The sequence below is a fragment of the Mustela erminea genome, chromosome 6 (assembly GCF_009829155.1).
Source record: "Mustela erminea isolate mMusErm1 chromosome 6, mMusErm1.Pri, whole genome shotgun sequence".
Lineage (NCBI taxonomy): Eukaryota > Metazoa > Chordata > Mammalia > Carnivora > Mustelidae > Mustela > Mustela erminea.
The window spans coordinates 141,913,272-141,985,360 of record NC_045619.1 but is presented as its reverse complement, the minus strand read 5'-3'; the positions used below and the strand labels follow the sequence as shown (position 1 = coordinate 141,985,360).

The following is a 72,089-nucleotide window of genomic DNA, read 5'->3' as shown; positions in this document are numbered from 1 at the left end:
GTAGCTGGGTAATAGTGAACTGACACTTTTTCTTGTACTGTGTGCCAGTTTCTGCAACGTAGGGCTCTCACCATGGCCAGTTTCAGGCTCCCAAGTCGACACTACCCACCTGAACATAGAGTTGCTCATCTTGTCTGTAGAGGGTCCTCCAGAGTCCATAGGAGGCCAGTCCAGCCACTGGTGGAGCCCAGAGGCTGGGAGGACAGGAGAGGTCACCGAAGAAAGTCAAGAATATCTTTCTGCACAGGGTCATTCAAACGGTGCCTTGTTTTGTTTTAACAATGGTGTGGTTTTTTTTTTAGGATCTTATTTATTTATTTGCGAGAGCACATAAGCAGGCAAGTGGCAGGTAGAGGGAGAACCAGACTCCCCACTGAGCAGGAAGCCCGATGCCGGACCCGATCCCAGGACCCTGGGATCATGACTGGAGCCGAAGGCAGAGCTTCACCCACTGAGCCACCGAGGCCTCCCCAAAACAGGGTTTTTATAATGACGGGTGTGCCTACGGAAGTCCATCAAAAGAATGAGGAATAAAAATGTGAGCTCACACTGACTGGAAACGTTTTTGCATGTGAAAAGAAAGCCCTGTGTGTGTGTGTGTGTGTGTGTGTGTGAGAGAGAGAGAGAGAGAGAGAGAGAGAGGGAGATTAAGCAAATTTAGCATAAAAGCAGTTGATAATTCCTGGAATATTAATCTCAGTTATTCATTCAGATACGAACTTCTGCAGTAGCCCTGCTCCACAGCCGATCATTTCCATACGACTTCCCTCTTCTTCATTTTCAGAAAATGATTGTAATAAAATCACAAATCCAGGCATCTTAGCCTGCACAGGGTCCGCACGAGATTTTCCAAAACCCGTGCCTCTGCGACACAAAAATCGACAAGGGCCAGACACACGTAAATTGGGCTCATTTGCAAACATTTCCACAGACCACGACCCACCCTTCTGTGCGGTTCTGAATGCGAATCCACATTCCTCGAGAGTTCACCCTTCCTCAGAACGAACCTCTGAGTCTCATTTTCTTGTGTTCAGTTCATTCCCTTGGTCTTGCCTTAAATGAGGTAATTATCTGGACCCTTCCAGCGTTACGTGTCATTAAAGATTCTGAGAGACCCGATCACGTCAGACCCCAGGAAGTCACAAACTGATCAATCCAACAGGGCCTGGACGGCAGAAACCATTAGATGAGCCAATGCGGGGCCAGGGGAGTCCGGGTGCGTTACTGAAACCGCGGAGGGAAGCTAGGTCGGAGTACTTGGGGAGCTTCATTATAAACCTGCCGGAAGCTAAGAGCCAAGTTCCACAGAACAGGCCTGCGTAGACACCTGAACGGGCTTCGGGCCCTTAACAGAAAGGAGAGGCCCTCTGAGCAGCTCTGGAGAACACAGCTCCGGGATCTGGCGGAGGGCTGGGGAGCCCGGGCTGGGAGCCGCTGGAGGTCATGACTGCGCATTTCCCAAAACACGTCTTCCCCAGTCAGGCCTTTCATGACTCGCGCGATGACTCCCATGTCTTACTATTTCAATCCACGTTTTGTGGGGTTTCTTCACTGCCTCAGCCGATATTCTCTGCCCGCTCCGGGCGAGGCGCCGAGGATGGGGTAGAAAAGACAAGCTCCACGCAGTTCTTTTCATGTGATTTGTCAACAATTGAATCATGTTCAGCGCTAACAGGCACGGTTTTAAGCACATTACAAATAGTGACTCATCTGAATTTACATTCCTCGGGGAGCTCACAGTTTGGTGCAAAAAAAGTTGATCATAAAGGACACTGGAGGCACGCCTCTGAGGGGCGCCTCATAGCAGCTTGGGGAGTCTGGGGTGACACCTGGAAGTGCCCTACAGGATCAGGGGAAGAACTGAGGCCGTTTACAAAGCAAAGGGTGCCAGGGCGGGCGGTGAGGCCAGAGACCCAGGCAGGGGCAGTGGTATATCCTAAACTCATCTTGCGGGCACGAAAGACAGCAGGGAGATCTCGCTGGATGTCAAGCTCTCCTTTTCTGGCCTGGGAGGAGGCTGGGCTGAAGGGCAGAGTCGGCGACCGTTCAGTCCGCCGTCCCTCACGGAAGCCCAGGCGACCCGAGACGGGAAGCTGAGACTTCAAACACTGACTCCAGTGACCTGTGGAGAGAAGCTTGCTCCAGGCTCCGAGGCTAACTCTTTGCAGGGTGACAACATCTGTCATTTCCAAAGACAACCTGAGAAATGATAGGATCCTACTGAAGGGTTTTGGGTTTTATATAAGAGCAATGGGTAACTTATAAAGCTATGTTGTTTATAGGATTTATTCAGGAACTAGTGATTCAGCACCTACTTTGATTCAAGCCCAGCCCAGGCACAGGTGCTTTCGCAGGAAACACAAAAGAAAAGACATGTCTGCTGCCGTGACCTGACCTTCTAGCAGCCGGGGGACTGACCTAGGCCACAGTAGACATAGCGAGGGCTGGGAGGTGATGGAGCTGGCCGGGGATGTCGGGCTGCATGCTGTCCCTTACACAGGATGCTCAGGAAGGACCTGCGGAGGAGGTGGCCCCGGGGCTCCGAGCGGCAGGAGGTAGGGGGAGCTGCAGAGAAGTGGGAGACCAGGGAAGAGGGAAGCCAGCCCCGAATGGAAAGGTAGGGCCTGCGGTAGGGATGCAGGAGTCTCTGTTACTTCTACAAGGATTTTAAGCCTGAATGGAAGTCTTTGGAAGGTCTCGACAAGGAGTAGCTTGATCTACTTTGGTTTGGATTGTACAGCATCTCCCAGCTAGTGGGAGCGTTGGCTCAAGGGGCAAGAGCAGAGTGACAAGCAATCACGGCCATCCAGGTGGGGACGGCAGACTTGGACCAGAGCTGGTGGGAGCACGGTCAGGTTGCGGACACAGTCCCAAAGAAGAATCAGCCGACTGGAGACTAACGGGGGATCGATGTGCAGGGGAAGGCTTGGGATTTCAACTCAATGTACAGGGTCAGGCTTCCAGTGGCTGAGGTAGGAAACACTGTGTTTTTCAGGTGTCATGGCAGACTTTAGGGTGTCCCCATGATCACCGCTTCCTGATGTCCACGCCCCGTGCCATTCTCTCCCCTGCAGTGTAGAACAGGACCGGTAAGTTCCTTCTACTGACGGAAGATGGCCACATGGTTGGGGCGTAGGCAAAGATGAGCACACGATGATGCCACAAAAGACAGTCACCCGCCGGGTTAGAAGACCTCCTCTCCCGTGGCCCTGAAGAAGCAAGTGCTGTCATATGGCAAGTCCCTGGGGGCAGCTCCCAGTGGAGAGCCGGCGAGCAATGCAGACCCTCAGTCCAGGAGTCTGGGAAGAGCCGAATTCTGCCAACAACCAGTGAGATGGGAGCCTCAGGTGAGCCCGCAGGCGGATGAGAACCAGCCAACCCGCCCCAGACTTCATGCATGCTGAGATCAGGAATGCATGTTGTTTTAAACCACTACATTGGTGGCATAAATAGAAAAACTTCCCCCAAATAATAAATTGGTGGCAATATTGTGATGTAGCAAAAAGACCACAGACGCATCAGGAGAAAGACTGTTCTTGTCTTGAACATATCCGGTTTGAGATACATGAGATTCAAGTGGAAAGGAGCGTAAGTAAAGTGCGTAAGGACCTGGGCTCCGCAGAGGGGGCTGGGCCGGCGGTCTGCAGGCGGCCTTCATCAGCTCTGGACAGGACCGGAGGCTCAGCCTCTCCCTGGATCCTCCGGCGGGCTTCTCTGTGCATGCCTGTCTCCTAACCTGTTCTAAACACCGCAGTCGGCCTGTTTTTTGGTTTTGTTTTTGTTTTTAAAAGAAATGGATCAAGCATCCTTCCCCTTTCCTCTCTCCCTCTCAAAAACATCTGAAGGATACACCACCTCTATTCGGGTGCTCCCTCTTGAAGAAAAAAAAAATCTTCCTTTTCAGCTACTGCAGTGGTAAACCCAAGTACGACATGTGGTGCCCCGTGTCCCGGTCCCTCCCTGGCGGGCCCCTTCCCGCAGGAACGGCAGCAGTGGGGCAGGTCCTCTGCAGGCTGACCACTCACCGCACTTGCCCATCCTCTTAGCTGGAGTGGGGGTGGGGGAGCCTCAGCTCCTTCCTTGGCAGCCCCTCCCACTGCTGCTGCTTTCCTGGGCCCCGTCTTTGGAACGCTTACCGTGCAGGCAGGGAGAAGACCACCTTCGACCACATAATCCTGTATTCTGCTCCATGTTTCTGGTTTAAAGCATCCAATCCGAATTTGGCCGACATGACAGAGTGAAGCAGCCACCGGAACACACGGGACCGAGACAAACTGATTTCTCTGGCTGTGTTGATGTCAAGAGGGATGTATGGCAGTGATTAATAATTTATCGGATAAGAGCTTTCGCTGTTGTCTTTGTTACACTGGAGATTCCAAGATTTTACTGTCCTAGGTTTGAGCGCTAACTGGGAAGAGTTCACACTGAGTATTTGGACAAAAACACACAATAGAAGATCATGACCGTCTTTGTCCTGTTCCCAAAGAAGAGCATCGGAGGCCAGGACTGAGGCATCGGACAAATTAGATATTTTAAACTATTTTTCTCTTTATTTTTCTTATCTGGTTTCCCCAATGATTCACTACCTCAGCCACCTGTCTTATCTGGTTTCCGTTAAATGAGTAGACAAATAAGACCCTGAGTTGTTTCTCCAGGATTCAGGGAGTTGGAGAATCCCCTGAAAGTAAACACCAGCTTCCAGAGGAGAGGGCTGGAAGGTAGCTGGGGGGTCTGCCATCCGACTCCCGGCTCTTGAATGGGCTTTGGTTCAGGAAGACAAATACGGTAGAATCAGATGACAGCGCCCCATGCATCTACTCTGAGAGCAACTCAAAGAGGTCAAGAATATTGCAGGAGAAGGGATATCTCTACGTGGTAAAAATCTGCCATGTGTCCTCGGAGCTTGTTGGAGGTCCGGGGGTAAGCTGCACAGCACGTGGAGGAATTCACTGTTTGGCATTTAGATGATGTGCAGGTACCTGGGGGCTTTGCCAACCCGCACCCCCATGTGTGTCCTATGGTCTAGAAATGCAGTGCCAGGACAGGCCTTCTGAAACCACAGAGGTCAAAGAACTGAGGTGTCCTCCATGGCCATAGAGCACATGCAGAAGCGAAGCATGACCGAGCAAGGATCCCGGGACGGGTTTTGGGTGACCTCATCTCAAGTCACAGATTGTTGATTTTGAGTCCACAATCACAGTCAAGAGTCACAGTGAGTTGATTTGGGGTCAAGAAAAAGAAAGTTATGTTAACATAGAATATAGTCACACACTTGTTACATCTCCAAAGATGGAAATAATACACACTTGGGTGTAGGTATATCAGATGTGCGTGTGGTCTCCTTCGCAGGCACTCCTTCCTGTTCTTACCTCTATCAGAGAAACATATCTCGTGTTGCTAAATCGCAGCTTGAGAAACTACCGTGTTGTGTAAGTGACCCACTGTGTATCAGCACAGACGGTCATGTTCTTTATTAACTGTTCCCAACATCTGTACAAGGTAGAGTCCAAGTCCTGCCTTGATCATGTCCTAATTACGTGACCTTGGGCAAATCACTTCATCTCTGGGCTCTGGGGCCTTGATCTCTGAAGTGGGAAAGAAGTAGGACATACCTCGAAACAGGAACATGAAAAATACGCTGTTATAATGTGCGCCTCGTGCTGGGGACCGTCTTGGGCATGCTGGTCGTCCTGCATACGTCCTGCTTGACAATGCTGTCATTCTTTATCAACAGGTAGAGACACTGAGGGTGGCTCCCAAGTCCATTTCAATTCTTCAAACTTGACCTCAATTGCACAGATGCTCTGAGATCCTGTTGGGGTCACACAGCCAGTGAGTAGAGCGTAATCTCTTACCCCCACAGTCCTGCTTTCTTTACATCAGTTCTAAGCCAGAGGAATTGCCCTCACTGAGTTCAAGGCTTCCTATAAAGCTGCAGGAATCAAGACGTTGGGATGTGGATGGGAAGACGGGAATGTGGATAATGAACAGAATGAGAAGTTAGAAGTAGATGCGTATACCATTTGATGTTTGACAAAAGTGTTAGATCGATTCAATGGAGAAAGATGGTATTTTCAACGAGCTATGCTGGAATAGCTATGGAATCCAATGGAAAAGAAAACTCAACTCACTTCCCATTATACGCAGATGAGCTGTTGGACCAAACTTAAAACCCGAGGTTATACAACTCAAGAAAGTAATCGTAGGAGAAGACCTTTGTTCTCACACAATCCTAGGCAAGGGTCTCATGGATCCAGTACAGAGAAGAAACCATAAAATTTGAAAGTGGGGGAGTTGAACTTATCCAAAATTTTTGAACTCTGCATTAGTAAGACAACGAATGCACATGCAGACTGGGGAAAAAATACTTAAAATACAGATATCTGAAGTTTAGAAAAGAGAGTTGATCACACCCTTCAGCCCAAGAAGGGAGGTCCAGAAGCAGGTGAAGATACTCAACACAGGGGTGCCTGGGTGTCCCAGTCATTAGGTGTCTGCCTTCAGCTCAGGTCATGATCCCAGGGTCCTGGGATTAAGCCCTAAATCAGGCTCCCTTCTCTGCGGGAAGCCTGCTTTCCCCTCTCACACTCCCACTGCTTGTGTTCCCTCTCTCGCTGTGTCTCTCTCGCTGTGTCTCTCTAATAAACCTTAAAAATAAATAAATAAATACACAAATAATAAATAAATAAACAAATAAATAAAATCTTAAAAAATTAATATAAAAAAAAGATGCTCTGTGCACCGTCAGGCAAACAAAGATTGAAACCAGGATTCCACTCACCTACTAGAGCATTTATCAAACCAACAAATGAGCAACAACCTAATGGTACAAGTGCAGTGGGAAATGTGGGGCAGCGGGAACACTCCCACGTTTGAAGGCAAACAGCACTGCCGCTTTGGAAAATAGTTTGGAAGTTTCTTATGAAACTAAACATACACATATCATTTAAGTTAAACATAGACTCTCATGCATAACAGCCCCAAACTGGAAACTACCGAAATATCCATCAAATTGTGAATGCATGAACAAACTGTGATTTGTCTCTATAGTGGGATCCCACTTGTTAATTGAAAGAAGTAACACACAATTGGTAATATGCAACATCCTGGGTAGATCCCAAAACACGGAACCCAGTGGGAGAAGCCACATGCAAAAGACCACACCCAAGGTAGGATTTGTTTTTGTGAAATTCTAGCTGAGGCCAGATTCATCTGAAATGACAGACAGGAGGAGGGTGGTTGCCAGGATTCATGAAGGCAAGAGGATGGACAAACTGCAAAGAAGCACAGGGCACCTTGACACATCATGGAAATATTCTAGATCTTGACCCACCTGGCAACCTGAAATGGATGCATTTATGGTGTATAAACGACGCATCAATAAAAATGACTTTTAAAATTGGGGGCTAAGTCGGAGAGCTCTTAGGAACAGAGTTCTCATTCCTAGGGCAGATACTCTCTTGGGTGTTTTATGTATGTAAATCCACCGAAGGTGGCAAGACAAATCAGTAGGTATTATAACTACAGAGAAGAAAACAGTCCCAGTGAGTGCAGAGCTTGTCCAGGGCCAATGGGCCAGGATATAGTTGCACGGAAATTTTTAATTTTCTTAGTTCTGACTCCAAAGCTCCCCAGAGCTGAGAGGGGTGATTTTTGGCTGGTGTTTGTAAAAGCACAAAAGTAGATGTTCAGGGAGGAAGTAACCTGAACATCAGAGATCAGTCCCCGTTTTCTATAAGGACGTGAAAATGGGTGTATGTGTACATGCACTGATACCTATATATTGTATAAGTAGATATGCTGTTATCCCATTGTCAGCAAGCCACCAGTAATCGAACAAAGCAGAGAATTCTGTGAAGCAATTTATGCCTCTAACCACGCCATTTCCAAGGTGGACTTTTGGAATCCCTTTAATTCAAGGCATATCTCCTAGGTGAGCAGGACAGACAGTTTGTCAATCATACAGAACCTCAGAGCTGAAATACTCTTTAGAGATATAGTATTTTTAAAAAATCATAATATGATGAACACACGGTATAAGGAGCATACACAGACCCATGACCCAGACTGGTTACTTCCCAGAACAGTTCCACACTGGTTTAAACTCCCTCTTAGTTTCTTTTCTGATGCGTTTTAGAGAAAAATCACAGATATCAGCATTTAATCACCCACAGACCTCAGTACACATGGCTTTCTAATGTGAATACAATCCTATTTTTATACCTAACAAAAATAGCAATAATTCCTTGGTGAGAGCTAATTCCTTGGTGAGAATCCACATTCCAGGTTCAAGAGTGGTCTGGACAATGTCTTATTGAGAGTTACCCCTCACACCTCACACGTTCACGGTGGCTGTGGTTCTCCGGTTCCTTCCACCTCATGCCATCCCCTCTTCTTTTTCCCATGGCACCGACATGTAGAGGAAACCAGCTGAGCTGTCCTGGAAAAACCCCGACTTCACATGGGTCTGTTTGTTTCCTTGAGGTGGTATTAATTGTCCCTTGACCCCAGTATTCCCATAAATTCAGGTCACTCTAAGCTTATATCCGATTCAGTTTTATTGTCTTGGTTAGAAGCTGTCCTACCTGGTGCCACCTACTGGGACCTGACTTCATCGGGAGGTATAGGGTCTGTCGTTTAATTACTGGATTAGTTAGAAACCCTCTTCATCAATTGCTCCTACTCAGAGTGAGGGGTCAGACTACTGAGAGTTTAGGTCTTAAGTGTCTGCTCAGCTCTCTGGCACGTGGGGCTGCCAACACCAGAGCCGAGAATTCCCTACCACACAGCAACACAATGTCCTGTCCTTTACCAAGATGCACTTTGCATGCTGCCTTTCACGCTTTTGACACTGAGCTGTCCATTCCAAAGGGCACCCACTTCTCCTAATGAGCAGGAGAAAAGACAAGCTGGGTAATAATCATTTCTAATTGGAGACAGCTCCAGCAGATTGATTCATTATTTCCAAGTATGGCTATCAGTGTTCTGCATGGTGATCCTATTAAACTAATATCCTAAATGTCTGTACTGCTGTAGCTGTCACATTGCCTTAGTCCCAAATTAGCAGCATTAACCTCCTCCCCACAAAATCAGCTGGGGTGGGAGGGCCGGGGTTATAAGTTAATGTACAGAAAACACTACCCATCATCTCTTCCAACTAGGGATCCCTGACCAAGGCCTCCATGTACCTGCACCCTCAGTTTGCAGCAGAAGAAATCCCCCCATTTCTCTGATCCCTATAATGGTCGTGTTTTCAGGATAGTCTCTTCCATGCTACTGTTAGTAGACCATGCTCTGTCCTAATCATTTAGACTAAAGTGTTAGAGACTGACTGTGCTGTTTCCTTAATAGGGGAAGAGAGAAAACATAAATGGATGATACTAGGCAGCTGATTTTCAGTCATCTGTTGGAAATGGGAGGTGAGCTTTGTTGTAGAACTTCCTGTCACCGAACCAATGACTAGTTTCCCTCCCCCTTTACTCATAAAGGACGTGGTTTATTTGGGCAGCAAAGCACTCAACCCAAAGACTATATACTCCTCCTTCCAACGGGTGATGTTAACCACAGTTTCTGGTTTGCCTGCAGTAGCATCTTTTTCAGACAGATAAGCTGACACAATTATCAGTAATGTTGCACGTGGCACTTTCGAAGGTGTCTCAGTTTGGACAAATGGAAATACATGGACACCCTATGTCATAGTGACAAAGAGATGCAAGAGGAAGTCTTGGGAGCAGCTTCTGGAAAACTTGTCACAGGTGTCCATGTCACATTGGATGTCCACCATTGTGTACTCCCAACCCTCCTCCTTCTACATCCTACAGGGACATAGAAAGGAAGGTTTGTGCTCCAATAGCGTTTCAGATCATGGGGTGGCCTTAAGGATAGAGCAGAAAGCCCAGAGCTGGGTCCCAATGAACCTGACACTTCCATTCAGCTCTAGGATAATTATTCCTGAACAGCTTCCCCTTTACCTCGTTCTGCTACCAGTCAATGCTCCCCTTCTTCATTAATGAGTATACCAAGGTCAACTCTGGATGACTTTCTTCTTCTTTTTATTTTTTTGTAGTTTTATGGGTTTATTAATAAAAATATGACCTGCACCTAAGCTGTCTGTTCATTCTCTTTGCTGCACAGCCTGGCATTGGGATTGGTGACTCTGTTGGCCAGCTGGGCTGCCCTTTCCACAATGGCTTTGATGTTCTTGGAGGAGACATTGGGAGTATCCTCTGGACTAGGAGCTTCCAGAAGCCACCAGCCAGCACGTACTTGGTTTCTTTTTGTCCCCATAATCAACACTGGGCATCAAGATCTGGTCCCTGAGTCTTCTGCCTGCCCTACTGTAAATGCCTCTGGATTTCTGCCAGTTGAGATTCATCTTGACATATGTATCTGACTGGTGAAGGACGAACTTCTTGGTCCTTTCTCTGATGATCTTGGGCTTCACCAAAGGTCTGAGGGTGGCCATGAAGACAAGCAGGAGCTGTGGCAGCCCCATGGCCACCATGTCTGCAGCCAGCACTGAGGAAGAAAGCTCTGGTATCTTTCTAAGGTCCACTAGTCCAGGCTGAGCTACACTCCACACAGTCCATTTCCCTGCCTGTTTCTGGTTAGGATGGACCACCAGGTACATCCCTGTGTGTGATCTGAAGGACAGGGAAGCAGAATATAGAAATATTGGGGCAAAGGAACAATAAAAGTCCACAGAGTAATCTAGAGTGAGCCCTGGTAGGTTTCAGAAGTCTCATTTAGAGATGAAGAAACAAAGACTCGAGAAATGCTAACAGAAGTCCCAGCCACAGAGTATCACAGCACAGAATGTAAATCCAGAGGCCTTGTGACTTCATACGTGCTTCCTCCGTACCCACCGTTGCTGACATAACGCTCACTCTTGATACTCACGGTGATGGCCAACAACGGTTCCCTACATCTTACTCGGATAGTGAAGCCCACAAGCCCGTCCCCTCTCCTTTCAGATATCCAGTTATCAGGTGTGCATGGAGCAGTCGCCTTTCCTGAATGAGACCCCGCATCTCCCTGCGCTTCTGCAGAGGCCCCTTTCTCTGCCCGAGATGCCGTCTGAGTCCACTCCTCCGCTTGTTCAGTCCTACTCTTCCTTCCCAGGTCAGGGAGACTCTGCCACTTCATGCAGCATCCCCTCCTGGTCTCCCGACCCGGCCCGAGTAAACACCTCGTCTGCCCCGGCAGCTGGACGGCCCAAACTCCCCCTGCCTTGTCTGGTCCTTATTTACTGTGGTGAATGCAGAGTTGCCACACCTGGATGCTCTTTCCAGGAAAGGCTGGTACCAGCAGCAGCTGCCAACTCACCATCTCATGCCAGTCCGGGGTGCCTGGTGGTCCCACACCTGGCCCCCACCTTTCCTTCACAGATGTTGACATCTCATATACACTCTGCACTCCAAATGCTGTCTCAGCATTGGCTTCCAGAGAACCCAACCTGGGACCGTCCTGAGCCATGCAGGTGTAAGCAGCAGGCAAGTGTTCCAGGCTTGCCATCGCGAGTCCTTCCAACTAGATTCTGAATGATGAATTTCTGTGAATAAGGTTCAATACAATCCAGCCTTCTGCTCCCTTCTGCTCCTCGGTGAATGTGTCGGTGTCGTGGACTCTTGCTTGTGTCCCTGCCAAAATCCACGTGGAAACCTAGTATGATGGTCTTCAGAGATGGGACTTTTCAGGGATGACAAGGTCTTGAGGGTGGAGCCCCCATGATGGGATGAGTGTCCTTCTAAAGCAGACTCCAGGGAGCCCCCTTGCTCCTTCCCCCGCATGAGGACACAGCAGGGAGACAGCGGTATTTGAGCTCTCAGCAGACACGGAATCTGCAAGTGCCTAGACTGTGGACCAGCGGCCTACAGAATGTGACACATCGCTGTCCACTGTCTAGAAGCCCCCAGTCTCTGGTACTTTGTCATGGCATCTTGAGCGGAGCAGCACAGTAAGCAGCTCAGGACGAACAGAGACTTGCGATGGCCCCTTGCAACGGCACACCTTACAGAGTCAGAGCTATGCGAGCGGTCACAAATGGGAAAACGTCCTAAAAGACCCTCAGTCACCGACCGTATGCGCATGCTTAGGGATACACTACAGTGATGCTGGATGCCCTACTTTCACACCCAAAGCAAAGTCTAAATTTTGTTACAAAGTAACATCCCTGCTTCCTGCCACAATGCAGCCTCCCGGAATTACTGCTCGCGGTGAACCGGACAGGTGAGTACTTTAAAGACTAAACTCTGGAAGGCGCTGTAGATTTACCAACAGTTTGGAAACGACTTAGTGGTGTCTCTGAGTATATGACACCTCTCGGGCCATGGACACGGCTCTCAATTTGTCTCCCAGGAATTCCCAGGTAGCTCAGAAGCCTGTGTGGTTGTCTGGGGTGTAGCCTGATCCAGCCTGTGCTAACATCTTAAAGCCACAAGAAGGCCAGATCCTAAGCCGTCTGGTAACCTGGGGGCTTTTGGACACAACATCCTGAACCGGAACCCTAATCTGTCCACATACGCGCATCGGAATACTCCTTCTAGGCCAGGAGTCCATGCTCTGAAAGCAGCAGTTCCCCTCTGACTCTCATTGCCCCACGCCATGAAAATCACATCAGAGGCAGGAAAACAATTGTCCTTAAAAGCCCTGTTGACATTCCCTGTCTTGATTTACTTAAAAACAAAGGAAGAAAGAAAGAAATGGAAAGAAACCACTACCCGTAAACTTTCCTGTGATAAAAACACAATGGACGTGGGCAGGTCTTGGAGAAGCAGGCGAGGGGTTTCTGCCCAGACCACAGATGAGTCTGCGGGCCACTGACACTCCCCATGGAAATCACTATTAAGGTGACTGAACAGGGAGTGCTGGACACCACAGGCCTCTGCTAATTGCTGCCTCTTGGTTTTATTTGCTGTAAACGTTAGGTCAGGGTGGTAACTCACAGGAGGAAAATCACAAGGTGGATTGCATTCGTAACCTTTACCTAAGAAGGATCTTCATGCGTGAAAGAAATTTTCAGAAAACTGTAATTAGGGATGTGTTGGCCTCACGAAGACAAAGAAAGAGCACCTTGTCACTGGTAAAATGTCAAGCGGATTGGTTCTGCAGGAAAACCAGCTTTTGTCTCCGAAAGGCTCGGTGTATAATTAAAAGATTGGCGTGCCATCTGGGGCCACCGAGCTAGCAAGCCCGCGTCCCCCTCACTGTTACCCCGAATGGCACTTTGTTGAATCTGAAGGGCAAAGGGGCTAAACCCTATTAGGGGTAATAATAGTGATGAAGCTAACAAGAGCGCCGCGGAGAAACAAACCGAGATAAACGCCGCCTCCCTCCTCTTCCTCTCTGTCCCGCTGTCCACCGTCTCTCTCTCCCTCTCCTCCTTCTTGGCTCTGCACTCTAACTCGGACCAGGTCCCACATTTGCTCAGCAGCATCTACACTTAGCTGCGAGGGACAGTGACCCTGAGCAGCTGTGTTCTGCATTCTGCCTGCATCAGCCACTCTGCAGGCATTTTTATATTTTCACTTCTCTTTTTTGAAAAAAAAAAAAAATTAAATAAATAAGTAAATGAAAGGCAGGGAAACACAAAAGGAAAATCGTATCTCAAAGCTTGAGGTTCTGTCACACGAAATAAGGAACGCAGAAGCCCACACGGCCACGCAGCAGGAGGGGACTGCAGATTTCCTGTGGGGTGTGCAGGGCCGACAGGCACAAAGACATATCGATCCTCCGTGGCCTGTCTCACTGGCAAAGTGGTGACGGTCTGCATATTAACACACAGTGCGAGACACGGCCGCCGACAGAATGGACAGCAGCATTTGGGTCCCAGCCCCGAGAGCAAGTGTTAGTTTCCAGGGTCGATGGAGAATACAAAATGGTACGGCTCCTCTGGAAGACGTTTTGGTGGTTTATCGCTAAACTAAACATTTTTGCTGTGAGATCCGACAGTCGTACTCCATGGTATTTACCCAAAGAAGCTGAACACTTATGTCCATACAAAAGCATGAGGATGGGGCGCCTGGGTGGCTCAGTGGGTTAAAGCCTCTGCTTTCGGCTCAGGTCATGATCTCAGGTCCTGGGATAGAGTCTTGCATCGGGCTCTCTGCTCAGCGGGGAGCCTGCCTCCTCCTCTCTCTCTGCCAGCCTCGCTGCCTACTTGTGATCTCTCTCTCTGTCAAATAAATAAATAAAGTCTTTTTTTTAAGCATATGGATAATTATAGCTGGTGTATTTGTTCATTTCCAAATGGTGGGGGCAGCAGGATGTCCTTCAGCAGGTGGATAGAAAATGAACTGCGATATATCCTTATAACAGAGTATTACTCAGCACTGAAGAGAAATGAGCTATCGAGCCAAAAATGACATGGAAGAATCTCAAATCTCTTCCTGAGGGGAGAAGCCCATCTAAAAAGACTGTGTACTGTGAGATCCCGAGTCTATGGCATTCTGGAAAAGGCAGCGCTGTAAAGACAGTAAAAAGATGGGCAGTTGTCAGGGCTGGAGGAGGGAAGAATGGGTAGGGGGAGCACAGAGGACTTTTAGGGCAGTGAAACTACTCAGATGCTATGATACCATATACACGTCTTCATATATTTCGTCCGAACCCAAAGAATGCCCAATGCCAAGAGTGAACCCTAATGTCCTGTACGGTCTTTGGAGGATGAGAATGATGAGCCAATGGACATTCACCGACAGTGTCACATGTACCACTCTGGTGGGCATGTAGACGGTGAGGGAGGCCATGCCTACCTAGGGGTAGGTGGGTGAATGGGGAATCTCTGTATCTCCCCCTTAAGTTTTGTGTGAACCTATTTAAGAAAAAAAAAAAAAAAAACATCAGACCCAAATGTACCAGCGAAGATCCCAGAGGCCAAGTTCTGACATTAATTCCACCTATGTGTAAGGGACTGAAGTACGTTACAAGTGAAACCGAAATTTGTAAATAGACCAGTTTTTACTGGTTCACAAGAATGTTCCAATACATTGGCAAAATTAAGGAAAATCTTTACTTGCATTTCTTTTTGAGAGGTCACCTCATGATTTTACCTTCACATATTTTATTTTATTTTTTAATATTTTACTTATTTATTTGACAGAGAGAGATCACAAGTAGGCAGAGAGGCAGAGAGAGAGGAAGGGAAGCAGGCTCCCTGCTGAGCAGAGAGCCTGATGCGGGACTCGATCCCAGGACCCTGAGACCATGACCCTAGTCAAAGGCAGAGGCTTAACCCACTGAGCCACCCAAGCACCCCACCTTCATATATTTTAAATACCCAAATAGAAGATAAGATTTTAATTAAGCAGATCCTTCTTATTTAGAGATTTTCACTCATAGCTCACATAGTTCTGTCTTCCTGGAAAACAGGATCTGTATGCAGTTCTTTCTACCTTTAGATTAATTGGGCATGTTTAAAACTCCGATGATGTGTTTCCACAGAACTTCAATGACTCGAAATAATTCACTAGGCATGTACCAAATGCTGACCTTACTGACCGAATCACCCTGCCCTGGACATTAACTGGTCTTTCTCCAGCCTGTGTGGGGCAGCTACACAGACGTCAGGAACTATGACTCTTCCTGCAGGAACCCGGGGTATTATTAGCATGGGATGATTCAGCAACGGCAAACTGGCAGGATTTTAACCAGTTTTCCTTTGGACAACTGTTGGACTGGCATTTCCTCTGTGTAATTGAAAATAAAAGCAAATTCCTTAAGGTACGTCTCTATAAATTCAATCCAACTTGCTAGTTTATGGGAAAGGACACGGTACCCTCCCTCAGAGGAGGTTAAATAGGGGTCCCATGGAGCAGGGTTAGATGGTGACATTGAACATCCTCCTGTCCGAGTTCTTATGCGTGTGGAGTTCGCGACAGGCTGAGACGATGGCCTGGTGGGACTGGTGCTCGGCGGAGAGATGACTGTGTCTGTGTTTGTGTCTTCGTGTGCGTGTGCACGTCACGGGGAGTGGTGCAAGGAGGACCATTATCACTCGAAAGTCTGAAAAGAGAAAAAGAGCATAAGGACCTAAAGATACTGTCCTTAATGAAAGAAGTCCTTCAGAGGACCAGTGAGAAGAAACTGTGGACCAGCGTTTCTCTTAAGATGCAGTATGGGGCGCTCCTGCCCAGTAGCCCTTCAAGGACTTGTGATAGTGCACCTTCCAAGGTTCTAGAATGTAGCAAACCACAGCCTTGGGAATTGGGCCCCAGAAGCGCATTGTTGACTAGAAGCCATGGTGAGCTTTTCATGCATTCTCCCAGTGAAGGACTTCTGCTGTGGTCCATCCCATGAATGAATCAAAGGCAAAGCTTGGACTTGGGTGACATTTTCCTGCTTCACTGCACTTTCCCTCAAACCACCTAACTCTTCACCGACTCTTCTGTAGGGCTTCCTGGCTTCCCAAGACGATGCCTCCAGGATTATATGGGGACTTGCATGGAGGGAACGGGTGAGTGGGGAGGGGAGGAGGAGCTAGTTGGGCCCTGCCCACAGCACCTTCCCTCACCAACCCTGCCTTAATTCACAGGACAACTCCTCTCCTGTGTACTTGATACACTGTGCTATTAAGTAAGATTTCTTTGAAAGAGTTTTGTAGCCTTGAAAAAGCATTTGAAAACTGTTCTAACCTTTAGCAACTGTTTTGTCTCATGCCTGGTCTCCATCCATCACCAGGATAGGATTTGGTTCCATATTGGTTTACTTTGGGGAAGACTTTAATCATCTGATCAAGTTTATTCTGCCTCTTCCATTAAACCGATCATACTACTGCAGTGAATATGGAAGAAGGCCAGCCCAAGTTTATTTGGGGCCTGAATGGTAAGTTATTTAAAGAAATCCATGCTATTTTCAGATGCATACAGTGCATCTACAGTCTTAGCGATGAATGTTGGTGATTTTAAGGAACTTGCTCAGCCTGAAAATCACCAACCCACAGGAGAAAAATTAACTAAGATGCAAACACACACAGTTTATCTGAACTGTACTTAAATATTAAATTTAACTGAAGTTTAAAATCAAAGCAGATAATGTAAAATGTATTCACCCATATAATGGATTTTTATATTCACTTTTGTTCCATAGTATTGTGCTTAAAAGCCATTTAGGAGGAAATGGTAGAAGAAAGAACTTAAGGACAGAAATGGGTAAGAAGGAGAGGATTGATACAAAGAGAAGTGAAGGAAAGTCAAGGCTCTGGAAGTCTGGAGATGGATGTGATCTTCAATAGCCTTCTGTTTCCCTGAGCATCAGCGCCAGAGTAACTGGTCACCTGTGACCTAGACCTTTACCAGGCCCATTCATCATCATCTTACAAGGCTCCCTGACTTCTCGTAGAAACTGTGGGAGGTTCTGCTCCAAGCGGTATGCCTGGAAAAGCCCATCAGTAGGAGAATTATATTCTCAGAAGCTACTTGGAAGAGCTGTCACATCGTACGCCAGGTAAGAAGGAACAGAGGATGAGGTCAGTTATCTGGGGACAGAGAGATCCGTTCTTCATGTTTTAAGAAAAGGCAGAGCTTAGTCCTATGGAGCCTTTCAATTACTTCTGAACGGGTCATTGATAGTATTGTGTACTGGAGAAGAGTTTGCTCTCTAAACAGTTGAAACATGTTCCCAGCTTTGATTTATTTTTAACTCATTTAGGAAATCCTTTGGTTGCAGGTAATAGACAGATAAACTCAATTTAGCCACAGTTCTGTTGCTGTAAATTCTCAATTAATGTACCAAGAATCTTCCAACTTTTAAAGTGTGGTCAATGGTCTCCTCTGGCTCACCATCTGTGAGGTTGCTCTCGGTATCTGTACACACAGAACCCATCCTCTGCCCTTGGACTTTTCTCTTGGTTGCTATTTGGGTAGCTTTTGTTTTCCTTTTTATGTTCATGGCCACTCTACCTGGAAATAAAATTTAAAATGATGTCCATAGGCTGAAAATTTTCCATAATATTCTTACATGGGGAAGAACCATTGGAAATAACCAAGTTATCCAAGGTAAATGGGGCAAAGGCTTGAGGAACCCTCACAGGGTCCAGGAAAGAAGGGAAACATTAAAACATTAAACAAACAGATAAAATATAATTAAATATGGTAATCAGTTTTACTTAAGCCTGGAAGTTAATGATGGAATTCTGATTTCAAGTATTAATTTTTTTTAAAATAGAATGTGGGTAGAGATAGTAAGGGAATGTTGAATGCCAGGACCAATAGAAAATAAAGCGCATCCTTTCAAAACCTTTACATTAGGATTAAAAACATCACACAGGACAGCTGTTTTTTTACCTCCCTTCCATTTCTATTTTTTTTTTTTTAAGATTTTATTTACTTATTTGAGAAAGAGAAAGTGAGAAACAGAGCATAAGCAGAGGGGGAGGAGGCAGAAGAAGAGGGAGAAGCAGACTCACTGCTCAGCAGGGAATCCAATATGGAGGTGGATCCCAGGACCCCAAGATCATGACATGAGTTGAAGGCAGATGCTTCGACTGGCCCATCCAGATGTCCTACTTACCTTCCATTTCTACCATGTTTATTACTCATCAGCTGTGTACAATTCTTTCCACAGGGATAAGAGAATTCTGTTCTTTTCTAAGGTAGTGATTTTGATAGACTACAAGGTAACTGGGATTAGTGGAATTCAAATTCTGGAAGAGTTGCCACCATCCTGAGTGTCATTAATTCTTCTCTATGACAAATTTGTTGGCTTGAGTTCCCAGAAATGAAGTCAAGACTGGCAGTGCTGTGTTGGTGGACATGTGATGCTTCGGCCCATCTGAGCATTCATCTCCCTTCTTCCAGCAATCAAAACGACTCCTCAACTTTCAACCCACGTGTATTGAAATTCATTCCAACACATTTCCAAGAATAGACATGTGACCCAAGCCTCATTTTCTTGGGTAAATGACCCAATCCATTGCAATTCAACTCAATCTCCTGGCCTTTGCTGAAACTCATACAAAATAAGCATTCTTTCTGGGGGTTGCCCAAAGCCGGTCTCAAACTCCTGGAAGCCATCTTTTTACTCCCTGCAGACACCCTACATGAGAACCAATCCACACAAAAAATACAAAGTCTGGTCCCTTCCTGACAACAGCCTTAGAGCAGCTGGGTTTACTCATGGCCGATGACTGTTCCACTCTTGGATCCTGTAGCTTCATGAATCAATGTATCCCCCACCCTGGCATTTGTTTGGCTTTTGTTTACTTTTATCAATTTGAACTGGGTTTCCCTCACTACATCAGATTATCTTAATTAGTAGACTGCATTTTAAAAGAAATATTCGTAAGTTTAGAAGAACCTATTGGTGTGCCTGACTGACTCAGTCTGAAGAGCATGAGACTCTTAATCTTGACGTTGTGAACTTGAGACCCACTTTGGCTGTAGAGATCACTGAAATAAAGAAATAAACTTTTTTAAAAATGACAAAAAGAGAACTTGTTGAAAATATCATGATGGCTAAAGAGAACGTAAATTAAGTCACTGGATAAATAAGTTGAAGGACCTGGGGATTTGGGGTTTGGGGAAGAAAACGTTAGAGTAGACCTATTGTCCTCAACCCTTTGTGGGATGTTATTTAGAAGAGAGAGTGGATGATCTGTGGGGCTCCATGAGGCATGTAATGCCCTCACCAGTTACTCAGGTAGAACTTGTGGTGAATAGCATTGCTACAAAGGGGATTCCTTCTCAGGGCAACACTGAGTTCTAAATAGCTCTATTCTGAACTCAAGTCTGTGATTCAATCATCTGAAATGGGGATTTCCTTGTTACTCTTCAATGCACCCTACAATCAAATAGGACTGCACACCAAGAAAACGCAAAACTCACTCCACAGCGGTCTAGGTGGCGTGAGAGGAGGGAAGTAGCCAATGAGAACAGACTGTATTTCTTTGTCTTTTTTTTTTTTTTTAAGTCTTTACTTGAATTCCAGTTAGTTAACATTCAGTCTTATAGTCTTAGGCATACAATATAGTAATTCAAACTTCCATGCATCACCCAGGGCCTCTCTCGTAACAGTGGATTTTGAATAGTTTTCTGAAATGCTGCCACAGAGCCCTGAGATACATCCGGCAGTCACTAACACCCAAATTCATTTCCCCTCGGCTTAAAATCATTCAAGCGCGTGCACATATCTGCTCACCAGCAGCTCCTGCTCTAGTCAGACAGGATGCTTGCTGAGAATCCCCCCGTTACGTTGGGGCACACGAGGTAGCACCATTGTCCATGTCCATTGGAGAGTTTACTTTTTCAGACAATTTTTTATCAAGATTCAGGAGCATGGACGTGCCTGGGTGGCTCAGTGAATTAAGCGTCTGTCTTTGGCTCAGGTCACAATCTCAGGGTCCTGGGATCGAGCCCCATGTCAGTCTGCCTGCTCAGTGAAGAGCCTGTTTCTCCCTCTCTCTCTCTCTATCCCACTGTCTCCTCTCATGGTCTGTTTCTCACTTTCCCTCTCTCTCAAATAAATAAATAAAATATTTAAATAAAAAAGACTCGAGAGCATGAACAACACTGTCCTCACGGCTCCCACACACCCCGCTCCACGTCTGAGTTGTGATGTCTGCCGCATGCTGCCTTTCTTGCTTGTTTATATGTTATTCATCTACTGTTCCCCGGGGGACAGAGTTTTCCTGGAGGGTAAAGGCCGCATGGATGTTATTTTTGAATCTCTAGGTCCTAAACTCAGTTTGGAATATACCTGACAGCCAGTATTTGTTGAATAAACGCCCACTAAATATCATGGTTTATGTGCAATGCTTTTTTTGTAGCTAACCTGAAAGCCCACTGGAATTCAATTTTGTTGACACCTTCCTATTAGCCAGAAGTGGGAATAGATGTCATCGATACGGAGGCCCTTGAGTGGAATACAGATCACTCCTTCTTGGCATGTCATTAAGACATGATTGGATAGCCTTAAACAGAACTCTAGGAAAGAATTTGCACATTAAAAAAAAAAAAATTTGAGAATAGTTGCTCTGTTGTTCTAGAGATACTTTATTAACAGTGCCTTTGGAATATACTTGTTCTGTTAATTATCTCATAGCGAATTAAATTTCTGGAATAAATACATTACAGGTTTATAACACAGTTTCATAACAGGGATAACAAAACTCAGTTGCAGGGTCCCAGTCACGCAGAGGAAACCGAACTCTGTCCCTACAGCATGCGACTGAGGAGTCTCTCTCTGCCGTGGATTTTATTTGCAAATGAGGATTTATAACGAGGCAGTTCCTCATAGTTTTCAAAGCATTCGTGCATTTTTTTTATTTGATTCCCAAAACATTACGTGAGGTATTCTGGGTAGGAGGGAGGTTTTTCTTCCACTCTTCCCCTAGAGAAGCTGCAAGCAATAAGCGATGGGCCCGGGGCTGAAATCCAGACTCCAAGCCCTGGTGCGTTTTCATTTCTTATTCCCAAAACTGCCCTTAAAGAACTCTGAAGCGCCGAATAAACATGTCCTTGTTTTGGAAGTAGGTTAAGCTCTTAAAGATAAAATTTATATACAGAAAGCATATGTTTGGGATGATCAAAACACAAGTGGCTTCTTTGTTCTTGTTTGTTTGTTTTGTTTTTAAAGTGGCTTCACTTTTAATGCTGTGAAACAGAAAGAGACTCCCCTGTTCAGAAAATAGACACCAAAAATTAGTTTTTATCACATAGTCCTGGGTGAAACGAAGAATTCTGAACTCTGATCTACCGTCACTTAGAGAGGAGCGGAAGTGTTGATCCGCGACACCTCCAGTTCCTCACTCCTCCAGCTGGCGTCCGCGAGGGGCACTGTGCGCCCGTGACGATGCTCCGGTCACCGAGGTCTCACTACTTGCCCCCGTGCCGAAGCACCATGGTACGCTGTGAAGCGTCCGAGGCAAAATAAACAGGAGTAGACCATATAGTTTGCAAATAAAGGCAGACTTGCCTCTCATGCCCGATTTAAATGATTTCTAAGGAAAGGAAACAGTTCCCAGGCAGAAGTTAAGTGAACGCCTTCCGGTGGAACGCCGGCTGCCAACTCCCTCCTTTGCCTATTTGCACTTCCTTTTGCCTAAGCATCTCTCGCTCCGCTGGACCAGGAACTGCAGGAGCAGAGCAAACGTCTTGTCCCAGTAAGTAGCTCCGTCCCTGTGCATGTGAGGGCGCTTGGTGATGTGCTTTACCGAAGTCCCAGGCCTTGTGACTGAAACGCATAGGACCACAAAAAGGCACAATTCGTGTGCATCTTAGAAGGACAAAGACAATAGCTCCTGCATGTCAGAAGGGCTACCAAAAGTGCTTTGTACATGCTGCTTAAGATTCTCTGTGAGGACAGGCTGAAGAGCAGTATGGCTGGAAATCAGAACTCACATACCCCATCGACTGAGCCTACTGAGAAAAAGAAAGAAAGAAAGAAAGAAAGAAAGAAAGAAAGAAAGAAAGAAAGAAAGAAAGAAAGAAAGAAAGAAAGAAAAGAAATGCTGAGATGTATAGGGAGCATCCAGCAGATTGTGGCAGAGTCAGTATCGAACACAAGCCTCCTTATCCCACGGTGATGCCACCCCTGATAGAAGGCAACGCTTCTGTGCAGGTTAGCATGGCAGCGATAGAGAAGAGGGGCTCGGGCCCGCAGAACAGACGGTCTACACTGCTGGCTCTGCAGGCAGGTGTGGGACATGGTCTCATCAGAGTAGAAAAAAATCATGATAAAATGCTGAGGTCGACTTGGTACTTGACCATTCTGGTCACCAAATGTAGTAACATTCTGTAGTAATGCTTTACTTTCCCTCCACACTCAACGATCTTGCCCACAGTGAAAACATGAAGAGTCGGGTAATTTCCTAGGACGGTTTATCCAGACCATCAAGAACAGCAGCCCCAAAGCTCTCCGTTCCTCAGACAAACCCGTGGATGCGTCGAGGCCCTGGGTCGACGCCGCCTAACGGATGCTTGAAGACCATTGGCTCTAGCTAATGTCAACGCCCCATTCTTCTCAGTCAGACTTTGGGTCCAAGTTGCCTGTGCGTTTATATCGGAGGGTAATGTTCTACATAATTAATAAAGCTTACTTCCAGCCAAGAAGACAAAAAACAGATGAGGAGCGTGGAAATGAGAGGTGGCTCCCAGCCTCACGACGGAAGGCTCTCAGCCCTTCACCGTGATCCAAGCCTCTGCTTGGAAGGGCTTGGGGTGGTCAGACTGTTCTGCAGGGACGTTCCAGTGCTTTCTTAAAACCAAAGATAAATATTCACAAGAGGCGAGGATGGTAAGTTGTAGCAGCTTTTGTGTTCAAGGGGTTGCAGAACAAGCCAAGCAGACGGATCATTCCCGCAAACGATGAATAACAAGGCTTCGTCTCCCTTAGAGAGCAGCCTCCGGAGCAGCACCCGTACTGGGAGGCGCTGCCCAAAGACCAGAATACCTCCCGTGTCCCCGCACGTGGCGGGAACTGTAGAAGGTGAGGAGGGCTTCCGAGATAACTCTCCCCCCAGAATTCATTATTTTCTCAAGCCACTGGCCTCACTTTCTGTGATTTTCAGTCTTAAAATAGTCAAGTAAGGGCAGCTTGCCCATCTGAGTGACGAGGGACCTGAGGATCTCTGTAACCTCTAGCTCCCCGCGAATACACTAATCACATCTCTCACGTACTTACTGTATTATTTAAGCCATAATGTCCAACACAAAGTTTCTGTGATTTTACTTAGAGGAATCAGGAGTCGAATCCTTCCCTTTACGAGCGTGCTCCAATGTAACAGACTTACCGAACTAGGAAACACATTAAATTCCAATCACTGGGGCTTTGCCTGGTCACTCAAATTGTTCAGATCACATGAAACAGTTGTGACAATTCTTTTTTTTTTTTTTTTTTAATTTTATTTTTTCAGTGTTCCAAGATTCATTGTGTATGTACCCCACCAGAGCTCCGTGCAACCCTGACAATTTCTAACAGAGAAGGACTCCTGGGGCTAAACAAATCAGAGCCTACAATCCCCCAGATCTGCTGTTCACAAGCTCTGCCTCTGGCCCGCTAGGAATTTATGTCTTTGCTCTGGGAATCACCCACATTTTCCTCCCGTGCCTGCCTTGTGCCGGGGCAGTGTTCCAGAGTGCCTGTTTGCGAACTGCCCACTCACAGGCACCGGCCGGAGCGGTGCCGGCTGCTTCATCCGAGCTGCTTGACGGATGCCCTCCCTCCGAGGGCGGCTGGGATGCACCACTCATTTCCTTCCTCGACGATCGCAATTATTCCGGAGAGCTCACTGGCACATGGACGTCACGGGTCCCTACGGGCAGCAGACTCTACCATGATGCAGAATGGGTTGGGCAGATCCTCTCCAGATGAACGTACCGGCTTTGGGTCAAATATCCTCACCCAGAATTCACTTAACATTTGCCCTGTGGTCCCTGAAGCTTTCCACATCAGAAAACTCCATCCTGAAACATCTGGCTGATAGGTTCCAGAGTGCAAGGACATCCTGTCCTGTCTACACACAGAGCACAGGAAATGAAGACGAGGAGGCGGCTGCCGGGAGAAAACCCCAACTCGACCCATCTGTTTTGTTGGGTTTGTTCTTTCAGCAGGACAGGATGGGGATCAGAGCCTTCGAACTGCGTTCCTCATGCACTCTTCCTTGTCCTTTTGGCTGCATTTTCACAACAAACATATGGACAAGACGGACCTGGTTTCTCAGACGTGTCTCAGGAGCCGGAACTACGGGAAAGTAGGGCAGGAGCACCCGAGCACGCTGCCAACACCCAGTCTGCCTTGCAGCTCCCTGGGAGACTGTGCTGGTTCTTCCAGAGTTTGTGTCAGTGACGCCCAACGTTCACGGCTAGTCACAATCCCTGGGGAACTTGAAAAAAATAGAGAGTGCTGGCTGTCACCGTAGACATTTCCATTCAGAAGAGAACCTGTATTTCTATTATTGCTTAGCGAGAGGGTATGTCTTTGCGATGGTCTTCCTTGGTAACTCCTCCCAGGAGGACGTGATCTATTTCATTCCGAGAAAACTCCCTCTCTCCTTCCCTCCGTATTCCTTCCTTCCTGTTTCCTTCCCTTTCTTTCCTCTATTTTTTTCTTTGCCAATAATAGCAAGTGGGATGGGAAGAAAATAGAGACCCTCTAGCTGCCGGAGTTTTACATACATTTTCCTCAGAGAGCCGCTCAACAGAGTTTTGAGATAAAGATAAGGAAGGAGATAAGAACACAGAAGCTCAGAGAAGTGCAATAACTTCAGACATCACCGAACGAACCACTGGGTAAGTGGGGATTCAAGCTCAGGACTGGATGATTTCAAAATCTTTGCTCTTTCTACTCTATTAAGTTACCTCCAATACAAAGAAATTATGAAATCTTGTTCTTCAAAAATACAATGGCTATTAGCATTTTTTTTTTCTTTCCAACCTTTCTTCTATGGGTGGCCTCTTGTGTATTATGTATACAATTTATAAACTGTTCCACTTAATGGTGTACTTTTCAGTGGATCTCAGCTTATTACATAGTCTTTACAGTCATCTTTGCATTGTATAAAGTCTGCAACTATTATACATAGGTTAATAGGTTACATAAATACTCCTAGATTAATTGAAATTAGGTAACTTTCAGCCACCCTCTTTTATTTTTTTTAACTAAATTGATTTATTTATTTTCAGAAAAACATACAAATGGCTAACAGACACATGAAAAAATGTTCATCATCACTAGCCCTCAGGGAGATTCAAATTAAAACCACATTGAGATATCACCTTACACCAGTTAGAATGGCCAAAATTAACAAAACAGGAAACAGCATGTGTTGGAGAGGATGTGGAGAAAGGGGAACCCTCTTACACTGTTGGTGGGAATGCAAGTTGGTGCAGCCACTTTGGAGAACAGTGTGGAGATTCCTCAAGAAATTAAAAATACAACTTCCCTATGGCCCTGCAATTGCACTACTGGGTATTTACCCCAAAGACACAGATGTAGTGAAAAGAAGGGCCATCTGTACCCCAATGTTTATAGCAGCCATGGCCACGGTCGCCAAACTATGGAAAGAACCAAGATGCCCTTCAGCGGACGAATGGATAAGGAAGATGTGGTCAGCCACCCTCTTTTAAAAGCCAGTATGTGTGATTGGCTTTGCTACAATGGGCTAAACATGCCCCCGGGCTGTAGGCAGTTCTGGGTCTGCTTTTTATATGGAGCTCTCATTCTATAGCCCACCAGGGGGCCAGTTCCTTTCCTTGGAAGGCAGAAGCAACTTGGGCCAGCTCAAATAATAGGACCACAATTAACGTCTTCCCAAACTTTCCAGCCTATGGCTTCCCACGGGCAAAGCCAATGAGCTGGGACGCATACTCTGTACGTCTTACCGCCGTCACTGCAAGGACAGCTAGTGGTGCCTTTGGAGAAGTGAGGCTTTGGGGACACTAACCATCTACCACACATGCTCGGAGTGGGAAGGTGGTAAGAGTAGAATGTGTCTTTAGCAGCCGTAGTAAAACCAGAGTTGAGACTAACGTAGGGTAGGTTGGTAGCAGTGGTGTTACAGACTGAATGTCTGTGTCCCCCAAGACTTGTGTGGACCCCTAATCCCCGATGGGATGGCATCTGGAGGTGAAAGCTTTGGGCGATGATCAGTTCAGATGAGGCCAGAAGTATGGGGCGCCATGATGGAAGTAATGTCCTTACAGGAAGTGAAGCACCAGGACTCACTGTGTCTGTCACGCAAGGACAATGAGAAGGTTGCTGTCTACGAGCCAGGGAGTGAGCTCTCACTGGGAACCGAATCTGCCAGCACCTCATCTAGGGCGTCTAGCCTCTAAAACTGTGAGATGTAAGTCATCGTGGTTAGGTACCCCTGGCTGAGGTATCTCACTGCAGCAGCCCAAGCTCACCAATACAGGTGGAGATCCAGAACAGTCGACAGATTTAAGAGCTATTTATGAAGTATATCTGCCCGTGTCCTGGTAGGAAACAGATGGCACATTAACAAGGATTAATTGAGGATATTAATAATAAGGATATTTCCAACAGTATCGAGAGTATTGAGAAAACCAACAGTGAGATCCTGAAAACAAACAATGGTATTTATGAGCCCTGCTCTCGAGTGGGTTTTGCCAGACCCACTGATGGACATGTCCATGCAGGAGTGTCTCTGTAGAGAGTCAGGGCCAAGCGTGCACAAACACGGCCAAAGCCCTGGGCCAGCAGCAAGGGAATAGGAGGAAACTCCCACCCTCCTTCCTTCCACGCGTCTCCATGGCTGTATTGATTAAAGAGGCCAAAAAGGCCAGATAATGCTTTCCACGGAGGTGAGTGTCACAGACACAGACAGGACAGAAAGTGGCGGGACATGGCTTTGGAGGCGACATGGAGACAATCACCATCATGATCTGCTCTTTTCACCACTTATTGTACAATCTGCCCTTCTTTTGAGTGAAGAATTTCCCACCCCCAGAAAAAGGAAACTCATTTCCCATCAACCAGTGTCTCCTCATAGAATGATGTCTGCTTAATTAAGGTTCCAGAGCACCAAAATGGTAATATTATCCATATCCAGAGTTCTTTGTGAAAAGCCGTGTGGGGGTGGGGAAAGGATAAATATACGAGAGAGAGGCTACAGAGCCCCCTTACCCGGTCTCAACTCACCACCCGGCTTCCTGCTCGCACCAGTCGTTCCCTGATCTCCAGCCGGCATGGCATGTAGCCTCACAAAATGTTTTTGCTAGTTTATTGGTTGTTTTCCTACGTCCTATCAATGAAGGGTGTAAATCACTAGTGGACAAGAATTTGTTTGGTACCTATGGTTTCCCATTGACCATGATGATGAAGACACAACAGCAGTAGGTGGCAACTCAGGGAACATGGGCGTTTCACAACCTTCCAGCTGTCCTTGTGTGGAATCAACCCAATTTTTCCTTAGTGATTGAGATGAACCATACCAAGTAGTACAGCGACCTCCTAGGTTCCTTCTTTTATGCCCCAAAGGCAAAGAGGCAGCCTCAGTTTGTAACTCAACAAAACCGTGGCAGTGTTCCCAAAAGCATTCCTCCCTTGGACCCTAGGTTTCCACATACAGGAAGCCCACGATTGCAGAGATGGAGGCAAATTTCTGAAATTGAGTAATGAGATATGACAGTGAGACAGGATTTCTGTTTCTGCCCCTTGGCTCCTGGACCCACAGAGCTTGGCTGCTGGGGAAAAGAATACCACACCTTGGCCCTAGTGTAAAGGTTGGCACTACGCCTCGAGGGACAGTGTCCTAACCTTGCAGGGTATTTCCTCCTAATTGGTCCCATAACTTCGCATTTATTGAACTTACCACAGTATCATGCCAGCTGCTTCTGAGTGGCAGGGAGACCACTGCCAAAGTTCCTTTGTCGAAATAAGAGTCCCTAAGTCTCAGGCAATGTTCTCTGCATGACAGCTCATGAGTTAAGGCATGCTGTAAGTCCACAAATGGTGTTGGCACAAATTTTATGCCTAGGGTTGGCAGATGAGTATTTGAATGGTTTTTGAGGACAAATCACAGCTCCCTCTGTCATGAAATAGTTCTAATACGATATCCAATATGTGGCCAAGTTTCCCCCTGAAAAAGGCCATATCAGTCATTCAACATTGGCCTCTTGTGTTGGCAGGTGGGGCCCTCGGAAGGGACTGAAGCCACACAGGGCTTGTAGCAAGGGAGCCCATGTTGTTAGCCTTGCGCAAGATCCCCATTGTTGCTGCTGGGACACTTGTGCAAGGTGTCCAGAGCAGCTCAGAGCACCTGCAGGAAAAGGCAGTCTTCTGTGCCACGAGAGCTCACTTTGTCTGCTGAGGGCTTCCTGGGAAATGAGTGTCCTCTACTTGGCATACCTCTGCAAGACAGGGACCTTCACTCTCTGTCTCCGCTCTGAATGGCCCTTCCTCACTCCTCTTCTCTGGCCTCCTGGTCACCAGTCTTCCAAGCAGCCACTGTCCAAGAATCAGATCTGAACCGAAGGCCCTCTCCCCTTCCATGCACTGGACAAGCAGCAGACCACTGGAGGTGTCCCTGACTTTCTTGACCATCCTGACCAACCCCTGAAGGGGCTGGGGTCAAGCAGCCATTAACTCCTCCTACCTGGCACAGATGTGCTGTGACAGCCTACCTGTAAGCCGGGGAAACACTTTCCCTCCTCTGTTAATTCATTACAGGGAACTCCCTAGGAGGCCTCTTAGTATGTGATGAGGGAGAGGCAGCAAAGCCACAGGAGCAAGGCCTGTGGGACTCAATCCCGAGCAATGTATTTGTGCCTGGTTCACCTGCTCATGGTCAGTCTTGCATATACAATTTCCATGTTATAACAAAACGCTGCTGTGCGTATTCAAAATAAACTTTCACCGCCCAATGCTTTGTATAAACCCCAACTTTGACAAGTTATGTCATAGTATAACCACACAGTTACCGATATCCTCAGGTCCAATATTCAGTCTCTATCTGGGTCTAGGAGCAAACCAGGAGCAGACTTTCAAATGTAGAATATTGTGATCAGGAGTGGGTGGAGTCTTACTCGAAACCCCTACATCTGTGTGTCAGTCTCCTACTGGAGTTTTCCAGAGCCTCCAAAAGGCATCATCTCCCTCTACCACAGACACTTCTAGGCACCACTGGGTCTGCTAGGGATGAAGGTCCGAGTACCAAGACAGTTAACACCATACCTCAGCTCTGTGCACAGTTCTCCTTTCCAGATTCTTTTCAAAGCTTAGAACTTGAAGGTTACCTGAAGGCAGAGCTGCAAAATCCAACATGCTCTATGTTGTGCCAAATCCAGAGAGATCCTCTAAGGGCTCTGCTCCTGCAACTGGCCTCTACTTCGGAGGAGATAGCTTTCTGTGTGAGACAAGTGGGCACTGAAGAAATCCCCAAGCTGGAAGACATCTGGAGATCCAGGGTGATTATCCTCTCATGCCGGCAGTTAGGTTGCTTATAAGCACTGCCTCCGACTCCATTTCACATGAAGTTACTGGTAGAAGAGACTAGCATGATAAGAATGTATAAGATAGTCAAGGCTCCTCCAGAACTGTGCCAAAAACAGGAGATTGGGCATAGCCCTGTGGTAAGGCCATAAAGCTTTATGGCCTCCCTGGCAGATGAAGGCAAACTTCCTCTGGTTATCTTTACTGATGGGCATTGCAGAGAAAGTTCACTCAATCAGGGGGTGCATGGTACGTATCAGCGGCCAGAGGCTATGTTGATTTATTTCAGTGAACGCACTACATCTGGTACAGCAGCTGTGATTGTTATCACTACTGATTAAGTTTGTGATCATCCAAGTCATTCTGCAAGACCCATCTGGCTCTTCTACCAGCCAAAGGGGTGAGTTACAGGAGGGTGTGATAGGAATCCCCACTTTTGCATCTTCACATCTTGATGGAGACACAAATCTCCATTACTCTCCTATGTCATTCCATTGACTCTTTTGAAGATGAGGGCGTTTCCAGGAATCTCCATTTGGGTCCTTGCTACCATAATAGTGCTTGCTCCGATGGTAAGACCTCTGTGGGGATTCAGGTGGTTGTTAAATGTATTTACAGTCTCCAGGACTTTGTAAAAACCCACAGATAAACTCACAGCCTAATTGGATCCTCTGTGGAATAGATTCATACCACCTGTCTATCTGTCACCTGCTGCCTTTGGTTGGCCAACGGACTATCATGATATTTTGTGTCTCTAAGGATTAACATCTTATCGGAGAGATTATTTTGTCATCCCTAGAAAATCTGAATTGTTTCCATTCCCCAATGTACAGTTGTCCTGTGGATAGATCACAGATCACAGGTCTTTCTCGGGATGTTTGGAGAAATAGCCATGGTCTGCCTTATTGGTCAGTGGCAAGGTTTCCCAAGTGTCTGGAGAAGATAGGTAGATGAAGGAGCCCTTCACTGAACCATGGGCCTCCGAACAGGGGCAGTACTGGAGACTATGGTGGGTACAAGGAGAGGGAGCAAGAGAAACCAGAGCCCCATTGGTGACATGTTGAATTTAAGAGGCTTTGAAACACCCAAGCGGCAATGACTAATAAACACTTGGATACAGGGGCCTGAGCCAGAAATCTCGAATGGAAAGGCCTTATCAACCAGACAGTAATTAAAGCCATCGACCTGGATAGGAAAGGCAACATTCAAGAAGTCTGTAGAAAAGAGGACCCAGCAAGGAGGTCTAAGACACAGCATCCAGGATGGTACAAGAAAAATCGAAAGATGGGATATTGTAGAGACCACAGGAATAAAGTGTTTCAAGAAATAGGAAGTAGTCAGTCCATTGCATCAAATGTTGCTAGAAATTAAAAAAAAAAAAAAAAAAGGTGGAGGAGAAATTGCCTTTGTCGTTTGGTGACACGGAGCTAACCAGTGACCTTTGCAAGAGCTGTTTCTATCAAACTCCGAGGGCAGAAGCCAGGAGGGGTTTTTACCCCTGCGACAAAAGACTGCTTATATCAAATAATTCTGTCCTTCACAAACCGAATGATTTAATATTTTTTGAGCTTTTTCATGTGTGTTGATTTTGATTCCTCCTTTATTGCATTTTTATGATCCATATTCCAGAGGCGATTAGCCGCGGAAAATCCATTTGCTTAGCTTGCTCTGACATAAATTTGGCTCAAGCCTCGTTCATATACCTGTGAGATCTGCTCAAAAGAGTTAAACTGCCTGAGTTCTGTATTTGTCTCATATGCTTTTGTGAGGATAAAACAGAAGTATCTGGGAGACAGCTGGCAGGCTCGCGGCATGCTAAAACGGATGCTTCGTCATTTTGTCATTAACACAGCATCATCTATCACAAAGAAAAATCAGCCCGGGATTTTTTTTTTTTTTTCAAGCCAAGCATCACAGCCTTTAATTCCTCTCACTAACTGTGGCCAGAAATTCAGAAATTTGCATGTTTTGTTGCCTTTAGGTTTCCTGTGCACTTATTTTGCTGCTGAGCTATTCCCCCATGACGGGGATCTCTCTTTCCATCTATGAGTTTGCATAGTCTTGGATCTCCACACCTGCTGGCTTTTTGTGTTGTGATTCATGGGTCAGTTACATTGGGCTTGGAATCGATGTATGGAGTTCCACCGGGAATTTAATTATTCCAAAAAGATGGACAACGCTGGGAGACCTGGGTGACACATGGCTGACAGGGTGGTTGGGACCTCAGTATTGACTTGTAAAAAGCATTAATGCCTAAGCAGGAAGAGTCTGCCTAATTAAGCATTAACCGGGGATTTAACCACCTACGGTTCTGTGATCAAGGTGAGCCTGGAGCAGCACCAGCCTGCGAAAACCAGACACCGGCCGACAGCTCCAGAAGTCCATTAAAATCGTTCTCTACATCATGACTCAGGACACTTAGTCAACAGACTCATTCCCAAGGCTTTAGTCATTTGTTTGGATACAAATGGCGTTCTTGGATTGCACATCTCACGTTTAGTGCAGAAGTGGTTAGGTCTTCTGTAAACCCAGATTGTTTCCATGCGATAAGAATTTACGCACGGTAGAAATTCCCTTTGACATGCCCCATGCTTTGAGTCTTGGAATGCAGATCAGTCAGGAGCCAGGCGGATGAATCCACCAAACCAGTGACCCTCTGTGGGCACAGCTCGTCACCCTGCGTGGGGACATGGGGGAGACAAGTCTGAAGAGACGCAGCCGACAGATTGGGAAGTGATACTGATAATAAGTAGGTTGGGATGCCACAGCCGGTTGGTCAGCGATGATTGCACAGTAGCCACACTAACAACACACAAAGATTCACTCACTGTCTTCTCCCCGCCCCCGTGTCTGACAAGGTACTCTGCAAATGGTGGGTGAGATCAAGGGGAGTAATGATGACATCAACAGAAATGACCGCCACGTAGCTGCTGACTGCTCACGGGCAGGACCTCGCTTGATCCCCACGTCAGTTCTGCGAGCTGGAGGTCAGAGCCCCCATCAGAGGAGTAAGCTCTGGAAGCCCAGAGGGGGGACATAGGACAGGTACTGGGCCCCTGAGCTCGTGGTGGGACCCCAGGCGCCATGCTCTCAATCCCTGCCCTTGGCCTCCACATCCAATTTCTGCCGTGTCCCCCATTTCCCTCAACTGTGCAAATCCCTGACCTTGTTTCCACAGCTTCTTTTGGTATTGGCTGATGGTGAGGGTGATGTGGAGGAATTGAAAGTGATCTCTGGGTTAAAAAGAATCTATGTTACAATTGTAACTCTGCCAAATTTCATCTGAGGGTGGGCAAGTGCTGTAGAAAGAAGGAAAGAAAGAAAGAAAGAAAGAAAGAAAGAAAGAAAGAAAGAAAGAAAGAAAGAAAGAAAGAAATTTCACGTGGAATAAGGCAGAAATTGAGCATAAACCTTTTTTTTTTTCTTTTCTAATATGAACCATTTTTATATTTTCAGAATTTGTGATTTTTTCCCTAAATTAAAAAGCCTGCAGTTTTATATAAAAAAAAATCTCATCCAAGGAAACATCCCTTTGAGAACTTAATAATTAATTCTGAGGGAGACAAACTTGCATAGAGTTAGAGAAGAGGCAGCGTAAATATTGACATAGACAAACGGCGTGTGATCTGGCCAGCTGCCTGAAATTCTTTCTCAAGGTGAGCGTTGAAGTGTCAGGCGGAGAAAACTAAACAGGGCTGAGCCCACCAAGAAGATGGCTCTGTGGGGAAAAGTAACATGATTTATCATAGGAAAGGAATCCTGATGAAGGAAGAGAGAAGAAAACTTTGAAAATCGTAGTGTCAAGGAATGTCCCACTCATTAGAAGAGACGTAGACAAGTAGGATGGACGGAGAGCGGATGGTCTGTGCAGGTTTTCTCCCTTGTTCTCAATTTCTGAAATGTGCAATTCTAAATACGCATGCATTTTTAAGAACAAAAATTTTAAGTCAAATTCAATTCGGTTTGTACAGGGTTGAAATGATTGTATGAAGAAGAATGGGATGGTCATGGACCTTCTAACTAGGAAGCTCTTGGAAACACGCCATGTTACTCACTCATAGCACTCGGGCTTGCACTGACCGGACCGGCGGAGCTCACTCACTCACTGGGACCCACGCTGAGCCAGCCCCAGGGCGCCGTCGCTCATGGGTGAGTTCGGCGTCTGCAGAGCGGGTCTGGGAAGCATGGCTGAGGCTCTGGAAGAGCTTTTCAACAGGATTTCATGATAAGGAAGATAGAAAGGGATGATTTAAAATTCACAGCATCTACCTGAAATTCTAAGAACTCTTCTCATTTTCCAAAATGTTTTTCATTTTTGTGACTCAGAGAAAACATTAAAAAAAAATGAACATCTATGCTCAGAGGATTTTCCCCCATTTATACTCTTTGACTAACTCATCACAGATACAGCAAAGGCCCTCTGAGGTTTCTAGAGATTTTTAATTGCTTGTGTCACAATTGAAAAAATATTTCTTCTTGGGATTTTTACTGAAGATATTTTATGTGAAGGGTTTTATCTCATTCTTAGAAAGCTCATTGCATTTTTTTTTTAGTTGAGTTACAGAAGTTTTTAGACATAGCCAGTGTTTCTTATGTCAAAGTGGCTAGTTTTCTCATATTTTCTATTACTTCTTGTCAATAATTTGCGTGAAATTTTTTCACGGAGGCCGTTTTTAACAGAAGAGACTATTTCTCTATTTCCTTGTCGTGAAATTGGCTGGTGCTTTACTGGCTAATCTAGGAAGACAACAGTGGGTGACATGGAACACACTGGTAACAGATCTCTCAACATAGGAGCCTGAGAGGCTGAATTATCTAATTGCCCCCAGAAGAGTCCTTAAAACCCCTCCCAGCCATTGCTGTCATCAAGGTCTGACATTATCAAATGGACAAAATAACAATTCCGTCACCCTATGATTGTTAAGGGAATGAAGAAGTCATGGCGTGTGACATACATGACACAGTAAACACTCGGTACACGGGATCTGTTACGACTGGTTAATGGCATTAATACCGGCGACAAACCCATGTAAAATGTCACTGCAGGGCAACACGGGGACCTCTTTTCCCAGCCAACCTAAACCCTAGGAAACATGACACAACACAACACTACACAACAGAAAGCTAAATAAAATTATAGCTGAAACGTTAGAAGATATATTAATTCTGACAGACTACAGGCAGGATTTAGGAAAGTAATTTGCCCACAGTCCGGCAATTTCCTCATTGCAGCACACCCTCTCCTTCCTGACTCTCCAAAAGCATTTTTTTCTATCACTGGCCAAAGGCTGGGGCTTCATTCACTCTATCCTTTCTACCTATTCTGTATTATTATTTAAATTCTTCAAGATGCTCCCCTCTTTTCGGTCCCCGCACTCAAATCCTGTAACAAACTCTAAGAGGTACTTTCTGAGTCCTACGGTATCATCATTCCTCACATTTGCTCTGGCCTGACTGAATTTAAATACCGACACTTTTCTAAGGCCATGTTTCATCTTGCCGGTGTGCTGTGGTTTCAACGTATTTAATTCTTTTCCTCCATAAATAGCATGGGCCGTGAAATTAGAGCCGTCCTTATGGATAAAGGTGTTAGGTTTGCACAAGGGGGGACGTTACCTAAATTATATGTATCAAGTATACCATAGCTAGCAGGGTGGGATGCCAGGTTAGCAATCATCTTTAAGCAAAGAAATAAAAGAAATCATCTTTAAGGAGATGGAGAGCTTCCGTGCAGCCTCGCACCCTGTGGTTCAGAGCCCTGCGGTACTGAAGTTTATCTCTTTGTAAATTTCTCTTCCTCCTCCAAAAGACGTCTCTAAGTTGTACTATCTCCCCCCCCCCACCCCGTCATTTATTTATTTTTTCTTATTGGGAACGAGCCGAATGCAACTCAGTTGCTTCTAATACACCTTGACTGGTGAGATTTTTTTGAACATAAAATAAAATGCAACCTTTGGAAGGCTATTTATCTGTCTTCAGAAAAGGTCACGGGAAGAATGCCATAGAATTTTCGAATGGTTCATCCGTCAAAAATGCAGCTCCCCATTGATTCTTCCTGAATTGTCAATTTCCAAAGAGCCGCAGGGACAAGCCTCCGTCAGGGACAAGAAACCGTTGATAAGGAAGAGGATGAAGTGATAAATGATTTTTCTGGTTCTTTTCCTTTGGGAAAGACAGTCAACTCACCCCGAGCCTCAGGCAATAGTGTTTCTTGAACCGTATGGACAAAGAGTTTGTGGTGATAATGATAATGTGAATTCGACAATGTGGTTTAAGAAAAAAAAAAAAAATGTAGTCACTGCCTAAATTAAAGACCCCTAATAAATGACCTGATGGAAAAAAGCTAGCAAAGCCCAGAAATAAATGGTCTTAACCCAAAGTGGATCATCAAATACAATGTCAAATCACTCACTGGCTAAATGAAATTTTTTTCAAAGCAAACTGGAAATACTATGGCAAAATAAACCTCCCATCCAGGTCATGAGACAATAGACCAAATAATGCTCGGTATATCTCCTAGATTCAATCATTTCTAGCATTAAAAAGAAGCATATCCAGTGTCCAAAAACAAGTGCAATGGTCATTTTGCACGGAGTATCACTGACATCTTTGTAGCCACTTATCACACGGGCAAGTGTTTTGCTAAATGAGACTGTTCTTCCCCGTTTTCAGTCTCTTTTTGACCTCACCACCCAAGGGAATGTCAACATGACTCAGTATTTGTGATTTGTCCAAGGTTGGTGGGATCTCAGTTCCAAACTGAAGCTTCGTAGTGACTAGTAATGGCACCAGGGTGCTCTGTTCCACCTAAGACACCAAGCCCTGGGCAGAAGCAGTAAACATGATCCCCCTGTCAAAGGGTTTGTGGTCTTACGTAATACACATCGACAGCATTTAGAACGGAGCGTGGTGAGTTCTGGTTAAGGGGAGAAACTGAGATTCTTGCAGGAAGTGTGAGGCCTAGGGTGAACCCTGGATATGGGCCAGGGGATATGACACACACACACACCCACACATACCACACCACACCAGGGGATATGACAGGCTCACAAGTGATTAAAATGATATGACACACACACACACCCACACATACCACACCACACCACACCCATTCATGTGCAATACACACACACAAAACACACACATGCACACAGCACACACATGCACACATAGACACACAACACACAAAACAGCACACGAGTGCAACATGCATGCACGTACAACATCCAGTATATGTGTGCCCCACCGAAAACTCATGATACTTATCACATGACACACACATGCATGTGCATACATGACACACACCACACAACTCATGTGCGCACATGGCACAGACAGGCACGCATATACACATAAAGCAAGTGTGCACAGCACAAAACATTCAACAATATACATGTTCCATGCCACCCATACCACCTGACTCATGCATGCACACATCTGCCCACTCATGTTCATGCGCCATAGCACGCATGTATGCACACAGAGCATACGACATACACGAATGGCACACACACACACCCCACACACAACACACACACACACACACACACAGGTGAGAGAAGCAATACTTTAATGTTTCAGACATGAAAACCTGCATGTCCGGAGAGAAGCGGAGTGACAAGATCTCTTTGGCCTGCGGCAGTTTCTAGGCTGTCTGTCCTGAATGACCGGCACTGGGGGGCTAGGCAGGCCCTGTTCATCCTCAAGAATGAGCAAGTGACCGTCTTTGGGTTTGCTGGGCCAAATTCTTTGAGAAGAAAGATTTGGTAAAAGGTCGCAGGTTAATCTTGAAAGAGCAGAATAATTTTTAGAGTCCGGCTTGAACCAGTTCAATTGTTCTGTCCAGATTACGATTTGTAGCCCTAATTGGGAAGATACAGAAGTACTATGTTCCCACCTCTGCAGACTGGCTTCTAAATGCTGCAGTTTTTCATCCTTCGACATTCCAATTAGATCTTTTTAAATCTTCTCGCTTTCTCTTCATCGTCCCCATCTTTTCCTTTACATGATCTGACATATTTTTAAGATTAGTAATAACTATTTTAGGATCTTTCTGCTACTTCCATCCACTCCGTCATTTCAAGGTTTATTTTTACTGATTAATTTTTCTCCTATAATGACTCATATTGTTCTTATTCTTTCTATGCCTGGTAAGTTTTCATTGTTGCCCGACATTGAGAACTTCACATTGTCAACTGCTGGATTCTGTTGTATTCCTTTGAAGAGCATATGCCAGCTTTGCGCAGTGGTAATATTGTAGCCAATAAGGTTTATCTGAGGCACAATTATTGCTAATTAAAGAGCATATGCCTTCATTCTGGCATGCAGTTAAGTTACTGCAGTCATTTTAATCACTTGTGAGCCTTGACAGGCCAGGTCAAGAACAGCCTTTGTGCTAGGACTGTTAGCCCCACAATTAAGGTGTGGCCCTTCTTTGGACTCAAATCAACACTCCATGTCTTATGCATGTGTTGCACTCTGACTGGTGGAGGACATGCTCTTACCGGCCCTGAGCAAGGTCCAGGGATGTTGAGTCTCCTGCTACCTGCATGTGGTTCCCCCCACTCAGGACTGTGTAAGTCAGTTCTTGACCAGAGGTTAGAGAAGACCCACTGGAGATCTCAGCAACTCGCTTTGTGCAACTCGTCTACAAGAACTCTACCTTCGTACTGTAGCCACCTTGGCCTCCTAAATGCCACTCTCAAGTTTCCTCAATGCAGCCAGATCTCCAAACTTCACTTCAGTTTCCTCTCCCTGCATGGTAGGGTCAGGTCATGCCTCCAGGCTGATCTGAGGCAATTCTAGGGCTCACCTTGTTTGTTTCTCTTTTCACAGGCTGCCAGTTGTCCAATGTCCAGACAGTAATGTTTTATATTTTTTTCATATGTTTACAATGAGCATATTCTTATAGCCTAGACGCTTCATCATTTTAATGTATGTAGATTTTAGGTAAATTTCTTCCAGAAATGATAGATAGATAGATAGATAGATAGATAGATAAGCAGACATAGCAACAGGTAGAGATCTATAGATAAAAATGCACACAGAGGTGTATTAACAAGCAGGCGCATATAGTCACACAATATGTCCATAGCTCTGAAGGGTTCACTCTCTGACCCCAGAGGCACCAACCAGGGTCATATATAGAAGCCCTTTCCTGAAGCAGATAGTACAGGTTCTTACAACCATTCGATAGGAGACAGGATCTTCTCTTCCAAGAAATGCAGAAGAAAAAAAAATTCATAGGAAGGACTAAAGGCTTCCTGACCTCCGATGCAACATTAATGTCAGGGACAGTGGCTGGCTGAGTTTTATACCTTATTTATGACAGTGTCCCTATAGGTCATTCTTAACAATAGCATATCTAAAGCTCCACACATTTGAATAATCAAAAACTACTGTCATTTCTTATGATAATAAAGCAATGCTGTTGTTAATATCAATTAGGATTATTGTGTTCATTTGCTGATTAGTTAACCCTACCATTTTTACGAACAAAGTATTTGTAAGGAATACTTAATATATGAGAGAAATACAATAAAATAGGAGTGAATGAAACTGAATGTACAGGTCTCTTAAATTAAGATCAAGGAAAATAAGTATGTGAGCAGGACTGAATATCACTTTGCTGCTTTTCCTCTGATAACACTTAGCACTATCCATCTTTCTTCGGTTCTGAGGCGGTGCAATATGGGCAGAATTGGCAAGTGGGTATTTTGACCTCCAACTATGCAAAGTGAAAGACGGATGGATATCACCAAGCAGATACTCAGAAGTTGTGGACTCCTTTCAGGGGCAACTCACTTTGGTGGGAATGTCGTGGCTCCCCACATCCAGGAGCAGAGAGGAGCACACAGGTTGCTCAGGGATTGCCTGGACCCCTGGTCATTTTCGGGACTGGCGGGTCTTCACAGCTGCTGATCCCAGAATGTACACGCCTTCCAAACTGGATAAAAACGTCAGCGTCTCCTTCCCTTAGAGGTTCACTAAGGGCAACAGGCAACCACAGTAAATTCTAAATTTTCACATGAGAATTTACCTGCAGAAGATGAGTCTACAGCTCTCAGGCTTTTCTGCCCCCCATGCAAATAAGAGTGAGGCACTTAAGAAAAAGAAAGTAGCTGGACTTTCCGTGAAGCCAGTTAGAGAATTCTGCCCAGTACACCGGGAACACACATCCCAGGAGTATCCCGAATTCCTTCTCAGAGAGTAATATTGACCTAAGCGGTGGTTTAGGTGCTCTGATCAAAGTTGTTTTCAAAAAATGACAATTGGTACTACTTAAAAAATACCCATAAAAACTCCCCCAAACAGGTATGTCCAAAAACAAAACAAAACAAAAGTCTTGTGATGGTCAGATCTGCTGCTAAATGGAAGAAACAGTGGGAAGAAAAGGAAAGAAAGACGTCCCCTCTGCTAAGGACAGACAGCTGTCTTCCCAGAAAGTGTGGATGACAATGCTGGTTTGTACTTCTGGGTCTTTCCCTGCAGCAACGTTCTCCAAAAAAAAGAGAAACTTTGCCTCTGACTTTAGTCAAACCATATATAGACACCAGAAGACTGTCAAAGATTCTGAAGCAGACCTGGAAATGCCTATTAGTAGAGGTGTGTGGCGAGAAAGTGCGTATATACAATTTCCCTTTTAAGGAAAAGAATTTCCTATGAGTATTATTCTTTTCCTAAATGTGATATATATATATATATATATATATATATTATCCAACAGCTCAGCGCACACTTGGAATGTACATTCATGCCTGCTGACAGGTAAAAGGAGAGCCAAATATAAATATAATGGGCTTCCAGAAGAGAAGAAGAGAAATTTAGAGCAAGATTCGCTTTGTTTTATTTTAAGAACGTACGGTGTGTCTTCTATACATAAGAGTTGCTCAAATGTTTCTTCTTCAATTAAAGCACTAGTGGTTTCGGAATGTATACCTTTCTTTCACCTCTAATAGACAATTAATGATATCCACTGGAACTATGGTATCAGTGCCCCCTCCTCCCTCTGAGGGAGAGAGGCAAATGCGAGAACATGAAAACAGCCGGCCAACTAGCCCACCAGTTATCTGAGAGTGATCAGACAATGCTGGCACTTTACACCAAACTTTTCAAGATTAATTTATTTACAGCTTTTCTTTGTAGCTTCAGGAGGGAAACTACAAGTCTTTTAGAGAAACCAAGCAATTGTTTTCTTGCAGAGAATGAAAATAATTAATATTATGAGCACGACCATACCAGGAGTCAGTGCCAATTGACACAAAAGACAGGCATGACCCCCATTTTGCAAAGATACAGAGCTGCAGATTGGTTATCATATCAGAGCAGGATGGTGGGTTTGGGGTGATCTTTTTTTAAACCTCTATTATTTTTTTCTAAGTTGTCAACAGTGATCGTATATTCATGGGTTCATATTTTTAAAAGACGGAATCGTGCTTAGTCTGGGGGAAGTGAAACAAATAACACATTTCACAGATTCTCAAGGGACAAGGGACAGCAGTGGGAGAGACCAGCCATCCTCGCGGACTAGCCATGACCCTGGGAGTGAGCAGCAGCAGCTCAGCAGGACACACTGCCAGGCTGCAAATCTGCGTCCTCTGAGGGCACCTGGTAAAAGTTCCTCTTCCAATCTGAAAAGAAGTAAAAACAAAACCATCCGTAGATCTTATGCATTTACACAAACAGAGACACACCCACTGATAACTACTGTGTGTTAGCTGTCAAATAGTCCTGGGGGACACCCCAAGATCCGAACACTTGCACCTGTGTCACACCCAGGGGTAGACAGGGTGCTGCAAGCATTTCTCCAGTGGGGCCCAGCACCCGGCTGGGGATGGGGGCGGGGGGCGATGTCCCCGGGGCCTCGGAGGAGAACCCCATCCTCCAAGACAAATGAAACAGGATCACCCCTCCCGTTCGTCAGGAGCCCTCCACAATCGCTTTCCTTATTAGGTTTTCTTTTCTGATGCTTGAAGCCCAAGTGGCAGCATTCCCAGGCAGAAGAGAACGTGCCTGGGAATTGGGGGTCGGGAGCGATGTAAAGAATTAAATACCACCTGCATTCGGCTGCAAAGATCTTTTCAAATGAAAGAGATGTTTCTAGCCGCTTTATTCATAATTGCCAAAACTTGGAAGCAACCAAAATATCCTTCAGTAAGTGAATGGGTAAATCCAGATGACGGAGTATTATTCAGCGAAATCACGAAAAGCCTGGAGCCGCCATTATGACATGACACAGTGAGAGGAGGTCCCAACGGGGGGCAGAAAGAAGGAAAGTCCACTGCTCTTTACCGACCCCGACCCACGTTCCACTGTGCGACGCCTGCTCTCGGGGTCTTCCTCAACCTTTGCTTGCAACAACCCAATGAATGGATATGGTTAGGTCAAGTCTGCAGGGGAGGGCTGGCCACTCAAGGACATCAGGGTCCAGTCATGGGACGGGGCTTGGGGTCAGGACTCTGGTCCTCAGAGTGATGAGAGCAGGAAAAAGGAGCCAAGCCCTAGATTTGGAGACCAGACCGACCACAAGACAGGACCCAGCTGGGAAAGGAGAGGGGGCTTCATGGGAGGATAGGCACCATCTAGCAGGCATGGGGCACAGAGGAAGCCAGACCCTGAGCCACTGGGCTCCTCTACTCAGAACCTCTGTCCAGAGTCTGGATGTGAAAGCACTTCTGGCAGCAGGGGTCGAGGGGCTGCAGGGAAGCAGTGAGGCCATATCCAGTTGCTGGCCACAGAAGGCTACAAGCATCTTGAATATCTTCTTCCTCTGGGCGGATTTGCCTACATGTGAATTCCATCCTTGTAGCTGTTACTGGGCTCTCCTGGAAATCGGTATGTTGATTATTCTGCAGGGATGCGACGGTGCCCAGGAGTCAGTGAAGGGGTCAGGGAGGAAGATCTGCAAGCAGGGAGGGGTCTTTATGGGAAATGAGAGCTACTGGGGCTGCCCTAAGAGGCCGTCTTGGTGAAGACATCAAAGAGCCACATGGAAGGCAGGGACGGGTAAAACATGCAGACGAATGATAAAAAGGACAAGGTAATAAATCCCATAAGAGGCCAGACAAATCCAAAGCCATGTAGAAAGAGATGGCCTCTGTGGGTGTAGACTCAGCCCAGAGGGGACAGTCTCACAAGTCAGGATTCGTTATGTAGACCAGTATCTAGGATCAGGAACAGAAGATAGTGAAGTATTGTTGTCTGGAATTCAGGTTCCCAAACATTTACACAGTAAATTTAAGGCAAAAAGACAGGAGGAGCAGAAGGAGAAGAGGAAGAAGAGTTCAGTAATGATTAAAATTGCTGCTCACCCCCAAACCAACTTATTATTCTTGACATTAAAAAAAAAAAAAGGCGGGAGTAGTCGTCATGATCTCATTAACGCAGAAAAGCAGGCGCACTTAGAAACCGGATTCCCGCTCTGGGTTCTATAGGGTAAAGGTTAACTTCCAACTGCAGCCAAACACACCAAATGTTCACCCCAGTTCAGTAAAAGCCTACTCTGAACCGTATCTATTTTGCATGAACCTGCTATTGTGCTCAACATTCTAAAGGCGTGAGGAGTCCTTTCTTGATTCGGTCATGAGATCTGGAGTGCTGACTGGAGTTATTAACGCCACTTACCATCCCAAGGTCCTAGCCTGCAAAATCTATGACTCATGTTACCACATGTTACCAAAATGGAGTTAGGAAATCCTCCAGCCTGACCGTCCAAATGCAAGTCACATATTTGCCATTAGGTTCTGGAAGAGGGGTTAAGGCTCTATCTCAGGAAGCGGAGAAAATGTCCCATGACATGCGTGCACCAGTCTGAAAGACCCAAGTGGATATCTTCCTGTATCATGGGTCCAGGGGTTTCTAAAAATGTACATGCCCGCAGCCCTGATGATGACGGGTGGCCCCCAGTCCCATCACAAGCACACATCCCTGTTTCCCATGAAGCTAAATGTAACGATTAGAGTCCCTGGTGGGGGACAGCGGCCAAGTGCACACGTTGGCTTTCAGGTTACGCCTGAGCTGGAAAGTGCATTTTGGAGCCTCCAAAGTCTGAGAAGACTGGGATCGGTTGATGACAACATGGAAATCATTTGGAAAATCGACAGGGGGCTGGTAGGCTGAGTCAGCCTCCCAGTTAGCTGGGAACCTGAGTCTGGCACTCTTAGGGATGCTAAATTCATCTAAGTCAACTGTGGACGGAGATGGCTGGTATGCTCAGGGGGCGCTCTGGGCTCCCGATGCAGAAGGAATACTCAGTCTAGGAGCCTCAGGTAAGTGAAAAAGTGACCCACTAAACTGAAGAGGAGATGAACTGATGACAGCGTATCCTTGAGGTCCCCAGGCCAGCCTCCACTCTTTCTGGAAGATCGAGTCATCCGTGCACACCGCCTTCACTCCTCTGTTTCCATCACATCGCTTTTGTATTATGTGGAACATAGAGCCCCAAATCTGCCTCTTGGTTTCTTGGGTCCCCCAGAAATATCATTCCCACGGTGTCCAACCAGCCCACGACAGGAGATTTTTGAATTCACACCTATTCTAGCTCACAGTGCGTTTGGTCTGTCTGTGTAGCCGTACAAATTGGATGACTAGAATTATTGATCGCCGCTGATGGCCAGTGAATGATGTAAAGGGACAATGGCTTGATGGTTTAACAGAACATATGACTGCTGTGGTTGAAAGGTGTTTGCTATGGACTGGATGTTCACGTCCCCCCAAAAGTCCTATGTCAAAAACACCAATGTGATGGTATTTGGAGGTGGAACCCTGGGGAGGTAACTAGGATTAGATGCAGACGTAAAGTCAGAGCCCCATGAATGAGATTACTGCCCCTATAAGAATCAGGAGAGTCTTTGTCTTCTTCTTACTGTTTTCGACCCTCTGGAATGAGAAGATGGTCCTCAGCAGCCTACAAGAGGCTCCCGCTGGAATCCGGTCATGCTGGCAGCCTGATCTAGGACTTCCAGGCTTCAAAACCATGAGAAATAAGTTTCTGCCCTTATAAGCTGCCGAGCCTGTGATATTTTTGTTATAACAGCCTGAACTAGGAGCGTCCCACCTCCAAACATAACACCCTAGGAGAAAACACCCCATTACATTGACTGCATCAGTTACATGGTAACAGTGTGTGTATAAAGTGAGCCATCTGGTTTAGCCCCAGTAGGAAAAGCAGATTATAATCTTTAAAGCAGAAGTAACTCCAGAGATTTGGGCCCCATACAGGATCTGTGTGATGGTAGGAATCCATGACTTGACATACGACCAACAGAAGAATCTTCTCTTGTTCAGATGATAATTTATGTGATAGAAATCACACTGTAGAACCTTACTCAGAGATGAGGAAGATAGAAAAAATGAGTAGGAGCACGTGGGTGGCTCAGTCATTCAGTGTCCCCTTTAGGCTCAGGTCACGATCTGAGCCCTGCTTCTCTGGCTCTCTGCTCAGCGGGGAGTCAGTTTCTCCTTCTCCGTCGGCCTTCCTCTCCACTCCTGTGCGCTCTCTCTATCTCAAATAAATAAATAAAATCTTGAAAAAGAAAAGAAAATGAGTAAATTGAAAAGCAGTTTTTCTGCATTCTTTTCTGCACCACTGGGTGCACTTGGAGGGTGCAAAATTTTCTATTTCGGAATCCTTGGAAAGTAACCGCAGGGGAAGTAAGTTTGACGACTTGGTTAGTTAACACGACTGGACCTTACAGAATGTTCCTCATATGTTAGGGGCGTATTTTATAAAACATTTTTAAAACTACTTTGGTAAAATATTCAATTAAATATAGAATTTTTTGAAAATCACACATTTTGAATTAAGAAGGACCAGTAATTAACCTTTCCGCACTTTAAATGGGAGCATATTTATAATTCCATCAAATGAGGGATACGTACCGGGGTGCCAAGAGGAGACTGAACCCGTGACCTATGTTTGTGTGAATAACTAAACATTTACTTTGCCTGGGGATTCATTGGTAATTTAATTTCAGAGCAATTAAGAGAGAATTTGACAGTCTCAATTAACCTGATCATCAAGAATATCCCCATACAACAGAGATCTTGCTTAAGAATTTTCTAAACATGGGCAGCCACTTTCATCAACGTCTTGAAAAGATGTTGAGAAATCTAAAACGATGAATCAGTGACAACATCCCCCCCGCCCAAGAAATGTCTGCTATTTTCACGTCTTCCCTGTATGGAATAAGTGTTCCACGAATGGTCAATTATTAAAGTATTTTATCAATAATCCTCAGACAAGGGGAATTTACTGAACTCCAAAAGCATTTGTTGGGAGTTCTTTACATATGGAAGTTATGTAGTGTAATTCTCACAAACTCTCCCTAAAAGGAGATCTCATTATCCCCCTAACTGCGTGGAAACCAAGACCTCAAACCCTCAAGGGATTGTCCAGAATGGCTAGTGGGGCTAGGACTCCCACAGTCTGAACTCATAGCCTGTCTCCCCCACCAGCCTGTTTGAAGGGGCTAAGCAGAAATTCACTTTACTTACTCAACGAGTCCCTGTTTGGTACCCCAAAATTATTTCAAAGTCGTTCCAAATAGATTTAATGGAGTGGACTTTTTTTAAACAATGCCAATTCAAGCTATGTTCACAGGTGCTGAATAAATTTATGTTCCAAATTGGAGCATATTATGAGCTCTTGGTGTTCTTCCAAAGCTCTTTAGATTTAAAGTGATCTAGAATATTAAAATAGGCTAATCGGATGAAACCAGTTGTCAGATGGTGACATATTCTTCCCTGGGTGTGCATAATAATCACACAGGTAAGTGTCTGCGAAGCAGGCGATTATGCATTTGTAGTTTGAGAAGGAAGGGGGTAGAGGCGGTTTTACTCTCAAACTTTCACAGCTTTGTCTGCCCTGGACCAGGATGACCAGTACACTTCGCTCCTGGCAAGGAGATGTCGGCCACGTAAGCAGAAACTGTAAACTGACAACTCGTTCGCTCAAAACGCTAGACCTGCTTGTTCAACAGAAATCCCTGCGAAGAATGGGGTTTGGTTAAATTCAGATTAAATAAGCAAAGGAAAAGAATTATAACGATTTTTAAGTCATTAAGACTTTTTAAAAATTCAGTGAAGGCTAACATGTAAATTGGTTATGCACGCCGTAAGCCCTTCACTTTTGTCAAGTGCCCAGTGAGTTACTCTGGAGGGTACAGATTACAGATTGCTTCTTATTAATATTTCTGGTATTATGACAATATTTTTAATACTCCGAATAAAAGTTTCCACATCTTATAGGTGTAGACCAAAAACAAAAACAACTCATCAGAATTCCTTTGAGAGCCTCTAAGAGTGTATTCTTAGAGTGGGTGCCAAAACCAACTTTTCACAGAAATCTACTCATGCTTAAGTTAGGATACCGGCCATATGGTTTGTGGAAATATTTGATGCATTTGCATAAGATACACAAGTTTTGGAAGAATGACCATTTTAATCAGGCTGACTAACTGACATGAGAAGAGGGAGGTGTGACCATCTGTTTAACTTCATCTTGATTTTATTTAGCACCTGCAAAAAAAAAAAATTTAGATTTGAGCCACTTTTGATCTCAGGAAATACAGAGAACCTGTCTGGGAAAGCCTCCCGGGTCTTCTCCAAGGAAAGGAAAGGTCAGTCGCAGACGACGCTCACGCACACAAGCTGTCTCCCCTTTGGAAGGGGAAGCCAGTCGCTGTGCAGCTCATCTGAGAACTGGATCTTCGCGTCAGGGTTCTGCATCGACAGTCGGTCCCTGTGCTAAGGCTGCTGCTCTTCCTAAAGATGACAAAAAAAAAAAAACCACAAAAACAAAACAAACCCCGTGAAATCATCATGTGAAGGAATGGGAGGCAGTTCTAGAACTTGCCAATTCATTAGGGTTTACATAATGGTTATAAATGGGTGCACTATCCTCCCCATCCCTTGGCATGCATATTGACATGAAAACAGAAGGATTGTATCCAAGTTCTAGTTCAGTGCAGACAGAATGCCTAGAACTGAGTACAGGCGCTCGGGACATACCGACCGAATGAATGAAGAACACTCCTTAACGTTGGGAGAAATTTTAAATATATAAATAAATACGTTTGAATGTACTTTCTTCATCTGTGGAGATTATACTGCGGCTCTCGTCTTGCAGTGCTTGAGATAAATGATCTCATCGACTTTCTGAGGTTGGAATTTTACAGTTTTCTTGCATTCTTGGCTAACCACCCTTTGGTGACTGCAATTCTCTCTTTCTCCCTCCAGGTTTCTGCTTGCATTTTCTCTCTCTCCTCAGAACCCCTAATGGAGATTCAATTATTCACCTTTACAGAGACTCCGATTTCGTAGTAGATCTGTTTTAGAGACTTCTGTCCTCACGATTCTCCTTTTTTATTCTGGCTTCTTGAGTAGAAAATTCAGCCTTCCCTGCGTGCACAGTTAAATGTAGAACCTTCCGTCTGAGCCATGTTTCTCCCTGCCCCTCACATTTTCATATGTGCTGCGCTCGGTCATTCAACTTTTCTGGACTATTCTTACGATTTCCTCTTTAATCCTAGGAGTGTTTTCATAGTACAATTTTAGCTTTTTGGAACAAGGGTCTTTCTCTAGCTTCATTTATTATCTAGTTCTAATTTGACTGTATTCGTAGTAAGCTTGGACTGTTATTTTCCCCCTAGAGAGGTATTAAGATATGCAGAGTAGCTTACTGCATCATCTTTTTCGGGTAAATGTTCCAGATGGGCTGCAGAAGGTGGATTTCTATTTTGATCTGTAAAGTTATATACAAGACATACATGTACACACATATATGTGCACACCTACACATGCACACCTACCCGCAAACATCAAACTGCTGTAAATTGCATTATTAGTATGTTTTAGACATTTTTTGTACACTTGAGTTGAAAATTTCCCAATAAATGTGTTAAAATCTCTGAATAAATTCCATTTTCCTTAAAATTTCATCAACAGTTGCTCCCTGAATTTTTCAGCCTTATCGTTCCTAAGTATCCTGTCTTCTGATTCATTTTTCCAGTATATTACATTTTTGTCTCTTATGATTGTCTTGAATCAAATTGTATTTCCCTTTACAATTTCATTTTCATTCATTTGCTTTCTTTTTGCCCCATGTACCTGCACATTTCCAACCTATCTGAATATTTTTCAGCCTATCTGAATATTTTCCTACGTCGATGATAGGTCAAATATTCCTAGATCTTTTTTCTTTCATCAAATCTGTAAGTTGCTCATGTTTCATATATTCAGTATTGGATGTTTTCTCGTTTCTTTTTGTTGGCATAATACGTTTTCTGAGGCTGCTTTAAGATAGCTAGATTTCCTTTTTGCACACACACACACACACACACACACAGTATATAATCAAGCACTCTTCATGATCCCAGTGTAGCTTTCTGTCCATGATGCCTGCTTTATTAAAAACACCTTTTTGTACTGGACCGCCTCTCCAAAACAAGGATATAAAACTGTTGAATTTTATTTCTCATGTCTGTTTTTCCATAAACTAAAAAACAAAAACAAAAACAAAAAACCCTCATCTAACATACTTGGTATATGTGTGTTTAAAGAATAATAAGAATAATGGTAAAGGAATCCCCAAGTGTACTCTACCCGAGGTCACCAGGGAAACACGACCAAAGAATTTGGAAGACAGACCCTTCTCACCCTCCACCTCACATACTCCAGACTCCCACAAGTAACCCCCATCTCAAATTCTGTGTTCATCATTGTAGTATTTATACTTGAAGTTGTTCCAGATGTGTTCCGCACCCCTAAACAGTATGTTGTTTTGTTTGGATGTTCTTGGAGTTTATGTAAATGGAATTCTACTCTACGTAGTTTGTTTTTTGTCTAACGTCCGGTGTTGGAGAACATGCATGTGGCTACATGAACAGGTGTTCCGCTCACTTTCATTCGCGTATGTATTTACCATTTACATAAGCTCCAGATCTATTTTACATTTGCCTAAAAGTGGACATTTGAACGTACTGGTTTTTATCTTTTTGCTCTTACGAGCCCTGCAGCTGCCTGTTTGTATACAGCCTTCCGAGGGCCCGCGTGTGTTTTCTCGGACCGCTACTGTGGAACTCGCTATTCTTGCCAATCTGGTCAGAAGAAAAATCCCCTTTTAATTGGATGTGTATCTCACTAGTCACTAATGAGAGTGAACCTATTTCCACATGTGGTTTCATGGCCCTCAATGAAAGGGTGCATTTCAGTGACTTCGGAGAGTTGTCTACAGTCCCGAAACGGCTCCCGCTTACGGTACAGAGCATCTCAGCTCTCCCAAAAGACTTCTCCGTCTGGATCGGTTGACTTCCTTCAACAATCACCACAGACTGGTTTACAGGAATCACACATGACGCATCTTTTGGTGTCTGGCTTCTTTCAGTTGGAAGGATCATTCTAGGGTTTATGTCCATTACTGTGGCTTATCATCCCTTCTTATTACTGCTGGGCTCAGTCGGTTGCGCATCTGCCTTTGGCTCAGGTCAAGATCTCAGGGTCCTGAGATTGAGCCCCGCACGGGGCTCCACGCTGAGCAGGAAGTCTGCTTCTCCTTTCCCTCTGCCCCTCCCCCTACGTGTGTTCTCTGTCTCTCTCTCTCAAATAAACAAAATCTTAAAAATATTAATACACCACTTTGTGTTTATCTTTTCATACCTTGATGGACATTGATGGTTTCCAATTTGGGGCTATTGTGAATACAGTATTTGTTTTGATATATATGCTTTTGTGTGGCCATGTGTTACCTTTCTTCAGCAAATACCTAAACGTGGCAGGGCTGGGCTGTGTGGTAGATGGACATGTTTCCTAGCAAAGCGGAAAGGAACATCTGTTTTTCCACACTCAGACCACTTCGGTACCCCATGTCTGTGGGTGTGTTTCACACCCCATGCAAGTCTATAGTTCTCCGCAAGCACTGACTGGGTGTCCTACACTGTAACTCAATCCTGAGACGGTCTACGCAGAAATAGCATCAGATCCCACAGGTTAAGGGCTCAGTCCCACAAGACTACCCCACTCCAGACACCAATGCAAGCCTGAGCTGTTACCTGTGCTTCTGGCTTGCTATAGATTGTGGAGTTTCCCACAATCCCCTCGCCCTCAGGTTTGATGACTTGCTAGGAACGCTCACAGAACTCGGGAAAATTTACCAACTAAATTACCAGCTTATTACATGGGATACAACTCATGAACGGCTGGATGGAAAAGATGCACAGGGCAAGGCATGGGGACAGGACACATTCTCCCTGTCCCTCCAGTGCACTCCCCCCCACCGAGCCCCTCCATGTTCACCAGCCTGGAAGCTCCAAACCACATCCTTTTGGTGTGTTACGGAGACCTCATCACACAAGCGTGATTGATCAAATTATGGGCTGTTGATAGTTAACTCATCCTCCAGCCACTCTCCCTTCCCTGGAGTTTGGAGAATGGAGATAGAAGTTCCAACCTTCTAGTCACATGGCTGGTTCTCCTGGGGTTCAAGGAATGAGATGGGGAACCAAGAACAAAGAGGTATTTCTCAATTAGAAATCACCATATCTTTATGGAGATGTAACTCACACAACGTATTAACTCACCCATTTAAACTATACAGTTCAATTGTTTTTTGTTCTTATATGCACAAAATTGGCAAATATCACCACCATCAATTTTATATTTTCATCACTCCAAAAACATCGCGCCCACTCCCCCCAACTTCAGGCAACCACCAGTCCATTCCTGTCTCTATAGTTAATTTGCCTATTCAGGATATCTCATACAAATGGAATTATATGTGGTCAATTTGTGATATTTCATACCTTCTTCATTTAGGATAGTATTTGCCAGTTTCATCTGTCCCATAAGAAGTATCTTTCCTCATTCCTTTTCATGACCTAATAATGTTCCCAAACAATGGCTATACCATATTTCATCTATCCATTCTTTAGTTGATAGGCATTTTGGTTGCTTCCTATCTTGGCTACTTTGTATAATGCTACGTGAATATTTTTGTGTGGACCCATTTTCCTTTTTCATGAGTATTTAGGTAGGAGTGGAACTGATGGCTTGTGTTCCATCTTTCTATTTAACATTTTGATGGAGTGACAAGATAGTTTTCATATGTGGCTGTGCCGCTTCCTATTTCCACTAGCAGTGTGTGACACTTCCAATTTCTCCACATACAGATGGGCATTTGACTTTTAAGAAACTATCCAGTAATTTCCAAAGTGATTGTCCCATTTTGCATTTGTGCGTAGAGAGAATGAGTTTCACTTCCTCTACTACCTGGCCAACACTCAGTGTTCTAAACTTTACCCATTCCAGTGGGTTTGTGGTGGTGGCCCACTGTACTTTGAATCCATTATTTCTCCAGGAAATAATGATGTTCTCACGATTGTTTTCCTATCTTCTTAAGGTGGAACCATGGTTCACTAATTTTAGAACCTTTCTTCTTTTCTTAAGTAAACATTTAGTGCTATAAACTTCCCTATAACGACTGCATGCATCCCACAAATATTAATGTACTTTACTTATCATCAGTTCAGTATTTTCTAAATTCCTTTCTGATTTTTCCTTTGGCTTATGGATTATTTAGAAGTGTGGTGTTTATGGGGGCACCCGGCTGGCTCAGTCAGTAGAGCATGTGATCCTTGATCTTGGGATTATAAATTCTTAGCCCCACGTTGGGTGGAGATTGCTTAAAAGTCTTAAAAAAAAAAAGTTTAAAAAAAAGGAAATGTGTTGCTACTATTTTCCAAATATTTGGGGGTTTTCAAGAAAACTTATTGTTATTGACTTCTACTTTAATTCTGCTGAGGTCAGAGACAAAACTCTTGTCTAGTTTAAAAATTTTCACATTTCTCTACACTTGTTTGATGCCCCAAAATACAGTTTACCTTGACGAACATACCACATGCACTTGAAGTATATTCTGTAGTTTTGGGACACAGTGTTCTGTATCAGTTAGAACATGGTGAATAATAGATCTATTCAGAGTGTCTATGTCTTTATCAATTTTTGTCTAGTTGTTCTATCAGTTGCTAAAGAAAGTATTTTTATTCTCCCATTATGTTTGTGGAATTCCCTGTATCTCCCTGTAATGGCGTTTGTATATTTCCTTCATATAATTTGAGGTTCTCTGAGTAGATACATACAGAGAGATATATGTTTGCTATGACTTCCTGATGAATTGATCCTTTGATCAATTTGGAATTTTCTTATGTTTGATAAAAATTTTGGTCTTGAAAATGCAAGACCAATTGGCTACTAATAGAGCAATTCCAGCCCTCTTATGCGTATTATTTAGAGAGCATACTTTTTTCATCTACTTCCTTTCAAGTATTGTATATTTTTAAATTATCTTTTATAGACAGCAAACAGTTGGTGCTTACTTCATTATCTATCCTGATAATCTCTGCCTTTTAAGTGGAGTGTTTTAATCCACTCCATTTAATGTAATTATCGATATGATCTAAGTCTACCATTTTATTAAGTTGTTTGTCATTTCTTCTGGTATTTTTGGTTTGTTTCTCTCTTCCCTCTTTCCTCACCTCTTTTAGATCATATGTTTTGAAATCCTATTTTGAAAAAGAAGTTAGCTGTCCGGCTGCACAGATTTGCATTTTTAAATGGTTGCTCCAGGAATGACAGTATACATCCTTAACTTTTCAGATGCACCCTTAATGTAAAATACAGAAATATGAAACTGTATGAACCCATTTATCCTCTCCAGCCATTTTTTATATTCAACTTATTGTATGTATTACATACGTACTTGTAAATTCCACAATGCAGGGTTATTTGCTTTAAAAGATCATATTTTTAAAAAATCATATTACAAAGTAAAAAATAAAAATAAAAAATTGCATGCTCTTAAAGAAATTGGGAAATAATGCCTTTCATGGCTGCCCCCCAATTCCCCATTTCTGGTAGGTTTCATTTCTTCCTGAAGACCCACATTTCCTCGGCATGATTCTCCTTCCTTTCATGCTATTCTGTTCAGCATTTCTCATAGTGCAGGTCTCATGGTAATGAATTCCTGGAGTCTTACTTTTTTCTGAAAATTGTCTTTATTTGTTCTTCATTTTTAAAGGGTATTTTTATGGACATCAGACTCAGAGGTAACATGTGTGTTGTTTCTTCTCCTACCAGTTTAAAGTGTTTTCCACCTTTTCATGGCATCCACAGCTTCTGATGAGAAATCTGTCTTGATGGAGATCATTCCCTCTGTGCAGGAGTTGTCATTTTTCTCTTGTGGTCTTCTCCTTATGTTTGAATTGCAGCAGTTCGTCCACAATGTGCTTCATCATGATTCTCTTTGATTTTATCCTATTTGGGGTTCACTGAAATTCCTGAGTCTGTCAATTCCATCCTTCACCAAATATGGGAAGACTTTGACCATCATCTCCTCAAATATTTTTTGTCTTGTTCTCACTCTCTTTTTGCTCTAAGATTCCTCTCTGTCACCTTTCCTTCTAAGACTCCTATTACACAGTACTCCCTAAGATCCCATCAAGTTTTTGTTTTTTTTCCTCCATCTTCAAATTTGATATTTCCTATTGACCTGTCTTCATGTTTATAGATCTTTTTTTCAGTCAACTCTAATTTTCAATTATGTTATTGGTGAATTTATTATTACAGGTACTCTATCAGTTCTACATTTTCCATTTGGTCCTTTTCATATTCTCTATTTCCTTATTGTCATTTTCTGTACTTTCTTTTGCTGTGAGTATATTTTTCCTAACACACCAAGCATAGTTCTATTACTGCTTTAAAGTTCGTGTCTGATAGACTCTTAATCATAGAGAACAAACTGAGGGTTTCTGGAGGGGAGGGTTTGGTGGGTGGATGAAATAGGTGATGGAGATTAAGGACAGCTCTTGTTGTAATGGGCACCTGGTATATGCAAGTGATAAATCACTAAATTCTACACCTGGAACTAGCATTACACTGTAGGTTAATTAAGTGGAATTTACATAAAACCCAGAAAGAGTAAATAAAGAACCATCAGATAATTCCAACCTGGGGTCATCTCAGGCCTGGCATCAATTAATTATCTTTTCCTTTGAGATGAAGTCCCATTTTCCTGGATATCTGTAGGTCAGGTAATTTGGAATTGTATCCACCAGGTTGTGTATATTCTGAACACTTTATTATTGCTCAGAAGAGTGTGGGCGTTCTTGTCTTAGCAAGCCAATGACCTCACCAGACTCTTGTGTATAGAGTATCACACTGTTGTCACCCAAGACACACAGATTTTATTTCAGCCCCCATTGTAGCTGTTTTCAGTTTGCCCCGTGCATATGGGGTTCAAAGTTAAGCTGGAGCCTTGGCCTGCCCTTATATTCACAATCAGATATCCCTTCTTTGCCCTCCTCCTTCCTGGGGTTCTATCTCCAGTTGCTCTGGCTGCTCTAGACCTTTCTCCCTGATTCCTCCCTGGGCAAATAAGACCAGGGTGTCTGCTGCCTCATTGCAGAGGCTGGTGAAAAATATGGAAACGTGTTCTGTACCCATCACTTTCCTCCTATTCAACTCCTCTCCAAAACTTGCTTATTCTTGCCTAGTCCCAGAGTATTCAAATAATAGGTTTTTAAATCTTGTCAGGTATTAGGTATTATTAGCGAATTTAAGATCCACAGAAAACCCTAATGAAATCCCCTATGCAATGCCTCCTTATGTCTTTTATGTCCTTACTCCTTTGTCATTTTCTTACACACACACACACACACACACATGCATACACACATGAATTTACACACAGACGTCTATCCATTATACATCAACACTTGTTGATTTCCCTTTTTTCAAATATTTTCTTCTAATTTATGACTTATTTTATTTTTTTATGCCAAGCAGTGTTTTTAAAATTGGCTATAATCAACTGTCTCCATATTTTACCTAATGTTGTGCATTTTTTTACAGAATACTTTCCAATACTTCTCCTCATTATGTTGATACTTCCCTCTGGATTATTCTAAAATTTCAAGTTTTGTATTTTACGTCTAAGACTTTAATCTGTCTGGAATTGATTTTTATATGTGATGTGAGATGGGATGAAATTAGATTGGACGTGGTTTTGGTTTTCTACATGGATAACCAAAAGTCAAATGTTACCATTTGCTAAGAAGTCAGTCTTTCCCCACTGCCCTGCTGTGTCACCTCTATATCGAGTGGTCTATAAATGAACAAGTCAATTTCTAATGGTCTATTTGTCTCTCCTTTATCAATACCAAACCTACAGATGAGTCCAATCCATGGACATCTAAATGCTTGCAAAATAAACTCTACTACCTTTAGGACTCTGCCTAGAGTCAGTTGGCTCTGCATGGCATTGTTTGGTCAAGAACCTCAAAAAGCCTCATAGCCAGATTAGGAGACATAAGGTAAAAACTCTATTTTCCTATTACAAATAAACAGAAGCAGAGATGACTTTCCCTTAGGAAATGACAGGACCTCTTTCAGCTTTGATTTCTTATTTTTAAAATACTAATAATAATGCATTCAAACTTCAAGAGTTAGTATAAAATTTAACTTAGAAAACAGACATGAACAGACATGAAGAGACACCTAGCAGGAGAACCAGCACAGCACATCCAGAGCAGGGACCCAGCTCACTAGATAAAACAGAGTCCTCTAGAACAGACACCACAGAGACTGGCGCACTCCATCCCATTCCAATCCCTTCTGTCTTGATTTTCAGTGATTGCAAAACCACATTTGCAGGTTTCCTGCTCAGAAAACTACTCTGGCCGCCTGGCTCCTGCCAATTATGCAAAAATGCACTAAGAAATGAGTGACAGATAGGAGCTAAGAGCCAAGAGTGTCCTTGCATGGATGGTGGTGAAAGATGTCTTCTCGGCGGGGACACTGAAGCCGCAGTTCCTCATCCAAATCATAGTTAGTAACTAGGGCAGCGTTGCTGTGACAACAGTGGGTATGGGGACTTCCCTTAAGCGTCCCAGCTGAAGAGCTGAATAGCTTTCAAACCATGTTTTTCTACATCTTCAGAAGACAGCCTGACCTATATAATGTGTTCATTCATTCAACTAATGTTTGCAATGCACCCACTATGTGCTCAGTACCACTGATGTGTTTGCAGTGCATCAGTAAGCAAAACCTGACAGCGATCCTGCTCCCTTGGGCTTCGATTTTAGCAGGTGAAGACAAATATGCAACAGAATGAATCAAAAATTAGAACAACACAGGAGAAGGTAGCAAATGCTCCAGGAAAATCAAAGGTAGAGTCAGAGAGGGATTGAGGGTGGGGAATGGAGTGAGGGGCTGGCATTGTAAGCAGGGGTTGACTTGTGCTCATGGTGCAGGTGGGGTCTGAAAGGTCGCTTTAAGGAGGAAGAGAGCTCCTCGGCGGGTTGTCTTGGGGAGGCTCCCTCCAAGAGGAAGGAGCCCCTGACAGGCTGGAAGGCAGGTCAATTGGCCAAAGCAGGTTGGGCCTAGAGCAGGGGAGACAAGAGGTGGTTATGGGCACAGCTTCTCAGCCAGGTGCCTGAGGTCCAACCACACGCAATGGCTGAGTTCTTCATGTTTTGCCCTATCCCGCTCTCTTCCCTGGACCACTTGATCTTCCCCAACACACAGCAGCTCTGTGTTCGCTCCTTTGGAAACCTCCCCAGCCACCCCCCTACTCACCATCAGCCACTCTCCAGGCACCCCTGCTTCCTGCTGTGCCCGAGGAATAGTCCTCACTTCCTGCTGCCAGTCCCCAGGGAAAGGGGGTGGGGCTTGCCGACTTCTGGATGTTCAGCTCTTAGTTGGAAGACATCCACCCTGTAGAAATGGGTGCTGTAGAGGTAAGTAAGGAGATGGGAAAAAAAAAAAATTATAATCTGCGTTTTCCACCATTAGGTCAATCAATGGTTACAGTTCCCATTTCCAATGGTGTATGTATCACACATGAAACCATCCCACCAACCATGTTCTTTACTCAGATTTGTTAAAGTGTGAGCTCCCTTCCATTGTAAGGTAAGACATAAATGGTCTCAATGAGTTTCCGCCTGTAACGAGGCAGGAGTTCTTCCTCTCAACCCTAACCTGGAGTAAACACTTCTGGGTGTGATTCCAGACTGCCAGGGTGGCCAATTAGTAAATCACATCCCGTGCCTGTCCCCTCTTAATGTCTTCTTGGGCCCAAAAGAGCCTGATGTAATAAAAATACAGTTCAGTATATGGAATACACACTCCACTGTCCTTGGGTTTTCACTCTTGAGATCATGGTCAAGAAATTGGTATCAGACACCTTTATTTATTAAAATAAGGAAATGTACACCTACGGAGAAGTAATTTTACAGCACTTGCATGTTCTTGCTGTGTTGTGTACATACATGCAAGCAATTTGGAGGAAACCAGGAGAACTTCCAGGCCGGACTGATTATATGGGGTCCTCCTGATTACAAGACATTCTCTAAAACCTGCTGTCCATCTATCACAAAGTTAGTAACCCAGTCTGCTCAACTTGGTAGGACTGAACAGTTTAAGCTTAACTCACTGACTCATTGTATTTGGGAAAGACTTAGTGGAAATTTTATTTTATTTTATTTTATTTATTTTTAAGATTTTATTTATTTGACAGAGGTCACAGATCACAGAGAGGCAGACAGAGAGAGAGGGAGAGGGAAGCAGGCTCCCCGCTGAGCAGAGAGCCCAATGCAGGGCTCAATCCCAGGACCCTGAGACCATGACCCGAGCCAAAGGCAGAGGCTTTAACTCATTGAGCCACCCAGGTGCCCCAAGACTTCGTGATAATTTTAAATGCGTCACTGTTAAGCTCCCATCCTCAAGAATGTGTTTACACTACGCTAACTACTCTCACAACTGAAAACTCGACTTTCTTTTATACCAAATACCCTCATGATGAATGTGTCAGCCTTAGGGTAGAGGTCATCAAACATTAGGCCTATTCATGGAAAATGTACATTTGGTCTTGTTACTAGAAAAATCTTAAAAGGAAATTTTTTGTCATTATTGTGTTTTTGGGAGCCACGTGTTACATTAAAACATATTATGGTAATTATATGCATTACATTACATTTTTCTCTAAACAGTCTTACAAAAGAACATTTCGCTGAGTGGGGGGATGTACGTGTGTGTATGCACGTATGCATACATGCGTGAGTGTTTTGGGAGACTGAATTTACTTATTACTTTTCTCTTTCAAAATTCATAGATTCACTTAGCTCTCCTTGCCCAGTTATTTCTAAGCTGTATTTTAAAATAAATTTATGAAGGTCCGCAAAACAATTCATTTAGAGGTTGGTTGGAGTTACATCAGAATTATAGATTAATATGGAAGGAATATATTTTTATAATTTTTATTTTTAATATTTTTAATAATATTTTTATAATATTTTTATAATTTCCAGTCCCCATCCTGGAGTTTTAGTTGTCACTTGCTTAATTAAAACAACAACAACAACAAAAAAAAAAACCCTGCGTAAAATCTGAATTTTCTTCATTTAATTTACTTACATTATTTTGTTGAATTATCCATCACATTGGGAAAGCTATGAAGTCCAAGAAAGACAGAATAAGAGTCTGTTTTCTGTATCACTTCTACATTACTAGGAAAGGGGATGGGATATTGGTCAATGCAATTTTTCCAAATGCTGGAACGGTCATTTATAAAGAAGCCATCTACGTATTCAGAACAGCATTATTACCCAACAGATGGTACAGCAGACGTTCTCATCAATTTCGCAGACTAGATATGATCACAATATGAACAATAAAAACAGCACGATCATTACTATTTAACTGCATAATAAAAATTTTATTTGAGGCAAAAATTCATAGTAAAATCAACGAGGATTTTCTATGGATACTTTGTATCTTGTATTTCTTATGAGCGAGTAAACAGCATTGCACCTTTGTGTAAAGATTTTATTTATTTATTTAAAAGGGGGGAGGGGAAGGAGCCGAGGGAGAGAGAGAGAGAGTTCAGAATCTCAAGCAGACTCCACACTGAGTGCGGAACCCAACAAGAGACTCGATCCCAGGACCCCGAGATCGTGACCTGAGCCGAAATCATGAATCGGACGCTCAACCTACTGAGCCACCCAGTCCTTGCACTTTTCAGGAAAGAGAACAGGAATGAGGAGCTACACCCGAGCACAACATGGCATTGACTTTTCACAGATTAAACCACCACGGCCGTCCTTCTCGCCCCACACGTCCGGGTGACATGCAGAGATTAAGCTTTTGGGGAAATGACCATCGGGAAATTAACTTGAGGTTTCCAGTGAAAAATGGAGCTTAATTTAATGAATCTTCCAAATTACAGGGAATTTTGTCAATGTGTCAAAATTTTTAGCATCGTAATCTTCATTAGCTCTACTAGGACCGGGTCCTTGTTATCCACTAAATCTGGCCCTGTGTTAACCTTCCAGAAAAACGTGCACTTAGAATCCTGACCTGTTTGGGGACACTCAGTTGGTTGAGCGTCCAGCTCTCAGTTGGTTCAGGTCCTGATCTCAGGGTTGTGAGATCGAGGCCCACATCAGGCTCCGTGCTCAACCCAGTCTTCTCAAGATTCTCCTTCTCCCCCTGCCCCTTCCCCCACGCGCGCTCTCTCTAAATAAATAAATACATACACACACATATACATCAAATCCTAAAAAAAAAAAAGGATGACAGGCTTGGGGTTTTTCTTTACAGCAACTATTTTAGCTAGAAACACAGTTTTCTTCCCTAGATTGTGCTACCAAAAGTTTCAGATAAGAGAACCTGCAAAACATAAAGCAATTTTATGTTGTGCGAAGTGAAATATTATCTATCATTTTTCAGCTTTGTGCACAAAGGAATGATCCCAGCCAACATTCTGAGAATTTTACGACACAGCTAAAAATGTTCGAGTTGGATGATGTGGCACCACAAGGCAATTCATTTTGCTGGGTTACATATTTGTCAAAGAAGCTTGTGCGTCACTACGTCGTTCTACATGGAGCTCAGGAATGAGAAATTGCAAGTGTCGGCCTCTGTCCCCTAAATCCTGCTTGCGGAGCCTCATCCCAGAGCCGTGGGGATGAGCACGGAGTCCTGCAGTGGTCTCTCTTCCCTCATAAACACCCCCCAAGCTGTCAGTCTTCGCTGACTCTTGCAATAGCTGAGATGCATCCCATGCTTGCCGTGGACCGGGCGCTAACCAAGCACGTCTGCGGGAGGACCGCACTCAGTTCTCACAGTGACCTTATGAGGCGACTGCAGTTAGCATCTGTATTTTTCAGGGGGGGAAACCAGGTTTTCCAGGCCACAGTGGGAATACAAAAGCGGCTCCAAAATTCTATCCCTTGGCCCATCACTAGGCCCCTTGATTCTCCTCACCTTGACCCTGGGCTCTGAGACTGACAAGCACAGCACAGAGGAAGTGGGGCCAGGGCCCCCGGAGAAGAGCTGGGAGTTTGCAGCCTGGAGCGCCATCCTGACGCTCCCCAGAGCTGCTTCCACCGGCCTCTGTTGCTCCAGCCGCAGATGCTGGGGGTGGCAGGGGAAGATGGGACACGGTGACTCTGGAAACATAGCTGAGGACCTGCAAGGCACAGTCGGTTTGTGGCCGCTCGGTGATGCCAGTGAAGCCCACGACCTGCCCTTCCAGGAACCGCCCCCTGTGCTGCTCCAGGCCCCGGCCCACCTGCCTCTGATGCTTGTACCCACCTTGTTCTTTCAAAGACGTTTCTTTCCGCCGTCTCCATGCACTGATTGGGGAGCTGTCCCAGACCGTCTGTCTGTTCTAGCACGGGGGTTTCTACCCATCTTCCCGCCTGTCTCAGCTTTCCTAATGACCTGCTCTGACCTGTCCACTCACCTTCTATTTCAACACCTCTTTGAATATCCACCCTATAGACCAGAGACCAAATTTAAGGGCACTAAGGGAGCAACTGGGTACCATCCATAGAAGTATCTGGGTGAACCAGACAATCCAAGTGATCCGGCCTTTGACAAGTTTATTTGCAATCTAAAATATACAGATTCAAAGTATTAAAATACCATGAACAAAACTCATCTAGAGAAATGGCCTGAGGTTGCCTCCTTTAGACGCACTCTTCAACCTTGAAACTGTGGCTCCCAACCGTTCTCGGCGGCAATCACTCAATCAGCTGGTTCTGAAGTCCTTATGACCACAAGACCTGGGGAGGGAAAGCTGGCCTGCGTCAGTCATCACTACTGACACAAACCAGAAGGACCCTCTCAGCCCTGCTGCACCCAGTGGCAGAATAATCTTTAAAAATAATTTGGGGGTACCTGGCTGGCTCTGTCGGTGGAGCGTGTGACTCTTGATCTTGGGGTTGTGAGGTTGAGTCCCACATTGGGTGTAGAGAGGACTTTAAAAAAATCTAAAATAATTGTATTCATAATAATACTGATATAATGACATGGAAATTATTATTAAAATTACAGGAAAAAAAATCTAGCCAGCCAGCAGGCACATACACTTAGACAGGCCATTAACGCAGGATTGTGTCCTGCCTTTGCAGACATTGTACGGACCTCCACTTGCAGACTGTCAGAGACATTGCCCGCTGGGAGTGTCCCAAATGGAACAAAGAGACTCGTTCTCTGACAGGTTTGAGAGACACCATCCTGGAGACCGAACTAATGTAGGGGTGAGCCGTGGAGAGAGGAGGTCCTTCCACTAGCTAAAACCAGAGGGGAGGCTCCTGCTGCTACAATCCGAAAACACCTCTGCCATTCCCACGTCGGAGGTTTGATCTGAATTTTTCACTTACAAATGTGTCCGGAGCATTAAAAGTCACCTTCCAGCTGGGCACACTGTTACTTGTCAACAATCTTTACCCCGCCTGCCCCCCCTTTTTTTAAACATTGAAACAAACTTCCCTTCCCAAGCTGACTTATTAGAAGTAATAAGATACATAAAAATTAAGATTTCCCATAGCCTCAAGATCCCATAAATAATTTAAAAGGCAAATGAATAGTTGGAGGAAACATTCCTAACATATGTGGCTGCAAAGAGCTAATATTTCTAGTGTACAGCTGCTTGATAGACTTTGATAAGGGGAAGACACGTACCTCCATAAAATAATGGGCAAAGGATATGAACAGGTCACTTAGGAAGAGAAAATGATACATGGCATTCAAAGAAGCATGAAATATCACGTACTGTTTTCACCTATCGAATGCTCAAATATTAGAAATAAGTGTCAGCATCAGTGATGTCCCACACACGCAGAGGTGAACTATCTCAAATGCCTCTGGTGAGAAAAACAAATCAACACAAACTTTGCACAAATAGATTTTCTCATTCCTAGAGAAAGGCTTAAAAACAGTAAATCCTTTGGTCCAGCGACTCTAAAGGATTTATTATAATACAGTCATTACGTACATCGTCAAAAACTTAATCCCAAGTATTTTTATTGTTAATATCTAACCAAATATTCAAATAATCTGGTAACAGAATAGTATATATGATAATCTCAGTTTTGTGAGAAAAGATATTTGTATGGATGTAATATATGGCAAAAACAAAAAACAAAAACTGAAACTATATACAGCAAAGAGATTATTCCAGAATGGTGGACGTCTATCTTAGTGTTTTGTTTTGTTTTGTTTTTTCTCGGATAACCTGAAGGGATTATGTTTTCTTTAATAATCATGTGCTATACCATCAGATTTTTTTATTAAATGAAAAGAAAGATGTTTTCCTTCCCTTGTGATTAAAAAAGAAATGCTTCTAGAAGAAGTTAGTGAAAGTTATACAATTACTTGGGATGGAAAGTTATTCCATGATGTACTGACTGTAACAAAAATTCTCTTAAAGAACAAAATGTTCATTTGCAATGGAAAGAATGAGAATATTTAGAAAGTCATGAAAACAAGACTCCTGTCCACGTGATAGGATAAACCTTGTTTCTTCTTCATTCCTCATTGCCTAATTTCTCTATGAGAATGTTGATTACTTTCTAGGAAAATGTATTTTAAATCCAGCTTCTATGCATTTTACAGGTGCACTAATAGCTTCAGAAAGTGTTAAAATAGAACTGGACTATGGCACGATCTAACATGGTAACGGGGCAAAATACTCACCTCATTTGCATCCAAGTGTAGCAGACACACAGGCAGGGCAAAGAAGCACAAAATCGTCCTTAAAAAGCCACCTGTGCATGGTGGGTTTTCAAGTAGTTTTTTTTTTTTTTTTTCTATTTTGTATTTCCCAAAATTTGCTACCCAAAAAATGTATTTTTATGGTCTGAAAATTTTTTTAATGTACCCTCAAGTGACAAGAAAAAAAGTTTGCAAGTTTACAAATAGGTAGTTCTTCTTATAGATGGTGTGTTTCATGTTAATCCCACAGAATATGGTATCAAATGCATCACTTAAGAGGAGAGATATTGGGATGCCTGGGTGGCTCAGTCAGTTGAGCGGCTGTCTTTGGCTCAAGTCGTGATCCCAGGGTTCTGGGATCAAGCCCCACAAGCCCCAGCAGGGAGCCTGCTTCTCCCTCTCCCTCTGCCTGCCGCTCTGCCTACTTATACTCTCCCTCTATCAAATAAATAAAAACAAACAAACAACAACAACAAAAAAGAGTAGGGATGTCAATATACTTTTTACCCCAATTAGGTATTTTTTTAAAGATTTTGTTTATTTACTTGACAGAGAGAGATCACAAGTAGGCAGAGAGAGAGAGGAGAGAAGCAGGATCCCCGCCGAGGAAAAAGCCAGATATGTGCCTTGATCCCAGGACTCTGGGATCCTGACCTAAGCCAAAGGCAGAGGCTCTAACTCACTGAGCCACCCAGGCACCTCTCCAGTTAGGTATTTGACAAATGCTTTTGTTTAAGCACTCCTCCCTAGATAAATAGGAACACACCAAAATCTATGATTAGATAAAGATGGGAGCGAATTAGCCCTCCCCAAGAGCAGGTGTTGAGAGATAAAGGTTCTGCTCTACCCTCCTCCACCGTGCGTTTGGAAAAGAAAGAGCTCCCAGTAGAGCAGAAGCACTGCTCCTGTTGCTTCCCACCTTGCCATCTTCAAGTCCTACAGCTACTACCTTTTGAAAGACTCCAAACTCTCCAGCAATGACACACATCCCTAACAGAGAAGGGTCCATTATGCAGCCCTTCAAAGCAGACCAAATGGAACAGGGTTTCCCTCCCCGCAGGAGAGGGAGGCTTACAAGCTGAGCCAGGGAACAACCTCTTCCCAGTAGCCCCAGGAGGTGGCATTTCGGTGAAAATGCACATGCTGGCTTTCTCTCCTGCTGAATGGGAGATCTCAGGCAATGATCCGAGCGCCTGATAGCTCCATTCCCTCCTAATTTTTAATGTAGGCGAGCATCTACTTCCTACAGCACTGGTGAGGAGGGACGGGGAGGGGGAATGTGTTAGTGCAGAAACTGGCCCATACCAAGTGCCCAATCCGCGTGTCACCTGCTTATTTATGAAAGTGTTCCTGCTGCAGATCCAGCTTGGAAAAAGCGCCCGTGAAATCCCAGTGGTCCTCACCACACAGGGGTTCCTCCATTACCAATAAGCAGAAATAGCCATGTCCGTTCCAAAAAATCTAGAACAAAATATTCTTTGGTGAGTCTAAAAATCTTCGGAAAACCTTTTTCCATTGCAACAGACACTTTCACTGGATAAAACCACGATGTCATCATATCATCCACCAACCCTTCAGAAAGACTCTTGGGATGATTTCTTCAACACCCCGTCCAAGTGCCGCTCAGTGCAGCCCTCGGTTTCTTGAGGCTCGAGGCTGCCTGTGCCTTGTTCTCAACCATCTGTGTGGCTCCTGTCTCATCAACTCCTCTACGGAGAATGGGGACACGCGATCTCAGTCTTCAAGAACAAAGTTGGAGCACCGAGAGCATCAGAAGGGCCGGACTCCCCAGCACTGGTCCTGGAGAGATCCTTCCCACCTGTCCCCTCCCATAAGGGTTGCGGGACAGGATGGCTGCCCAGCACCAGACCAGGGGGCTGTGACCCACTCTGCACCGCAGCTCAAGAGGACGACACAGAGGTACACGAGGCCTCGTCCCCAAGAGGAGTGAGGCCCCGGGGCAGCACACCTGTCCAGGCCGCCGGAGTCAGGTAGGAGCCTATGTTAGAAACAATTTGGATATTAAGAGCTCTGGATCCTTCCCAAAGAATTTTCCATCTTAGCACAATGAGTAAAATTTAGTACATGGTGACACAACCTAATACTTAATTAAATAATGTGGTCTGTTCCAAGAACTCACTGCTAATGAAGCGAGGCCAGAGTAGGCCGGCAGTCAGGTAGACAGACAGAGGGGAGCCTGGGTGGTGAACCTGGTGAGGTTCAGACTCTTGGTTTAGGTTCCCGTCCTGATCTCAGGGTGGTGAGACGGAGCCTGCCGGCAGGCTTCCCACTCAGCTTGGAGCCTGCTTGAACTTCTCTCTCCTTCTCCTACTCATGTGCGCTCTCTCTCTAAGAATAAATAAATAAATATATTTTTTAAAAAGATAGAGATATATATGTAATGTACATAAACATATATAAATAACATAAAAATATATATTGCTATATAAAATATATATAAAATATTTTATGCTAAATTGAATAATGTTTGCTAATTATCTCACAAGTTTTAGTAGTGTTGTTTGTTCCATTAAATTGGAGAATTCCATATCATTTTTTAAGTATCATCCCAACTCAAAGCCCAACCAAGGCAAAGCCCTAAATGAGCATTGAGCAAATATACGACTAAATGCTCGGTGCCAGGCAAGGCTTCCCATGGAGAATGATTGCATTAGCCCCCGTCTTGAGCTTTTCTTTGAGTTTTGAAGCTGGTGAAATAAAGAGTAGTATTTTAAAAAGAAAGAACAGATTTGGAGATTCTAGAATAAATTTAGAAGACTCTAAAATTCACGAACTCAATAATGGAATTGTAAAGACTCAGACTGGAAAGAAAAGGAAGGGGAGAGAAAGGACGGACGGAGAAAATCCAAATGAGCAACGACATAAAAGTTCAAGGAAAATCATTTCATTGTTTACCCCAGTAAGTGGGTAGGAATAATAGAACATAACAAAATTGGAAGAGGGGAGAAAAAATAACTCAGCACAATAAAAGAGATTTTCTTTCTTTCTTTCTTTCTTTCTTTCTTTCTTTCTTTCTTTCTTTCTTTCTTTCTTTCCTTCCTTCCTTCCTTCCTTCTTTCTTTTGAAGGCAATGTCAGGTCTCCTGGGTGGCTCAGTTGGTCAAGCGTCTGCCTTTGGCTCAGGTCATGATTCTAGGGTCCTGGGATAAAGTCCCGCATCTGGCTCCCTGTTCAGCAGGGAGTTGGCTTTTTCCTCTGCCTCCTCCCCACCCACTCTCTGGTGCATGCACTCTCTCTCTCAAAATGAATAAGTAAATTAAAACAAACGAAAAAAAGGGGCAATGTCTTAGATGAGGGTTGGTAAGCTTCTGATGGAGAACAGACACGGAGATGTTCTCTAAGGTGGAGATTTGGGGTCTAAAGCAGTGTGACGCCCACCTCTGGGTCAGCGTCTCTTTGAGGTTTTGTATAATCGTGCAAGGCCAGGACAAACCACCAAGGAAGAGTTAGGAAAGGGCACCTCCCCCTCCCCACCAGCGGAGGAAGTATGTAAACATGCGGCCAAGCCCTCATTCATGTGTCTAGACAAAATGGCTTCAATGTCCGAATCCATCACCATGTTCCAAAAGAAAGGAGTGACAAAAGCTGTAGGCTAAAACCTTTGGCATGCTTTCAAACATAGAGTTACTTATGGTCTGTATCTTGGTCTTGGTAAAGTCACGGATTTCTTCACCACCAAATGCAACAACGAAAAAATTCTGTCATTATCTTTCCTGGTTTTCTCTGCAAAATTAACTTCCCCTAGTCAGTCTCTTTGTTCTGAAACTCTCTTCCCTGTTTCCAGGGAAGAAGCTCTTGAACTTACTCTCTCGCGCGGCCATTCCATGGTTTCCTTCATTCTCCGAATCCTTTTCCTCTGCTCACACCTGAGAGTCAGAGCGCCCTGGGTGAGCTCCTCACACATTTTCCCAGGTGATCTTTTGTCACCACCTGTTTCCGTGGAAACGCTGAGGCACCAGGCTGGTCTGTAAGGAATCACACAGGGGATGGCACACATCTTCATGCTGTATCAAGGTCACCTGCTCGTGCCCCATCCCTCTGTGAACAATACTACCGTCTGAAGAACTGGATGTGTTTTATGCAGAAAAAGATTTCTCTGTTTCTATGCTTCTGTTGGTTCAGTAATAAATATGAGACCTTTGCTTGCAAAGGGAAATGAATGTATCCCTCTACCCTGAAATTTATCCCTTACCCAGGATCTATGTTTTTTTTCTAGAATCGTCCCCCGTCTATCCAGCTACTCATTCCAGAAACCCACGTCATTCCTGCCTCCATATGACAGACTATGAAATCCTCTCGCAATGACTACAGAATCTCTTGAATTCTCACTTTCCTGTTATAGTTTATTCTTCCATCATTCTTGTCTGTTCCACGGAAACAGCCCAAGTGACCTTCTTGCCTTAGATCTTGCCCCAGTGTTCAATACTCCACTCACCAGAGTATCTTTCTAATTAACCATACATTTGATTATGCCTTTCCTCCATTAAAACATTCCAATGTTCCTCTGACCTTCAAGATAAATTCCAAGTCCCTTAGCATGTCAGTCAAGGTGTTACTGATCTAGCACCTGCTGGTCTACCCTCCTCCCCATCTCTAACCTAGAGGGAGTCCTTACACACTGGGGTCTCTGGCACCTAGACTCTGGATATGATGCTTCCTCTGTGTGCAAAGTTCTTCAGTTTCTTAGCTTTGTTTCAACCAGATACCTCTATTTTTATTTTATTTTATTTTTTTAAATTCCCAACTGCCTTCCAACGTCCTCATGTCTACAAAGATTTCTCCACAGTCCCTATTTCCAGTTTGACATGGATAGCCATCTCAGGAGCTTTTCAGCCGGCTTTCCATACTAGATCGTCACACATACCAAGTCAGATTTTCATTACCTATTTTCCTACCTGGCTCTCTGTGCAACTACTCCCACTCAGATTATAGGTTGTAAGCTCCATAAAGACAAAAAAGGCCCTTTATTTGGCTCATGCGCCAGCTGCTGTTCACAACGGATGGTCTATGTGATGCCCTTTATAAAGGCTTATTTAGTTTATTACATGCATGAAGGAGGAAAAATATTTTAACATGTAGGAAAGAAACCAGAAAATCTGCAAAGCTTTCAAGGAAGACTATCACTGGTTATACAGCCTGAAGATGAGTGGAAATTTGGCAGAAGAAAAAAATTCCAGAGTGTGTGTCCTTTTTACCCAAATTAACTTCCATTAATAATGAAATTTTAAGAGAAAAGCAATATAACTGTTTGCATAGGATTTCTCTTCTAAAAGCTCAAAATATCTGAAATGGTTGAGCAGCAACAGTGTCTAAATGTGTTGGTTAATAAATCACTATTGTATAGAATAAGTGTCTTTAGTGTAAGCACCTCAGAGTAGCTTTATCTAGCAAATATTTCAATAATTTCCTGCCGATAGTTTGACGGTTTTGCTCCATTGCATTCTGCATCCAATAGTGCTGATGCAATTTATTTATTTATCTTAGTGGTTTTGTTTTGTTTTGTTTTGTTTTTGGTCTTGAATATTTTAGTCACTCCTTTTTCATCTTGGTTACGTAAAACTGACAAGCACCCGCCTAGATATGGGTCTTTGATTTGAGTCGTTTGGTATTTTTGCGGGCCTTTTGGTTTAAAAGCTCATTTCTTTAGGTTTGAAAAATACTGTTTCATTTTTATAATTTCTATTTACTTTTCTTTGGCTAAACCTCCCACTCATTTTTTTAATTATTCATCTTTCCAGGATTAGTTGTCTATATACTATGCCTTTCCCTGTCATTTTCTCCATCTTCACATTTTTCTGAATAAACTTCCAGACGCGTGTAAATGATGGTCTTGACATTCTGAAATTCTATCCTCCATGTCATGTCGGAGGTAGGATTCATGGGGGAGAAAGGTTGGAACAATGGCAGTGACTTGCATAATATCTTTATCAGTAATGCTGATTGGATCACCTGTGCACTAAGGAGAAGCCATAAAGGAGCTTCAGTGAAGACCGAGGAAGAACAATTAATTATTCACAGGAGCATTCCTGAGCACTGACCGGGCACTTACCAGCCCAGCGAGGTGTTGCAGATTTGGGATGAACAAGCCTTTGCCCTTGACCTCCAGCACGGAAAGCTTAACATTTATTTTCTCCTGCCATCCTTTGTCATATTAAAGCAATTGCAGACTTTGAATAAAGCTCCTGATTAAATCATGATCTAAAAATGTTATTCGACTCCTAAAAATCTCTCAGTCACCACCCATCTTTATAATCCACCGGAATATTTATTACCAGCCAGTCAGGCTCTCATGTCCTCTCATTTACTTACGGTGGCATGAAATCTCATTTGTAGAAATTTACATGCACTGGTTGTCCACGTACCGGGAGCTGGCAGACCCCATCATTCTTGTTATAGATTTAAAGCTGCTGTCCCTTTTCCGGCGGTCACTCGTTAGAAGCAATACTCTCAGTTAACAGGGGCTCCATGAGCTGCAAAATTCTTTCCCTTCAAAGATACATTATTTTCCAAAACTCTTCATTCCTCTTAACAATCTTGTCACTATTGTTTAGGAACAAAAATTCCACTGAGTAAATTTGAGGATGTAACAGGCTTTATGAAGTGAGTCAGGAATTGGACCACCTCCTTCCAGCAAGCAGAGGAGTTGGACCAAAGACATGGTTTTAATAGGAAGGAAGGTAGGGCAAGAAGTTATTAGCAAAAGAAAAGTTTCAGGCCAGATCATCTCCCCTGAGGGTGAACAGCAGGGGGTCTAATAGGCCGCAGACCTCATCTCCCTTTGGGGGCTGGTGAGGGCCCAGGTGACTGATGACCTCATTGTGCAGACTGTGAAGTTCCGGGCTGGCCAGTCAAGACGACATTCCTCGGGGAGGTTGCTACTGCCATGAGGTCAGGCATGAAACCCCAGTTTGGTGACTTGACCTAGCAGGAGTGCTCCCGTTGGGGGCCTGTGGTTTTCTTTTTGACACTGTACACATATTTTCACTTGACTTGCTCTCTCAAACAGGTGATGGGAGAGAGAGAAGAGAGAAGTCCTTTTGCTCCTCCACGGAAGGGGAGTTCCTTAGGCCAGTCACCAGGAAACAGAGCAAGGGCATTGGGTTAAAGGACAAGCACCTAAGAGGCAGAGTATCTAAATCAGCATGTAATAAGACCTTGATAGCAAACTCAGAAAGGGAACCTCCCCTAACCCCTCGCTTTAGGATCCCCCCACACCTGCTGGGTGTGCTGCGATTCAACTCAACTCTGACTCTGTTGACCTGGGGATGGGTCAGATCCCACAGGCTCAGGACTGAGGACTATATAACGCTGCCCCCAACACACACACACTTCAGACCCCAGTCAAAGGTCCCCGTGGTCATCTGGGCTTCTGACGGACAGACGGTAGATTGGAGGCTCTCACGCCCCCTCCTTGCGTTCATGTCTTTTGCCAGTGGCTCACAGAACTCAAACAATTTAGTCACTACATCACGGGTTTGTCATGGCAGGCTACAACCTCCAAGCCGGAACCTCCCCCCACCCCTCCCTTTGGGGCTTTACAGAGTCTTCATTACATAAGCAAGATGGATTAAATCATTGACCATTGGTGATTGATTCAACCTCCAGCACCCCCTCCTCTCCAAGGAGGTCAGCGGGGGAGGGACTGAAACTTCCAACCCTCTAATCCAGGGGTTGGTTCCCATGGCAACCAGCCCCAGCCCCAGGTGGCGCCCGCAGTCACCTCCTTAGCCTAACAAAAGACACCTTGATGGCTCCGATCACTTGGGAAATTCCAAGGTTTTTTGGAGTTCCGTGCCAGGAACTGGGAAACCCAGCGTACGTTTCTTACTGTTAATCATGTTTTCAGGATATCCGTTCAGTAGTAGAACGGGTCAATCCTAAACATGGTCATCAGAGTCACATCAATTGATGTGAAAGGACATTCATGATATCTTAAAAGAAAGATCAGGTTCCAAACAGTAAGTACGATTAGATTCTGTTGTAAAACCAGGAAAGGGAGAAAAAAAAAAAAAGGAAAATCTGGTAGGATCTCTAAGGATGGTTAGTGCTGCACGGTGCATTGTTTTCTGTTTTCCCCTTTATTTTTTTTCACAGCTATTTAGAATGAATATACATTTTGTCAAAAATATTTTAACA

The 72,089-nt window shown here is 44.3% G+C and overlaps 1 pseudogene; it reads left to right on the top strand.

The window, feature by feature from the left end:
- Positions 1–38,117: 38,117 nt before the first annotated feature.
- Positions 38,118–38,244, top strand: LOC116594542 (annotated as a pseudogene).
- Positions 38,245–72,089: the final 33,845 nt, after the last annotated feature.